At 38.4% G+C, this 72,089-nt stretch overlaps 4 protein-coding genes and 1 pseudogene across 6 annotated transcripts in view; 1 reads left to right on the plus strand and 4 right to left on the minus strand.

Annotated features, from left to right (window-relative positions):
* Window positions 1-4,032: 4,032 nt before the first annotated feature.
* LOC125269322 lies at window positions 4,033-17,514 on the minus strand (the record flags this gene model as incomplete). Its single annotated transcript, XM_048192224.1, has 11 exons — window positions 4,033-6,362; window positions 6,452-6,566; window positions 6,657-6,753; window positions 7,005-7,079; window positions 7,177-7,276; window positions 7,571-7,659; window positions 7,752-7,818; window positions 7,905-7,997; window positions 8,090-8,156; window positions 8,240-8,331; window positions 16,239-17,514. A coding segment is annotated over one exon (921 nt), but the record flags the coding sequence as incomplete, so codon positions are not given.
* A 1,742-nt stretch (window positions 17,515-19,256) lies between these two features.
* Window positions 19,257-25,170, minus strand: LOC125268188 (annotated as a pseudogene).
* Window positions 25,171-26,414: 1,244 nt separating this feature from the next.
* LOC125269321 lies at window positions 26,415-32,141 on the minus strand. The gene has a single exon (XM_048192223.1). The coding sequence runs from the start codon at window positions 28,033-28,035 to the stop codon at window positions 26,539-26,541; it is 1,497 nt and encodes a 498-aa protein (XP_048048180.1). The 5' UTR covers window positions 28,036-32,141; the 3' UTR covers window positions 26,415-26,538.
* Window positions 32,142-54,721: 22,580 nt separating this feature from the next.
* iba57 (iron-sulfur cluster assembly factor IBA57) lies at window positions 54,722-60,863 on the plus strand. Of its 2 annotated transcripts, none has more exons than XM_048192225.1 (3): window positions 54,722-55,179; window positions 57,717-58,069; window positions 59,059-60,863. In XM_048192225.1, the coding sequence occupies exons 1-3, from the start codon at window positions 54,839-54,841 to the stop codon at window positions 59,448-59,450; spliced, it is 1,086 nt and encodes a 361-aa protein (XP_048048182.1). In that variant the 5' UTR covers window positions 54,722-54,838; the 3' UTR covers window positions 59,451-60,863. The 2 variants fall into 2 exon arrangements, with proteins under 2 accessions (XP_048048182.1, XP_048048183.1); XM_048192226.1 differs by lacking the exon at window positions 54,722-55,179 and adding an exon at window positions 56,227-56,288.
* A 1,074-nt stretch (window positions 60,864-61,937) lies between these two features.
* LOC125269325 (2-oxoglutarate and iron-dependent oxygenase JMJD4-like) overlaps window positions 61,938-72,089 on the minus strand; it is a 17,715-nt gene continuing 7,563 nt past the window's right edge. Inside the window, exons 2-3 of one of the 2 annotated variants that reach the window (XM_048192227.1) lie at window positions 62,895-62,931; window positions 61,938-62,366 (exon numbers count right to left, since the gene is read on the minus strand). In XM_048192227.1, coding sequence (XP_048048184.1) covers window positions 62,058-62,366; window positions 62,895-62,931 — 346 coding nt within the window. In that variant the 3' untranslated portion in view covers window positions 61,938-62,057. The remainder of the gene's footprint in view (window positions 62,367-62,894; window positions 62,932-72,089) is intronic. The other variant, XR_007185079.1, reaches the window with a different exon arrangement.

Consider the following 72,089-nt stretch of genomic DNA (forward strand, 5'->3'; position numbering starts at 1 on the left):
AGCTATGTCCATAGCAAATTTGGAGTCTCTAACTCAATCCCTCTAGCGCCACCAGCTGTCCAAATTTGCACTTATGTTTATGTTAATAACTTTTGAACCGTAAGGGCTAGAAACAAAATTCTTTTTTCCTCTGATTCCTTGGGTCAAGCCGAATCGATCGCACCCTATGACGTCATTTTCCGTCATGAAAATTTTTCCGCAATATTGAATTTTCTGAAAAACATACTTTTTCGAACTCCTCCTAGGCCGTTACTCCGATTTTCACAAAAATTGAACCAGATCATCTTCAGACCATGCTGACAAAAAGTTATGGAATTCAAGTCGATTGCTCAAACCGTTTCGAAAAACACACGAACGAATTGTACGTAGTGCTTGTGAAAATAGAAGTAAGGCTGTATCTCTGCAACACTTTATCATATTCAGACCAAACTTGGTACATGTCATCACAAGCATGTCCTGAGGCACCATGCAGCGTTTCGGCGCAGCGCCACCTACTGGTGCGGAGATATGAAAAATGGGTATTTTTGCTTATAACTTCTGATGGGTTTGTCCAAAAATCATAAATTTGGTCTCGTTGGATTCGGGGAATCATGCCGAGTCGAATGATATCCAATCGTCCCACTTCGGCCATTTTGGCCGTCGGCCATTTTGAATTTTGTGCTAAAATGCTGTATTTTACGAACGCATTAGCGTATCATTACGAAACTCGGTATGGGTCATCAACACAATGCCCTGAAGGAGCCTGAGAAGTTTCGGACCAGCGCCACCTTGTGGTCAAAAGTTATACCAAAATTTACAAAAATGCTAATAACTTTTGTCTATATTAACCAATTGTAATGAAACTGGTCTCTGTAGAGTCCTTGGGTTATGCTGAGAACATAGATATCAAATTTGCCATAGTCAGCTAAACGTCCTGTCCGCCATATTGTTTTTCTTTAAAAACCTACTTTTTCGAACTCCTCCTACACCGTTGCTCTGATTTTCACCAAAATTGAAATGTGTCATCTTCAGACCATGCTGACAAAAAGTTATGGATTTCAAGTCGATACGTAAAACTGTTTTCGTATACCAGAGCAAAGAATTTGAGGCATGATGCAAAAACGACTCTTGAAGCTGTATCTCTGCAATGCTTTGACATATTGACACCAAACTTTGCAAGTGTCATTGTCACCTCACTCTGACCATACCACATTGATTTGGTCACAGCGCCACCTATTGGTCAAAAGTGATGAACCAGTAAATCCTCATTTTTGATCATTTTTCAGCTCTTTTGCCTAAAATGATCTTAATAGGTCTTTAATTGCTCACTGTTGCATTTGGTCTGATGCTCACAGCCATGTTGGCTGGCTTCTTGTGCCGTTTTGTGCTTGGCCCCGTAATTGCTGCTTGCAGCTATATTTATTATTATTATTATTATTATTCCTCCCCAATGGGAGTCTATGGCAGCCCTATCAACGGAACATGAGAAAATGATGAAATTTTGCACACTTGTAGTGATGGTCATGTCTAGAAATCTGACCAATTGTGGAGTCTCTAGGACCAACGCCACCACCAGTTCAAAAATTCAACATTCTAAAGGTTATAACATTTAAACCATTTGCTCTAGAAAAATGTAATTTAGTACATCTGATTTGGCTCTTCATGCTGATGCTATTCAACATATTACATTAAGTCTCCGCCCATTACAGTAGCAGCCATTTTGAAAAGTACAGTAATCCGTTTTTTCGCTACTCCTCCAAATTTTGTCCAAAGTTTGATCAGATGATCTTTGATCTGAGCTGCACAGAAATGACTGACAATCGAAACAAAAATTGGTACACTTGATCAGTTAATATGGAATGTTTCTGTGAATGATCTAAACTAAAATTTATAAATATAACATATGGTGCATTTTTATAAAAATTCTTGATTGTGAGTTCATTCTCATGAACTACTAAACTTCGACAGCTGTGTGACACTGCCTGCCCAGTGGTGCAAAGAGTTGAGTGATAGACACATGATCCAGAGACTGTGGGTTTGAGTCCCGTGTGGGTCAACTTTATAAAACTGTTTGTAATGTTGTCATTTCAATTCCTTTATTATCCAAACAAGTATTGTACTAGTCTTTCTTCTTTTAATTAGAAATTAATCTATTTTTATTAATTCTATATTCATTTTCATTTAAGCTTCTGTACATTCTGAGTTCATTCTCGCCCGTAATTCTGAACCAGCTGTTTCATGTTTGTTCATTTTCTGCTGTTTTCCTCTTCCTGCTCTGTATTGCGCTACAGCATGATGAGCTGCAGAATGATCTAAAGTAGTTATTAAATATAACATTCAGTGCAGTTTTATAAAAATTCTTCATTTTGAGTTCATTTTCACATGAACTAATGAACTTCGGCAGGTGTGCCAACATTCACCTGCACAGTGGTGCAATGGGATGAGAAATGGACATTGGACCCGAAGGTCGTGGGTTCGAATCCCATGTGGTGTGCCTTTATATAATTGTGTGTAATGAGTCATTTTGATACCTTTTTTATACAAATAAGCATTGTACTAATCTTTATTCCTCTTGAATGAGATACAAGTGTTTTTAGTTCATTCCGTGTTCATTCTCATCTGAACTTCTATTGATTTTCATTTCATTTCCACCTGTCCTTCTGAACCAGCTGTTTTGCATGTACGTACAATTTCTGCTGTTTTTGCTCTTCCTGCTCCGTATTGCGCTACTGCCCCTTCTGGGGCTTGGCCCCGAATTGCTGCTTGAAGCTATATTTAGGGGCTAAGCACCGAAGGTGCTATAGCCCCTATTGTATCTGTTAGTTTTATTATTATTAGGGGCTAAGCACCGAAGGTGCTATAGCCCCTATTGTATCTGTTAGTTTTATTATTATTATTAGGGGCTAAGCACCGAAGGTGCTATAGCCCCTATTGTATCTGTTAGTTTTATTATTATTATTAGGGGCCAAGCCCCAAAGGGGCTGTAGCCCCTATTGTAATTGTACGTTTCCCTTTTATTATTATTATTCTTCCTCCCGAATGGGAGTCTATGGCAGCCCTATCAACGGAACATGAGAAAATGATGAAATTTGGCACACTTGTAGTGATGGTCATGTCTAGAAATCTGACCAATTTTGGAGTCTCTAGGACCAACTCTATAGCGCCACCACCAGTTCAAAAATTCAACATTCTAAAGGTTATAACTTTTGAACCATTTGCTCTAGAAAAATACAATTTAGTACATCTGATTTGTCTCTTCATGCTGATTCTATTCAAATTCTTACATTAAGTCTCCGCCCATTACAGTAGCAGCCATTTTGAAAAGTACAGTAGTCCGTTTTTTCGCTACTCCTCCTTCAAAATTTGTCCAATTTTGTCCAAACTTTGATCAGATGATCTTTGGTCTGAGCTGCACAGAAATGACTGAACAGATTTTTTGTATTCATCTTTGTTCAAAAGTTATGTTGTCATGAAGTTAACGAGGTCGACCCGAAATTGCTATAGAGGCTGTATCTCGGCCAAACTTTGAGCAATCGAAACAAAAATTGGTACTCTTGATCAGGACCATGATCTGAGGTTCCATGCCAAATTTGGGAACAGCGCCACCTACAGTTCATGAGATCTGAAAAATGGCTCTTTTGGCCAATAACTTTTGAAGAGTTTGTCAGAAAATCAAGATCTTGGTGTCTATAGATTCCTTGGGCCATGCCGAATCCGAGGATATAGATTTTGTCAACATCAGATGATACGCATGTCCGCCATTTTGAATTTTGTCATAAATTGCAATATCTTTTAAACAATTTGACATATCTTCACCAAAATTGGTACGTATGACCTTTAGAAGGTCCTGCAGGTACCTAAGAAGTTTCAACACAGCGCCACCTATTGTTCCACAGATGTAAGGATTATTTCAAAAATGCTTATAACTTTTGAAAACATTTTCCAAAATGTGTATGCTTCATGTCATTTTATTCCCTGGCTTATGCCGATTCCGACAATGTGTCATTTGTCATTTTCCTTAAATGTACCTGTCCGCCATATTGAAATAAATGAAAAACAGTTTTTTCGCTACTCCTCCTACAAATTTTGTTAAATTTTGTCCAAAATCAGCTCAGGTGATCTTTGGACCGAGCTGCACAGTAATGACTGAACGGATTTTTGATGTTCCCTACCGTTCCTGAGATATTCCTCTCTGAATTTGACCTTGCTTGTGTTTGTTGTCTTATGCTAATTAGCTTAGCATGCTAATTGGTTATTTTGTACAAATTGCTTCTGTTCCTGATATTGAATGTTTCTGAGAATGATCTAAACTAAAATTTATAAATGTAACATATGGTGCATTTTTATAAAAATTCTTCATTGTGAGTTCATTCTCATGAACTACTGAACTCCAACAACTGCGTGACACTGCTGTCCAGTGGCGCAAAGTGTTGAGTGACAGACACATGACAAAGAGACTGTGGGTTCGAGTCCCGTCTGGGGCAACTTTATAAAATTGTTTGTAATGTTGTCATTTCAATTCCTTTATTATCCCAATAAGTATTTTAGTAGTCTTTCTTCTTTTAATTAGAGATAAATCTATTTTTGTTAATTCTGTGTTCATTTTCATCTCAGCTTCTGGTCATTTTGAGCTCACTCTTACCTCTACTTTTGAACCAGCTGTCTTTCGTGTACATTCAATTTCTGAAACTCAAGACATTTGAGTGCTTGAAATGCTGTTTGCAGTGCTGCTCTGTTTGATATTCTGCTCTGCTTGGTGTGCTTCTGTTTGCAGTGTTGCTCTGCTTGCTGTGTTGCTCAGCTTTCTGTGCTGTTTTGTTTGCAGTGCTGCTCTGCTTGCAGTGCTGCTCTGTTTGCTGTGCTGTTTACATTCACACTGTTCATTTTCATTTAAACTTCTCTACATTGAGTTTATTCTCACCTGTAATTCTGAACTAGCTGTTTTCCATGTTATTTCAATTTCTGCTTATTTTGCTCTGCAGCTACAGCACGTTGAACTACATAATGATCTAAATTAAAGTTAAGTATAACATGCGGTTTTTTTTTGTTTGTTTTTTAATAAAAGCTTTGAGTTCATTCTTACATAGTCTACTGTAGCTTGACAGGCACGTGTAAGCGTCTACCCAGTGTCGCAATGACTTGAGTGTCAGTAACCAGATCCATAGACTGTGGGTTTGAGTCCCATGTGGGGCTTATTAAAATTGTTTGTACCGTGTCATTTCAATTCCTTTATTATCCCAGTAAGTATTGTACTAGTCTTATTTCTATTTTCATCTTAGCTTCTGGTCATTTTTTAAACAGTTTTTGCTTACATTGCAAACAGAATTATTAAAAGTCAGACTTGACATAAATTGGTTAAGTTCCTGTAGTTAAATACTCCATCTTAGTGTGATAAGTCTTATCTTCATATCTCTTTTTGGCATTGTGTGTAAAATAGAGAGCAAAAGGGTATGGTTAGATGTTGGTGGTCTTCAAAGTAAACCCATTTTGTTAGTTGCTCTGGCTTTTGTATATGCCATGTTAGAAATAAAAAAATACTTTAAATAACACCAACGTGTAGTCAAAGGATCAACCATTTCCCATGGCCACTTTGGCAAATTACATAATTTTGTTCCAAGGATAGCATCACTGATCAAACACAATTATACATTTTATTCCTAAGTGTAAAGTATACTTTCCATGCAAGAAATACTACAAGTTCATAACCATTCAGGTGGGTCAATATTTTAACTGCTGTCCTAAAGACAATCACTTACTCATTTTAGCATTTCCAAATAAAATTACTTTAACAGCCTACTACAAATGAAATGAAAATCATTTAAATGTTCTACCCTGTAAGGACCACTTTTATGAACTACTTTTATAAAAGGCACCAAGTTAATGTGTAGGACGTGCAATTAATACACCAAGTAGTGTCTACATACATTCAACACAGAGGAATTTGATAGAGTAAATGGTATATAACTAGAGACCAAGTTGAATCAATGTGTTTTTATTACATTCTTTACACATAAAATTGTGCCTTAAACCCCAGTGAGCAAGCCAAAAGGCGACAGTGGCAAGGAAAAACTCCCATAGATCGTAAGGTGGAACATCATGGGCAAAATAATAAGACATCATGGACATAGTTGTGGAGCATAATCAGCAGAGTGGTAATGGAAGAAACCTTGGGAGGAACCAGACTCAGCAGGGGCAGGCCATCCTCCTTTGGCTGGCACATATTTAAGCAAGTATACATAGGCCAAATATAGTACATGCCATCCATTCAACATTGTTACTGTGGAGATTATGTATTCATTTTTAAAATAACATCACGGACTGTTGACTGCCTGCATCAGTTTAGAGTTCTTTTAGGACATTTTGTGAATTGAAAGTTGACGTTGCTGTTGATTAGTAAGAGGGGAAAGCTATAAAAGTTATTACAAAATTATTTTTTCAGCAACAACTTGGAATATATTAAATTGTACAATACCTTTTTAATCAGTTTTACACTTCTTTATAGGAGTTCATGGAGCAGAGAATCTTATGATGGTATATGGAGAAGTAATGACTTCAGTGCATTTCAGGAATCTGAAAATTCACATTCACTGAACAAAAAAAAAACAAAACAAACAAAAAAAAAAAGTCAAGGCTTCACAAAACATTTTACAAATAATGTAGACAGTCTGTTAGCTTACCTTTTTGTTAGTAGTGGACATTTGTTTAGAAGTTTGTGGACCTCAGAATATAATATATTAGTGCACAAATCTGAAAGTGTACCATTAGTAGATGGATCTGTGCTTGAAGGAAAAAACACCAATTTCAGATTTACAGACATGAAATGAACTTTACATTTTTATCAGTTGTACACTTTATAGGAATTCGTAAAGCAAAGCATCACAATCTTGTGATGGGTATATGGAGAAAGTTATGACCAGTGCATTTCAGAAATTTTAATATATTACATTTGATAAACATTGATCTTCATAAGTGAAGGGTTTACACAATCCAATATTTTGCATCTGATGTAGACACTGTTAGCTTACCTTTTTGTCAGTAGTGGACATTTGTATAGGAGTTTGTAGACTTCAGAATAACAGTAGTAGAGTTGCAGCACAAATCTGCAAGTGTACCATTAGTAGATTAATTAGTAGGTTATTTAGTGCTTGAAGTAAAATGTCAGTTTAAGTTTTGTAGACATTATACAATTTACTTTACCTTTTTGTCAGTTGTGCACCTCTTTTATAGAAGTTCATAGAGCAGAAAATCTTGTCATTGGTATATTGAGGAAGTTATGACTTCAGTTCATTTTAGACATCTGCAGAGATTAAAGTAGATCATGTTCAATGAATGTAAAGTCAAGGGTTTACATTTTAGGGGTTAACATTTTGCAATTAATGTAGAAAAGTGTTAATAAGCTTACCTTACCTTTTTTTTTTTTTTTTTTTTTTTTTTTTTTTTTTTTAAGTAGACATTTGAATAAGAGTTTGCGGACCTTATAATATCATTGAGTTGTTGCACAAATCTGAAAAGTGTATTTGTTAGTAGGTTAATCAGTGCTCAGAGTAAAGTATCAGTTTAAGCTTTGTAGACATTATACAATTAAATTTACCTTTTTATCAGTTTTGTGCTGCTTTATAAAAATTCCTGGAGAACAATCTCATGGGTATATAGAGGAGGTTAAGGCTTCAGTTCAGAAATCTGAAAAGATAGCATTCATTGAATATGGACTGCTTGGTAAAAGTAAAGGATTTACACAAAAAATACATTTTGGAAGTAATGTAGACACTTACCTTTTTACCAGTAGTGGACATTTGTATGAGTTTGTGGACCTTGGAAATATTTATTTGTTGCACAAATCTGAAAAGTGTATTGTTAGTAGGTTATTTAGTGCTTGAAGTAAAGTGTCCGTTTAAGTTTTGTAGACATTATACAATTAAATCTACCTTTTTGTCAGTTGTGCACGGTTTTATAAATGGAGTACAGAATCTCATTATGGGTATATGGAGGAAGGCATGACTTCAGTGCATTTCAGAAATCTGCAAAGATTACATTCATTGAACATGAACCGCTTCAAGGTACAGGATTTACACAAAACAATTTGGAAATAATGTAGACAGTGTTAGCTTACCTTTTTGCCAGTAGTGGATATTTATAGGCATTTGTGGACCTTGGAAACATTGATTTGTTGCATAAATCTGAAAAGTGTATTGTTAGGAGGTTAATCAGTGCTCAAAGTAAAGTATCAGTTTAAGTTTTGTAGACATACAAATCAATTTACCTTTTTATCAGTTGTGTGCTACTTTATAAAAACAATTCATGGAGAACAATCTCATAGGTATATAGGGGAAGTTATGGCTTCAGTACAGAAATCTGAAAAGATATCATTCATTGAACATTGACTGCTTGGTAAAAGTAAAGGATCTACTCAAAAATACATTTTGGAAGTAAGGTAGACACTTAGCTTACCGTTTGTCAGTAGTGGATATTTTTTGTTCTGCCTTTCAGGCATTTAAGTTTAAATTTTATGCTTTTAATTTGGTATACTTTCAGTTTCATGGAGACTTTTATTTTGACGGTTGTTTACTGAGCTAATACCGGAAGGAAAAGAAAAAAAAAAAAAAAAAAAAACGTCTTCTTCAGAGAAAATTCTTCCTGCACGTTGATTCCCCAGCAGAAGCATCACTTGTATGTATATAATCTTTGTTCTGACTAAGTTAACTTTTAAGCATTTGATTTTGTGCTGTAAAAGTAATGTTTATGAAAGCTAAATGGCTTAGCTAATTACAGTATTTTGCTGTTTGTTTTCTAGTTCTCACTCTCTCGTTTTGGTCATTCATTTCATATGTATGGATTCAGTACGATGTGAAGAAAATAAATCTGCATACAAGAATTCAGGATTTCTTCATGTTCATGAATAGAGAGAGTTTAGCTCACTGTTTAGTTGGAGTTGTTACACCTCAGCGAGAACAGTACAGTGAGAAAAGTGTAATCCAGCTGAAGTTCCAACGTCGTGAGAAGCAAGAAAGATTAAAATGGAATCAGAAAGGAATGACAATGCTTCTACGCGCACAAGGAGATCAAAGAGCTCTCATTCGTCAGCGTCGAGCGCGGCAGTAAAGGCGCGCGCTAAAGCAGAGGCGGCGAAAGCACGAGCAGCGTTTGCCGAGAAAGAAGCGAAGCTGAAGGTACAAAGGGCAGAGAGGGAAGCAGAGCTACAATTAGGAAAAGCAAAGCTGGAAGCCGAATTAGGCGCACATGAACTTCAAAGAGAGGCAGCTGCGGCTATTGCCCAAGCTGAAGCATTAGAAGCAGCCGAGCTAGATATAGAAGGTTCAATCAAGACTGATGTATCTTCTCAAGCAAATTTACAAAATGAAATTGAAACGCGCACTAATGAATATGTTGAAGCACAAGCTGGACATAACGTACCACAAACTCAACCATCTGCACATGCGACATTACCTGAGGTAACATTGTCAGAAGGGAGCTATGTCACATGGAATCCTCCAGTAGAAAGCAAACTACAGTTAGTGGATGGGCAAGAAGAGGTGTAAAAAAAACCCTTAACAGACCATCTGCGTATAATACAGCGCCTGCAAAGCCATTTTTCAGCAACCATGCTAAATTCAAGAATGAAACCAAAAGTAGTACACCACTTATTGGAGGTCATGCGGGTCTGGTAAGATATGGATGTCATGCATCACCCTTTAGAGGCGGCGGACTTCACACAACACCTGCTAGAGACAGCGGACACCCCGCAAAACCCAAGACACCACAACATCCTCACAAATCACCACTTAAAGCAACAGCATCATCATACGTGCCTGTGTATGCATCACCCATCTCAAGTGTAATACCTGAAACAGAACACCTGGCACGATACCTGGCTCGTCGTGATTTAGTGAGTACAAGTCTCTACCGATTCGATGATAAACCTGAAAATTATTTAGCATGGCAGTCATCCTTTAGCGATGCTACTGAAGGCTTAGGACTCACCTCCACTGAAATGTTAGATTTGCTGATTAAATGGCTCGGACCAGAGTCCATGAAACATATCAAAAGGATTCGCTCTGTGCATGTCGGGAACCCAGATGTAGCACTTAAAAAGGCCTGGGATCGCCTCCAGGAGTGCTACGCTGCACCTGAAATAATGGAGAAGTCTCTTTTTAAGAGATTGGATGAATTCCCAAGAATATCAGCTAAAGATTACGGGAAGCTGAGAGACTTAGGCGATCTTCTTATGGAAATCCAGGGTGCCAGAGAAGAAGGTTACCTCACAGGATTGGCCTACTTGGATACCGCCAGAGGCATTGGGCCCATCGTGGAGAAACTCCCTCATGGGCTACAGGAGAAATGGCTCTCAGTTGGCTCAAAATTTAAGGAAGACAATAATGGCTACTTCCCTCCATTTGATTACTTTGCCGATTTCATCTGCGACGAAGCACAGCGGAGGAACGATCCCAGTTTCATCCTTTTATATGCCAGCAATAACGGACCGAAATCAGACAGGGTAGTCTTAAATAATTATAGAGGAAGAATATCCGTTCACAAGACAAACATCTCTTCAAGTAAAGACCCACCTGCGAACTCACCTGAGAGAAGGCTCGGTGGGCCAGAGAAAAACTGTCCCATTCACAACAAACCACATTCGCTAAGGAAATGCAGAGTATTTAGAGGGAAGTCTCTTGAAGAAAGAAAGAGCATTCTGAAGGAGAATGGAATTTGTTTTAAGTGCTGTATATCAGTTAGTCATCTAGCAAGAGACTGTAAAGCAGCAGTAAAGTGTCTGGAATGCAACAGCGAGCGACATCATGCTGCTATGCATCCAGGTCCACCACTTCAAGTTTACAGGAGGCCTACACCCCCACCAGACAATGGCGGGGAGGAAGAGGAACATGTTAGCGACAGCACAGCCATCTCCTCGCACTGCACCCAAGTATGTGGTCCAGGTCGTACCGCAAGATCCTGCTCGAAGATCTGTTTGGTACGAATATACCCTCAAGGTCAACGTGAAAAGGCAACCAACATGTACGTTATTTTGGATGATCAAAGTAACCGTTCGCTGGTGCGTTCAGAGTTTTTTGAGCTTTTCAACATCAAGGGCCAACCATTCCCCTATGCACTGAAGACCTGTGCCGGATTGGTTGAGACATCCGGTAGGAAGGCAGAGGGTTTCCAGGTAGAATCGCTTGATGGGAAGACTAGTCTGTTGCTACCGCCGCTAATTGAGTGTAATGACATTCTCATTGATCGCTCTGAAATACCGACGCCTGATGCAGCCCATCATCATCCACATCTACGAAGTGTAGCGGCACACATACCAAAACTCGACCCCAAGGCGGAAATCCTTCTCTTGCTAGGCAGAGACATTGTGAGAGTCCATAAAGTCCGACAGCAGGTGAGCGGACCTCACGACGCCCCCTTTGCACAAAGACTGGATTTGGGATGGGTCTTGGTAGGAGACGTGTGCCTAGGAAATGCACACAAACCAGATGTGAGTGCATTCAAGACAAGTGTGCTAGAGAATGGCCGACCCTCTATTCTGAGACCATGTAAAGGCTTCATGAAGACGACTGAAGATGTGTTCCATGGCAAAAGGCAGAAGAACAAACCACACAAGGCATCATTGGAGGCCCTTGGACTACATGTTTTCAGCGAGACTGAGTCCGACAACAAACCCGCCCAGTCCATGGAGGACACAGTCTTTTTGGAAATCATGGACCAAGAAATGTATAGAGATGCGTCAAACAACTGGGTCGCTCCTCTCCCCTTTAGAGTTCCCCGTCAACGCTTGTCCAACAACCGCGAACAGGTGTTTACTCGCTTCGCCTCCTTGGAGAAAACACTGCGGAGGAAAACTGAGATGAGAGACCAGTTCAGAGAATTCATGAAGAAAATAATTGACAACAGACATGCAGAAGTGGCTCCTCCACTGGAGAAGAATGAAGAGTGTTGGTACCTGCCTATTTTTGGAGTCTACCACCCTCAAAAGCCTGGAAACATCCGCGTGGTGTTTGACTCCAGCGCAAAGTATTTCGGCACATCTCTAAATGGCGTTCTTCTGTCAGGCCCAGACCTCAATAACTCACTCATTGGGGTGCTGATCCGCTTCCGTAAGGAACAGGTAGCAGTGATCGCTGACATACAGCAGATGTTCCACTGTTTTCTTGTCCGCAGAGACCACAGGGACTACCTGAGGTTTTTGTGGTACAGAGACAATGACATGTCTAAGGACATTATCGACTACAGGATGAGGGTTCATGTTTTCGGCAACAGTCCGTCACCATCCATAGCCATCTACGGATTAAGGAGAGCCATCCATGAAGGTGCACATAAATATGGAAAAGACACAGTCCAGTTTGTTGAACGTCATTTTTATGTAGATGACGGGCTCATCAGTGTGCCTACTGAAGCTGAAGCCATCAGTCTGCTACAGAGAACGCAGACCTCTCTCAGTGAATCGAATCTGAGGCTTCACAAGTTTGCCTCAAACAGTGAAGCTGTTCTTCAGGCCTTTGCACCAGAGGACAGAGCTGTTCTGAAAGACCTTGACCTAAGCGGTGAAGTTACACCAGCGCAACGCAGTTTGGGACTGCTGTGGGAGACAATGACAGATACTTTCACATTCAAAGTCTCAAAAGACAAGAAACCATTTACTCGCAGGGGAGTTCTGTCAACTGTGAATAGTGTCTTCGATCCGTTAGGTATGGTCGCACCGGTGACTATTGAAGGCAAAAGTCTCTTGAGGGAATTCAGTGTCAACACAAGTGACTGGGATGCTCCTCTTCCAGAACAAAAGTTGAAGCAATGGGAGGCATGGCGAGAGTCACTCCATGACTTAAGTAAGCTGCATATCCCACGTTCATACACAGCAATGTCACTTTCCAATGCTGTACACACAGAGCTATGTGTGTTCTCTGACGCGTCCACAAAAGCCATTGGAGTTGTGGCATATCTTAGGACTATTCAAGCTGAGGGACAAGTCGAAGTAGGATTCATTTTAGGGAAGGCTAAGCTGGCACCACAGTCCGAACCTACCATTCCTCGGTTGGAATTGTGTGCCGCAGTATTAGCCGTAGAAGTCGCCGAACTCATCCAAGATGAACTGGACCTGAAACTTGATGAGATCAAGTTCTATTGTGACAGCAAGGTCGTGCTTGGATACATTTACAATCAAACAAAACGCTTCTACGTCTACGTTCATAATCGAGTCCGACGAATTTGTCAATCAACAAGACCTAACCAATGGTTCTATGTCAATACAGAGGACAACCCTGCTGACCACGCATCCAGGTCAGTTCCTGCGTCCCAACTGACAAAGACTATGTGGTTCACTGGACCAGCCTTTTTACACAAACCAAATCCATCTGACACAAATACAAGCAGGACGTTTGGACTTGTTAACCCAGAATCAGACATGGAGATACGACCTGAAGTGAGTAGTTTTCTTACTCAGACTCAAAACCGAGGCCTTACCGCCATGCGGTTTCAGCGTTTTTCATGTATGCACTCCCTCATCAGGGCTATTGCCCTACTCATCCACATAGCTAGCACTTTCAGACATAACCAGTCCAGTGAGTGTAAAGGGTGGCATCACTGCAATGTTCCACGTACTGTGGGTGAGTTGTCTCAGGCAAGACACATCATCATCAGAGCAGCTCAGGAAGAGGTTTATGCAAAAGAGCTCACAGTTCTTGAGCTCGGACAAGCTGTAACCAAGGACAGTTATCTTCACAAGCTCAGACCTGTTCTTGAAGGTGATCTGATGCGTGTTGGTGGCAGATTAAAACACGCTGACTTGAGCACTCAGGTAAAAAACCCCATCATTTTGCCCAAGACCAGCCACCTTTCGCTCCTGTTGGTGCGACAGTATCATGAAGAGGTGAAGCATCAAGGCCGCCACTTCACAGAAGGGGCCCTGAGAGCAGCAGGCTTCTGGATCATAGGTGGAAAACGACTTATTGCCTCTGTTTTGCACAAATGTGTAGTGTGTCGGAAGTTACGTCGAAGAACAGAGGAACAACTTATGGCAGACCTGCCTCCAGAACGCTTGTACACATGTCCACCCTTCACCTATGTAGGAGTGGATGTGTTCGGACCATGGCAGATCATCTCCAGGCGTACAAGAGGTGGACAGGCCCAAAGTAAAAGATGGGCGATGCTCTTCTGCTGTATGAGCTCCCGAGCTGTGCACATCGAGATCATTGAATCCTTAGACACGTCAAGTTGCATCAATGCATTGAGACGGTTCTTCGCTATACGAGGACCTGCAAAGCAGATAAGATCGGACTGCGGAACAAACTTTGTGGCCGCTGCAAAGGAACTGGGATTAAGCCAACAACAACCTGACTTCAAAGTGCAGAACTTCTTGAGTCAACAAGGGTGCTCATGGGTGTTTAATCCTCCTCATGCGTCCCATATGGGTGGATCATGGGAACGTATGATAGGCCTATCAAGACGGATCCTCGATGCAATCCTGCTTCAAGAGAACATCCAACTTACCCACGTTTCCTGTGCACATTCATGATGGAAGTGACTGCGATAATCAATGGCAGGCCTCTTGTTCAAGTCTCCACTGACCCAGAGTCACCGTTCATATTGTCTCCTGCAATGATACTTACCCAGAAGGTTGGGGTTGCCCCACCGCACGGAGACTTCACAGACAGGGATCTTCTCAGCAGACAATGGAAACAAGTTCAAGCTTTCGCCGACAGATTCTGGCATCGCTGGCGTTAGGAGTTCCTCCCTACCCTGCAAATCCGCAAGAAATGGAGACATTCTCAAAGGGATCTAAAAGAAGGGGACATTGTACTCCTGAAGGATAGTCAAGCTGCACGTAATGCGTGGCCTATGGCGAGGATCACAGCTGTCTTCCCTGGCAGAGATGGTAAAGTAAGGAAGGTGGAGCTCAGGACATCAAATCAAGGTTCTGCGAAGGTGTTCTTGCGACCAGTGTCAGAAGTAGTTCTTCTTCTGCCCAATGACTGAATGTTCAGAGACATTTAGTAGTTAATAGTGACCTTTATGGTCAGACGGGGAGTGTTCTGCCTTTCAGGCATTTAAGTTTAAATTTTATGCTTTTAATTTGGTATACTTTCAGTTTCATGGAGACTTTTATTTTGACGGTTGTTTACTGAGCTAATACCGGAAGGAAAAAAAACTAGAAAAATGCAGACAGTCATTTCTTCAGAGAAAATTCTTCCTGCACGTTGATTCCCCAGCAGAAGCATCACTTGTATGTATATAATCTTTGTTCTGACTAAGTTAACTTTTAAGCATTTGATTTTGTGCTGTAAAAGTAATGTTTATGAAAGCTAAATGGCTTAGCTAATTACAGTATTTTGCTGTTTGTTTTCTAGTTCTCACTCTCTCGTTTTGGTCATTCATTTCATATGTATGGATTCAGTACGATGTGAAGAAAATAAATCTGCATACAAGAATTCAGGATTTCTTCATGTTCATGAATAGAGAGAGTTTAGCTCACTGTTTAGTTGGAGTTGTTACACCTCAGCGAGAACAGTACATTTTTGTATAAGCTTATTCAGTGAATCTGAAAATATTGTTAGTTGATTAAAATATTTTAAAAGGCATTGCTTAATGTTTTAAACTTTAATGTACACAAGGACAAGCATGTCAACTTACTTTATGTGGGCTTTTCTACATGTTTCTACATGTTTTCATGTAGTTATATTAACTTCATTGCGTTGTTATGAAACAACTGGAGGAATGCAGGCAGTCTTTGGATGCTTCCAAACAGCATAGGAAGCATTCACAGTGTTGTTTGGATGGCTTTGGCTATAGCAGAAATTTGATTGAAAACAACATTTCAGCTAAAAATTGAAAACGGTCTTAAAAAAAAAAAAAAAAAAAAAAGATAAAAAAAAAAGCATCAATTGAATTTGACAGAAACCTTGGCTGGATGAGCTTTGGAGCTCCAGAAAGAAGAGCAGTTATGGGAGATGTAGGATTGTGCATGACTGTCATTAAATAGGACTTGGTATGGAATGGCCAGGACTCCGTGGAACTTAGAATCTCGAGATGGGTGTGACATGGTATAAAAAAAAAAAAAAAAATAATAATAATAATAATAATAATAATAATAATAATACAATGTGGTGATACAAATTTCTCAGTTCAGTGTGTTGCATCATTCAGATATATTACCTTACTTGAGTTTTGTAACACTAATACACTTTCAGGAATTAAACAGCTGCATCTTCAAAAAAAATTATATATATATAAAAAAGAGTGAACAGTCTGATAGTCTAATAACGTACCTTTTCTATTTGCAAACTTGTACAGGACTTTGGGGATCTCAATCTCAGAGTGAGTGTAGCATGGTAGGGACAAAGAAAAGAAAGCAGTTAAATTGCATCAGAAACATCAATATATTACCTTACTGAAACTAGTACTGCTTCATGATAACTGTAATATGTTGTGACAATTTCAGTTGTAACATGCTCTGCATCTTTAATGTAGACATGGTCTATTAATGTGCCTTTTTCAGTTGTAGGATATTGCACATGTTGACTGTATCCATGGAGTTCCATTAATGTTGCAATTGAAGATGTTGTTAAGATATCCTCATTGAAGTCTCCCATAATTGCTTTCTTTCCTGGATGTTTTTCCAGCTCAGCAATGACATGTAACATTTTGTCGAAACATGTCAATTTGATATGAATTAGGCCTGTATAGCAGAGCAGCATTCAAACTGATATGTGGAACTGAGAAGTATAGACATTCCAAATTGCAAGGTTCTGGAATGACAACTTGAGCAAGCAGGTTTTCACAAGAGTAAAGTGCAACTCCACCTCCTCGCTGTCGTTTTAAATTGGTGAAAAGTGGAGTACTGTTGTCATAGCATCTAGCTCTTGGATTATGCTTGAAGATAAATCCCGGTATCTGCACTTCATCTTCAACTTTTAGCCATGTTTCAGTTAAACAAATACAATCTGCATTCATAAGTTGTCTGTGAGCTTGAATATCTTGAACATGAGCTTGAAGACTTTGTACATTATGAAGAGCAATTGTAAATATACCAGGTGTCTTGGTGAAACTGTAATTTTCCAATGGAAATTTTGGCATGCATTTCATTGCCAACTCAATTTTATCATTACAGTATATGGCAGACTCCTTGAAGTTTTGAATTATTAGTCCATTGAGAGTCCTCACACAACTCACTGCAACATATGCTTGTCCTGAAGTAAAGATCTTCTCAAGTGATACGACAGCTTTATCTACTGTGAGTCCTTGCACTTTGTGAACCGTGCATGCCCATGCCAATCTAAGTGGAAATTGACGTCTTAAACCACCGTCATTTGTGACTTGATCTTCTTGCACTTCGATTACAGTAGAATTTCGGGAAAATGTGTGTCGTTGTTTGGATCTCTGAATTTTACCCACATTTGGATCATCAAATTCCACATGAATAGCTGATGGAAAATCATCATCAACATCATCCTCATCTTGCTGTTTTTGACTTCTGCTGATGTGAACAACTGTACCAAAGGCTCCATTGACAAGTCCATCAGAAACATCAACGTTGACTTCCGGTTAGCGAGTGGGATGGAGTAGCGGTGTTTTTCCAAGCTCCGACCACACAATCTCTATTTTTGGTATTATTCAGTCAGTTTAATCTTAACCTCGCTATAACTGCCTTTTAAATAGTAGTTGGACAGTCCTAGCCAGCAACTATGTCTAAAGCCGCCAAACAATCAAAGAAAGAACTTGCATCACCGGACTCTGCTATCGACAATGCTACTTTGGCTAACATGCTAGCGGAACTGCGCGCAGACTTGTTAACGAAGCCTGACTCACTGTCCGTCAGATTTGAAAACAAACTCGCGGTCATTGACGCGAAATTAGACGGTGTGCAGACCACGATCGCTAATCACGAACAACGTATTTCTGACCTGGAATCTGGGCTGAATCAAATGCAGTCACTGGAATCTCAGCTTTCCAACTTGGCCGATGACAACGCTAAATTGAAAGCCAAAATTACTGACCTGGAGGGGAGAAGCAGACGGTGCAACGTGCGTCTCATCGGGATACCTGAATCTGTGGAGGGAACACGACCAACAGTATTCTTCTCTAATCTCCTGATGGACATACTGGGCCAAGATGTGCTGACTTCTCCACCGGAGCTTGATAGGGCTCACCGTGCGCTGAGACCCAAACCGGCGGAAGGGGGTAAACCTAGAGCCGTGATCATTTGTTTCCATAAATTTCAGACCAAAGACATGGTAATTCGCGCTGCCCGCAAGAAGCGAGACGACCTAAAATACGATGGCAAGTCAGTGTACTTATACGACGATTACTGTCCTGAGGTGATGGACCAACGAGCTGAGTACAAAGAAGTCATGCGTCAGCTGTTTACGCTCAAACTCAAGCCGTCACTGCTATATCCAGCGCGACTGTTTATTAAGACTGATGACGGGGAGAGACGACGCCTCTTCTCAGTGAAGGAAGCTCAACAGTTTTTGGCATCATACCAGAAATCCGGATCATTGATCGCAAGTGGTGACTGATCCCTACAAGAGGCATCTTGCTACTCATGGTACTCTTGACTCTGGGGTTTTTTTTGTTTTTTTTTTCTCTCGTTTCTCTTTTCTTCTTCTTCTTTGTACTCACATGCACGGATATGACTGGTAGCCCAGTTAAATTATGTTCTCAGTTGGTCTGATGGGTTTGCAGGTAGGCAGTTTTATTGCTCTGTGTGATGTTTTTGTTGATATATATATACTTACATGCATATATTTAATTTCATTCTAACCTACATCTCAATGTAACCCCTGTTTGAAATAAGTATGACTATGGGCTATGTAACAGTCAACACATGGACAATGAGTAATGTGGATTATCCCGTGAGTGCAAGTCTGAGTTGCAGTAAAGTGTCTTCTTTTGTTCTGGACTGTATCAATAACTCAGCTGTCCATGCTGGCACGAAATGTATAAGGAGAGGGGAGGAAGAAGGGAAGGGGAAAATCTGAGTCATTATTTAGAGGTGTTTTGAAAGAAATATTAGTTAAATAACGTGTTCATATGACCGTGTGGTGGAGTGCGAGGTTTAAAGGGGTAGGAGCTCCGGAAGAATTTTGATAAGTAGATTACTTGTTTTGGGGGAGGGGGCGCTTGGGTGGATGGGTGGTTTTGTATGTGTGTGTGGGGGGGGGCAGTACCCTTTTTTTTTTTTTTTTTTTTTTTTTTTTTTTTGGTCAAGCACATCATATTCTACACTATAATTTTAATCTACTTTTGTCTCAATGGGAAGTAGACAAACAATGAATAACATTCGCTTCATATCATGGAATGTCAAAGGGGCAAACCAACCTACTAAAATAAATAAGATTATCTCCCACCTCCAAGATTTGAAAGGAGATATTGTATTTATGCAGGAGACCCACTTACCTACAAGTCAGATTATGCGCTTAAAAAGGAGTAGGTTCAGCGAGGTATATCACTCCAAATTTAGTGCAAGAGCCAGGGGTGCTGCCATTTTGATCCAAAATAATATTCCATTTGAAGCAGATGATGTTATTACAGACTTAAATGGCCGGTTTGTTATTGTATCAGGGACACTCTGTCACACTAAAGTTGTCCTGGCCAGCATCTACGCACCAAATTGGGATGACGAGCAATTTGTTTCAAAAATCTTTACTTCTATTCCTAATATTGAAACACATCATATTATCATTGGGGGAGACTTTAACTTTGTGCAAGATGCCGATTTGGACAGATCGTCTCTTAGACCGCATTCCCTTACTAAATCCGCCAAGCTACTAGCGTCCTTTGCAGAAGAGCTAGGTATGTCTGATCCATGGAGGCTCAAATTCCCTGGAAAAAAATCATTTTCTTTCTTTTCACATGTCCACCGCACCTACTCTCGAATAGATTTTTTTCTTATAGATAACAGACTGTTGTCGAATGTTTTATCATGCGATTACCATAGCATTGTGATCTCAGACCATGCTCCAACGTCTCTAGACATAAACTTCCCCAATCACAACCGTTTTTTTAAACCATGGAGATTTAACTCAAATTTGCTTGCCGACGACCCTCTGGTGGAATCTTTAAGATCAAGCATTGAACTATTTCTTGAAATAAATGACAAACCAGACATTGCGAGGGGCACCTTGTGGGAGTCCCTCAAGGCATATTTAAGAGGCCAGATAATTTCCTACACAGCCCACCTCAGAAAAACTGCCAGGTCTAGACAAAGTGAGCTAGCACAAAAAATTCTGGAAATTGATGATAGCTATGCAAATAACCCAGACCCCTCACTTTATAAGAAGCGTTTACAATATCAGACAGAATTCAACCTTTTAACATCAAACGATGCAGAAATGCAACTGCTTAAGTCGAGACAAAGAATTTTTGAGTCGGGGGATAAGGCTGGTAAACTTCTTGCCCAGCAAGCTAGAGCTGCAGCAGCATCTAGGTTTATTCCTAGTATTATATCTTCATCAGGCACCACTACCACTGACCCAAAGCTTATTAATGAAACGTTTTCTAAATTCTACTCTGAACTATATGCCTCTGATAACCCTAACACCAGTTCAACAAGTGGTTTAAGTTCTATTGAGTTCCCTAAAATAGATCAGGGACTAGCAGAGAATTTAGCTATGCCAATCTCTACAGCAGAGATCATGGGAGCGATAACTACGTTGCAGAGTGGGAAATCGCCCGGTCCAGACGGATTCACAGTAGAATTCTACAAGAAATTTGCCCCACTTCTCTCTACAGTTCTAAGTGATATGTATAATGAAGCCCTGTCAATTGGCAGACTTCCTCCAACCCTGACCAATGCCACAATTACTCTTCTCCTAAAAAAGGACAAAGATCCCTTACTTTGCAGTAGCTTTAGACCTATATCATTACTAAACGTGGATTACAAAATTCTAGCTAAGATCTTAGCCCTCCGCCTTCAGAAGGTTTTGCCAGGGATCATTTCAGCAGATCAAACAGGCTTCATGCTGGGGAGGCACTCATTTCACAACACCAGAAGACTCCTAAACATTCTGAACATGCCCAGCTCCAGCACCCCTGAGATATTGGTGTCGCTGGATGCTGAGAAAGCTTTTGATAGGGTAGAGTGGAGGTTTCTTTTTGAAATGATGGATAGATTTGGTTTGGGTTCAGGTTTCATATCATGGGTTAAACTGTTATATTCATCCCCAGTAGCATCTGTACAAACAAACAATGTGCTCTCACCCTCTTTCCGACTTCACCGTGGCACGAGACAAGGGTGTCCCCTATCCCCTTTATTGTTTGCCATAGCCATCGAGCCTTTGGCTATCTGGCTAAAATCTGAAGAAAAATTCGAGGGCATTACATGTCAAGGTACGGTACATAAGCTGTCACTGTACGCGGATGACTTGCTCTTGTATGTATCCAACCCGTCTTCCTCTCTTCCTGTAATTTTAGAAATTTTAAAACAATTTGGCCAACTGTCAGGATATAAACTAAATTTTGGGAAGAGTGAGGCATTCGCAATCAACAACCTTGTAGGTAAACTGCCAAACCATGTAGCCCCTTTTAGGTGGGTGGACCAAGGCTTCAAATATTTGGGTATTTTCATCACCAGGTCCTTGGCAAGCACTTTTAATAGTAATTTCAACCCTTTGCTTAAAAAAGTCGAGGAAGACTTTAGCAGATGGTCTACTCTGCCCCTCTCTTTAGCTGGCAGGGTCAACCTAATCAAAATGACCATCCTCCCAAAGTTTCTTTATCTATTTCAACATATCCCCGTACTCATCTCAAAGAAGTTTTTTGCCAAAGTAGATAAATCAGTCTCTCATTTCCTTTGGGGTAATAAACCAGTGCGCATGCGGAAAAACATATTGCAGCTCCCTAAAAGGTCCGGGGGGCTGGCCCTCCCCAATTTTCTACATTATTACTGGGCTGCTAATATTCAAAAACTCCTATACTGGATAGTCGAGCCCGCAGCCATTCAGCCAGCCTGGGTCCAAGTAGAACTTTCTTCCTCTAAAACCTCATTACAATCATGGTTATACTCTCAACTCCCAATGTCAACTACTGACATTAGCGCTAATCCTGTAGTCACTCAATCGCTTAAAATATGGATGCAATTTAGAAAGCATTTTGGCCTGAAGCATCCCTCTATCCTTGCCCCTATAACTCACAATCATAGTTTTAAACCTTCTATTATGGACTCTGCCTTTCAACTCTGGAGCGACAGAGGTATCACAGCTATCAAAGTCCTCTATGACAATGGTATTTTCATGCCTTTCGCCGTCCTATCAGCCAAATTTCAACTCCCTGCCTCTCACCTTTTTCGCTTCTTTCAAGTTAGGCATTTTGTACAAAGAAATTACCCTGACTTCCCAAATCTACCACCAGAGACTTTGGTAGACACCCTTCTCAAAGTAAACCCCAATCAGAGAGGAGCTATTTCTCATATCTTTAAAGCTCTTGATTCCACTCTCTCTAATTTCCCCCAAAAAACCAGAGATCTATGGGAACAGGACTTGGGGCACATTGAGGAAGATCAATGGGACCAGATTCTAGAGCTAGTCCATAACTCTTCCATCTGTGCACGGCACGGGTTGATTCAATGTAAACTAATACATAGGACTTACTACACTAACCACAGATTGTCTAAGTTCTACCCCAATGTTATAGATGTCTGTAATAGGTGCAACCAATCTCCTGCAGATTTCATTCACATGTTTTGGTCATGTTCAAAGCTAACAGACTTTTGGTTTAAAATTTTCAACACTCTTCACACAGCCTACCATTGTATATCAAACCCAAATCCTTTGTCTGCCCTTTTTGGTATTTCACATGGCAGCACTCTAACAGCTGAAGCACAACATTCTTTGGCCTTCTGTACTCTGCTTGCTAGGCGATTGATCTTACTTAACTGGAAGCAAGCCTTACCTCCATCATATGATAGATGGATTAAGGAAGTTTTACATAACTTAAAACTTGAGAGGTTAAGGTTCTCCCTTAGAGGCTCCTTGAGGAGATTTGACAAAACTTGGAACCCCTTGCTTTCCATCATAGATTCTCTAAATATCATTCCTGATGAGTGAAATGTTTATGTCCTTTGGACATACAGTGTAACTAACAACAATGCTACTTATTATTTTTTAATTTTTCTTTTTTTTTTTTTTTTTTTTTTTTTTTTTTTTTTTGTTTGTTATCTAGGAGTGGGGGGCGTCAGGGTCTGGGACCCCATGTAGGGGACAGGGATAGTGTTATGTTGGAAGTGTGGGGGGGAGATACTGGAAAAAATGTGAGCACTGTTGTATATTTATAGGTACTGTTTCTTATTGTATGCATTCTATATTTTGGTGCTCAATAAACATACTTGAAAAAAAAAAAAAAGAAACATCAACGTTTTTCTTTAACATAACTCTTGCTCCAACACCTAAGGAAACACATTTATCCAAACAGGAGTTGAAAACTCTTGTATGAAATCCAACTTTTGCTTCAGTCCTTCCAGTTTTTGGATTTCTCACAAAATCTTGAGCTCGAATACTGATTGCGTCAGGACAAACCTCATTTAGTCTTTGAATGTTGTATTTATCAACCTCTTCATTTGTAGGAAATATATGAACATCACTGCATTCTTCTCCTGTTTCACATTGCTTCAACATGTTGATGTCATTTGAGCTTAGAGGTTCATTTTTTTTTTTTACGAACTCTCAGACGATTTAAGGTTTCAGCAAAAGATACATCTTGTTGTCTAACAACTTGAGTTAATTCAGCAATTTCAAAACGTTATTGTCCCAAAGGTTCACTCCTTTTGTATCAGCATAGAGTGGAGTTCCCTTAACGGGTGGCAGCTGATAAAAATCTCCAACAGCTACGAGACTTACTTTACCAAAGAGGGAGTAGTCACCAGTTTGTTTGATTTGTCTCAATCTCCCATGAACATATGACAAAAGGTGATGGTCAACCATGGATACTTCATCCATAATCAAAATCTGCAAACATCCCATTTTGGAACGAAGAGAATTGATTTTGTCATCACTTAGTGGTTGATACGGTAGTTTGACATTAGCACCAATTGAAAAAGTGTTGTGGATAGTGGCAGCGCCAATGTTGAATGCTGCTACTCCAGTTGATGCACATAAAAAAAAAAAAAAAAAAAAAAAAAAAAAAAAAAATCACACACCTATCATCAGGCTTTTCAGACAGCTGGGATAAGAGCCTAGAAGATTCATAGTAGATTGCTTTGATTAAATGGCTTTTTCCTGTGCCTGCTCCACCAGTAACAAACAAGCGAAATGGTTCAGGGTTCTCTCCAAGCAGTTTTTGTAGACACCATTTGCGAACTTTGTAAAATATTGCAGATTGTTTAGTGCTTAATGATCTTAGTAGAGACAATGCTTCATCTCTAGACATTGTAGCATTGCTGGTCTCAATTGTGAATGCAGTTCGAGGGTTCGCTACAAGATCTGGAATAAGTGTGTCAGAATCATCTTCATCAGGAAGGATGTTATTCTTCATTAGTTCGATACATTCATGACGCCGTTTCTCCGTTTCAGGACACAATGCGGCCCAAGCATCTTCCAAATCGACACCCTGCTCCAAGAGCTGTTGAGCTCTGTCTATTTTGTCACTTTCCTTTTCAAACATTGCTCGATTAGAATCAACCATGTCTTTCACTTTTGTCACATTACTGCCACATTTCACAGCACCATTGTTGTAGAAATCATCATAAGTGTTGAAATTCTCAGGCTTCAGCTGATAATCTTCGTAATGTGGTAAAAGAAGTTGTAACATTGAATGATGGTACTTCTCTGGATCTTTTGTCAGGGAAAATCTTGGATACCTTACCACTGCAGGTTCGGTTCGAGTTCTTCGCATCATATAACCACAGTTGTTGTCAAGCTTGATCACTTTTTCTTTGGAGGATTTGTTTTGTGAAGAAAGCTCAGATTTTGACAATATCCTGTATTCTGAACAAAAGCTGGCAAGACACAGAATCTCAAACTGTTGTGTTTTTGGTCTACTCTTGTACCGGTCAACCAGACTATTCATCCAAAAACAACTCTCTTCACCAGACTGGTCATCTTTGTTTTGGAGAACACGTAAAGGCAAACTCATCTTTACAGGGTCCATTCCAATAGGAATAAACTGGACTTTGCGAGAGCATTCTTTCAAGTGCATACCTGTTAGTCGATACACTGCCTCTTGTGCAGAAATTTCTCTGTTGTGTAGATATACACTACCCAACATTTTTAATGCTGATCTTGCTTCAAGATTGCCATTCATACCTTCATTTTGTGTACGTTGCAACAACAGTCCCATTTCTTGTTCCGCTTTTGTGATGTAACTAATTATGTAAACCACTACTGAGTAAGCATCTGTGACATATTGGATATCCATATTGCCCTGCCATGCACGCAATAAATGTTTGTTATATTGGTTTACCCAAACATCTTTTGGATTTCGTTTCAAGACGATACTTTTCTTCTTGGAACATTTCTTGTATGCTTTTTCAAACACAGCTTGATTAATTCCAATGGATTGAAAAAAAAAATGTTGAATCAAAATGGACTTCAGAATCTGTCAATGCGGTTTTGATTTTCTTCAAAATTGCACTTGCGGTCTCATTTCTATCATTGCCTTTCAAATGAACTGTTGAATCAAAATGGACTTCAGAATCTGTCAATGCAGTTTTGATTTTCTTCAAAATTGCACTTGCGGTCTCATTTCTATCATTGCCTTTCAAATTATCCTGAATAGCTCTTGTTACAAAGGTGCGGCTAGATGGCGGTCTTGGAAAATTAAATCTACAAACTGTTTTTTTCTTCCGGCATGTCTTAGAATGTCTTTTTCTTCCGGCATGTCTTAGAATGTCTGCTGCTGTGCTTCTGAACACTGTTGACAGTCTCATACAGTTCAGTTTCATCTTCACTTGGTGTCTCACAAGTGATGTAATGATCTATGAAAGCAGCAACCAAAGCATCATTGTCTTCATTGTCTTCATTTAACTTTGGAGCATGTTCAACCCAAAACAGACAGTGAACATGAGGAGAGCCACGCTGTTGAAACTCTACACGATAAAAGTAGTCTTTTATCTTTCCAATAGGTTGAGCAGGTGACATAATGACATCTTTCAAAAAACAATGCCACCTATAATCAAACATCCTTGCTGCAGTAACTGGATTTCGCCTAATCAGTCCACATTTCTCAGACCAGTCAAGCTCATCAAAACTGAATTTTTTCCCTTCTTGCTTCAGGATGGTGTTGATCATTTCAGGCCATCGGAGATCTGCAGAGCTAAAGGATGCAAAGAAAGTCGGAATACCTAGTTGTCTTATGAGTGCAAAAAGGTCCTTTTGAGAGGTTTGCCAATAGGGGGGTGTTCCACGGACTAGTCTCAAAAACTTGTATCCTTCATCATAATTCAACATTTTAGCTAATGACTCTGGGTTTGTGAGCATGTCGGATGTTACTTCTTTTAACATCCTCTTGTCTGACCCTTTTCGCAAAGCAATGGAAACATTAGATACAATTTGATCCAACTCCGACATATATTGTGCATAGAAAATGAAGTCTGTGCTCCTTGCAAAACGTCCATCTGCGTTGAGGATCCGTGCATTAAGATATCGTGACAATGTGATTTTTTTCCTCCCTCTCATCATGGAATGTTGGACCACCAGTTGGAAAGAGAACAGGGAAACATTTTGCTTCGTTGCTTTTATCAGATAGTAATTTAACTGGACTGTTACCTTCAGCTGGTGCCACATTTAACACATCTTCAAAATGCTGATCAATTATTTCTGAACCAAGATCCACAGGTTGTAAACATGTGTCTGACAAAAGACCACTTTGCTCTTTGATGTAAGTCAAGTCTTCCTCTTGCTGTTCTTCAGGATCATTTTCCTCTTCACTCTTTTCAAATACATCTTGTTCCTCCATTTCATCAGGAACATTCTCTTCCAGTTCATTCAAAGAGTTGATCCACTGTTCATTAATCACCACATCTTTGTACCACTTATTGCTTCTGATCAAACATTTCAGAGCATTTCTAACACGATCAGTGTGTACATACTTGTACTCATAATGCCCTTTGTAGGTTAACTTGCGCTTCAGTTTGATCCTGATCATCTTGTCATCACATTCATTCCGTGGAAGAATATTAGACACATCTGCTGTATTTACAGGAACACACACTACAGGTCCGTGGCAGCCATTTTGTTTTCCACGGGGAAGACAGAGCAACTTCAAAAAAGGAATGTTGCGTGCAACAAGATGTTGTTCCAAGGAGTTAAGACACTTCAGTTGATTTGGAATGTCCACCAAATGCATATTGTTGGCAATACTCTCTTCAGGCAGTTTTCCACAAAGGATTTTTCGATGACACGTTGGACAGATCCACAATTTGCACCCTGGAGAATAATCAGAAGAATTAGCACATTTTTCATCACCACAAACATGCACATATCTATTTGTGATGCATTTTCTTGCCAAAGCAGCAATTTGTTCCCCTCGGTCTTCATAGCAACCCATTCTGCACTCTCTAACCTGCTTTCTGAAAAGTAAACGGTGACAGACACAGCACACAAACTCTGGACCTCTACTAACTTCTTGATGAAAATAAGCAATAGCAACATCAATAGCTTTCTGTTCTTCCTTTTTAGCATACATTTCACAGCCTCTCTTTATTGTACTGAAACGAAAGTTCTCATTTTTATGGTATTTCATAATAGAATACTCACACACTCGTGCTTTGAAGGCCGGGTTTCGAAGATATTTCTCCTTGGAATACTCACGTATTCTTGCTTTGAAGGCCGGGTTTCGAAGATATTTCTTCTTGGAATACTCACGTACTCTTGTTTGAAAGACCACATTACTCTTGTACTTGACCTGGGAATAGTGGGAAACCGGTTTCTGAAACTGAACATTGCTTGCATAATAATCTTTTGAATATTTACGTCTTTTCTCCCTGAATTCAGTCTCATTACAGTATTTTGATTTCAAGTGCTTCAATTTTTTCTGTCTGTACTCACTGTCGTTGCAGTATCTTTCTCGATCACTCTTGGTTGTGGAACATTCTGATGCATCGCTTACCTTCCTTTTACGTAGACATGGCATTCTGACCTCATTGGAAGTGGCATTCCCACATATTCCTGCACAAATGTCTCGATCTCTGTGCTTAACATGTCACAACTTCATAATGATTACCGTTGCAGTGTGTCAAATAGATTACATTATTCATAATTACCTCTCTAGTAGGTTTATGTGCATTCCATCGGTCATCGTTAAAAGTCATTATGGTCGTATTAAACAGATTAGAAGCAGCAAAGATATCAATTTCAGTTGCCCATGACCCAGAATAATAGATTCTAGACTGTGTCAAGTAATTCTCTACTGAAGTATACTCACTTCTCACATACCTCTCAAACAGTGATGCATTCATTTTCAGGTGTTTGACCACTGCACGGCGAATCTTCAAATGCCTGTCCTCATTTCCACATATTGCATATGCCAACGATCTGAAAAAGCAGTTACCATCTGGTTTGATACTCTTTGTCTGACATGGACCTGCAATGGGACCAAAGTTTGTTATGACATCACGGTCACTGTTACTGTCATTTGTCAGAAGCACAAGTTCACATAAAGCTTGCTGATCTCTATGGGTTAAAGGAGAAAAATGTACTTCTGGAATTGTAATGTATTATCTGTAATAATTATGTCATCTGCAACATTTTCAACAAGACATTGTGACCTGTTTCTCTGGAAGTTCATCCTGCTTTCTTCTCCCCCTTTTTCCTTTACTTGGCAAAACGTTACACACTGGCTGCGGCATTGGAAGGTTAGTGCTTGCATTCACAGCTTCAGATACTTCAAATTCAGATGACCTTACCTCAGTCTTCACAGATTTGCATACCTTGTGTGTGCCTTTTAAGACTTCACTGTAAAGCACTTTACTGGAAAAGCATGGAAAACTGCTGCGGTCTTGCCTGCAGAGAGTGAGAAACTTCAGCATCTGCATGAACCAAAACTCCAGTTATCTCAAATCGTGGTCCACTTACCCCAAATGACTGTGCAATCTCATTAATGTAGTTGTACAAAGATTCAATGGTGCTGTGATAAGCAACACAACTTGTCTCGATTTTGTTAGCATGAGAATCAACAAAGGCATACCATGAGCCCTCTTTAATAACTGCACATGTGTTGGCACAAATGGTTAAAAGGAAAGCATCGGCACTCAGTAGAGCTTGCTGAAGAGCTACATCAAGTGGCATGGCCACATTGATTAAGGTTACATCATAATCATCAACATTAACAAATCCAGTGAGAGACTCTGCATACTCTATGGAAAATACAGTATTACCCAGCACATGTCTCCTCGGTAATTCATGGACTGCAATGTAATTCCTACCCCTGACTTGTCTGTCATTTATGTTACCCCAGTTTCGTAAAGATTCATAAAGGCGTGTTCCTGCCACCAAGACACTGTCAAGATCTTGTGCCGTCCAGGTCAGCACGTTCTTCATCTTGCTTCTCAAAACCGCTGTCAGACTGATGGCTCCACACTGCCTGCCACGTGAATTTCCAAAGCGGGCATCACCTTGATGAAAGGAACCTCTTAGCACTGATCTCTGTGGAAATTCAGAACATGCAGTTGAAACATTCAAAGCATTGTCATCAAGTTTCATAGAAATTAGGTTTTTTGGTTTTTGTCTTGTTTGTTTCAGGTTTGTTTAATTTGTTTCATTTGTATCATTTGTATCATTTGTATCATTTGCGCCAGTGGTATCACTTGTGTAACAGGTCTGATAGTTTTTCAAAAGAGGTAATGGTTCTGTACCCCTTTCCAGAAGGAACATTGTCCCCTGGGCCATTTGTTTAAGGGGAAGAGGTGGAACCCCTGCCATTTTTTCAAGAGGAAGCGGCCGAACCTCTGCCAAAAGAACCTGCATATCCTCCCCCACAGGAAGCGTTGTCCCCTGGATTTGAGGGTGCGATGTTCTTTGGTAAAGGGGAAGCAATGTCCCCTCAGTAAAGGGAAACGATGTCCCCTGGTGGTCAAAGGGAAACGATGTCCCCTGGTTGTTAAAGGGGAACGATGTCCCCTGTGCCTTTTTATTCAGAGGAGGCGACCGAACCTCGGCCAATTTATTAATAGGAAGTGGCCGAACCTCTGCTTGACTTTTTTTAAGAGGAAGCGGTGCAGCCTCTGCCATTTTTTTAAGAGGAAGCGGCGGAACCTCTGCATTTGCACAACGTTGTGCATAGAGCTTCTTGGCGATCCGGGACCTTTTCTTGGGCCGTGGCATCTGTAAACACATACAAGATGATTATGTATGCTTAAATGATTCAAGTTCATAGTTTTGTAAAACACCCAGCAATACTCCACTTCACTACACTGCAAAAATGATTTTCTTGCTTCATGTATCAAAATTAAATGTATGCCCAAAAAAAAAAAAAAATCTGCCAGTGGTGTAAAAAAAAATCTTGTGTTACTATTGAATTAAATGTAACTTTCTTTACCCACTGGCAGATATACAATAACTTAAGTCATGTTGCATCTCAAGTAAATGTATCTTCATTAAATAATGTTTAGATATTTTTACTAGGAAAAAAAAAAAAAAAAAAGTTCTCACTTTTCTGCCATGATATTGAACATGTATTTCAGTAAAACAAATTATTAATGGTGGTAGCATAAAAATTAATTTACATGATGCATGACAAAGTAACCACATTTCTCAAAAAGTACACCATCATTCTAACATTTAAACTTAAATCAACCTTTTTTTATAAGCAGCATGTCCAGCCTTAAAGTATTATCATTAATAACTTCAACCTGCCAACCTACTTAACATATTTAACTAAAAAAAAAAAATAATAATAATAAAATTACCTCAAGTCGCAGTTCTGAATTCAACACCATGTATAAAATATAAAGAACAGTGTGAAAACAATGACAAAACATTCAATTGTAAAAGTATAGTTAACATGACAATGAGAATAAACCATGTTTTACCACTGAAAATATCTGAAATGCTATCAATTACATTATTAAACACATGAGGCTTAAAAACACTTTATACATCTTGTATGTATTAAATATTGTACAAAAAGATAAAGAATTAGTTGTGTTAGACATGTGCAGTGCTCCTGCAACAACATTTAAAAAAATAGCTCACCCAAAATGAAAATTGTCACATACTCATTAAATTATTGTATAAACTAAATTTAACATTCCTTAAAACATTTGTTTCCAAAACATACTTTAAAGACACTTGAAATGACATACTATTAACATTTTACAAATTTAAATAAAAATGACAACAAACCCAATTATGACAAACACTTAAATAACAGTAAAACAAAGCACATGGCTAATCTTCATGAAAGCAGCCATTTTGTCCACATCCATTTAAGAGCACAAAATTAAAATATCTAAAACACTGTCAGTAACATAATTACTTCAAGTTTGACAGATAAGCACATGTTTCAATAGTATATTTAACCTCTCAGACAAGAGTTTTATGCTTAAATTATGACCAGTTCCACAAAAACACTCACCTGCTGTAGGAACACAGAAAAACAACTACATCCAGTTTCACTGCCTTATATAGACTAATTACTAGATGTTAATAAAAATCAGGTGAGAGCTAATTAGCCTTTGTGTTTGTTTTGAAAGTCACCTCTGTATGATGATGAACGCAATGTCCTCTGTAGCTCACTATGATAAGTCATAAGCCTTGAACCTATCAGGTTGTAGGTTCTAACCCCATCTGACTTTATAAAATTGTGTCAAGCTGCATTCCATTTGGATTTATAACCCCAATAATCAATCTTCTAATCTTTCTTCGTCTAGGATTAGAAATATGTTTTTTTTTTTTTTCATTTCTGTGTTCGTTCACATTTGAACTTCTATTCATTTTAAGTTGATTCTCATTTGAACCATCAGTATGATCACATCTACCCAGTAGTGCAGAGCATTGAGCAGTAGACATATGGAACAGAGATTGTAGGTTTGAGTCCTGTGTGGGGGAACTTTAAAATTGTGTGTGACGTTTTGTCATTTCAATTCCTTTATTTTCCAGGTAAACGTTGTACTAATCCTTATTTCTCTTGGATTAGACATAAATGTATTTTTGTTCATTTTGTGTTCATTCTTATGTGAACTGCTCATTTGGAGTTTATTCTCACCTGTACTGTAGCTTTGCATGGTAATTTGTTGAACATGCTAATTTCTCACACTGAAACCTCTACTCAGCAGACTGATGGACATGCATGGCTGATTAGCTCAATGTGTTACCCCATGGATCCCGAATGCTCTGCATCGTGGGTTCAAAACTCAGTGTGACACATGCCCAAACTGCATGAAGTACTGTGGCAGGAAAAGATGCAGAACTTGTGTCTGTTCTAGGCTTTGTGCCTAAAACTGGTCTAATCTGAAGCTAACGCATGCAATTCATTTATGTCCAAATTCGTAGTTATTCTTCTTCCCCCTGTATGGTACTCAATGAACCATAAGAAGGAAAATTATCAAATTTGGCAGGCTTGTAGTGATAGTAATTAAAAGTAATTTGACCAACTTTGGAGTATCTAGGACTAAGTCTATAGCACTACCACCTGTTCAAATATTCACTTTTGTAAAGGTTATAACTTTGGAACCCTTTGTTCTAGAAAAATGAATCTTATTACAACTGATTCCTCTCTTCATACTGATCACATTCAACATCTTACATAAAGACTCCACCAAGTACAGTAGTGGCCATTTTGAAAAGTACAGTATTCCATTTTTTCGCTACTCTTCCTTCAAATTTTGTCCAATTTTGTCCAAAAATGGCTCAGGTGATCTTTGGTATATAATATCTTTTGATATTCGCTATTGTTTCCGAAATATTTGTCTCTGAATGCATTGCTGCTTGCAGCTATATTTATTAGGGGCCAAGCACCGAAGGTGCTATAGCCCCTATTGTATCTGTTAGTTTTATTAGGGGCCAAGCCCCGAAGGGGCTGTAGCCCCTATTGTAATTGTACGTTTTCTTATTATTATTATTATTATTCTTCCTCCCGAATGGGAGTCTATGGCAGCCCTATCAACGGAACATGAGAAAATGATGAAATTTTGCTCTTCCTGCTCCGTATTGCGCTACTGCCCCTTCTGGGGCTTGGCCCCGAATTGCTAATTGCTTAGCATGCTAACCAGTTGTCATTCTCTTTAATGTGGCTCTTCAGCTATCAAGTTAACCATGAGCTTCATTAGCATTAAGTTAGCTTAGCATGCTAATATGGTTAGCATGCTAAGTAATGCTTTTTTGTAAATTCTTTCTTACACTAAAAGTTCTCTTCCACAGGCTGTTGAATGTGCATCCTCAAGTAGCTCAATGTGTAAAGCCAGTTACCTGAAGAGCTCTGCACCCCAAGATAGTGGATTCGAATCCCAGGTGGAGCGGTTTTATGAAATAGTGTGTTTTGATTCCTTTACTGCCTCTTGGATTAGAAATAAATGCTTTTTGTTTCATGCTGTGTTCATTTTCATCTAAGCTTATATACATTCTGAGTTCATTATCGCCCGTAATTCTGAACCAGCTGTTTCATGTTTGTTCATTTTCTGCTGTTTTTCCTCTTCCTGCTCTGTATTGCGCTACAGCATGATGAGCTGCAGAATGATCTAAAGTAGTTATTAAATATAACATTCAGTGCAGTTTTATAAAAATTCTTCATTTTGAGTTCATTTTCACATGAACTAATGAACTTCGGCAGGTGTGCCACCATTCACCTGCACAGTGGTGCAATGAGATGAGAAATAGACATTGGACCCGGAGGTTGTGGATTCGAATCCCGTGTGGGGTGCCTTTATACAATTGTGTGTAATGAGTCATTTTGATACCTTTTTTATCCAAATAAGCATTGTACTAATCTTTATTCCTCTTGAATGAGATACAAGTGTTTTTAGTTCATTCCCTGTTCATTCTCTGAACTTCTATTGATTTTCATTTCATTTCCACCTGTCCTTCTGAACCAGCTGTTTTGCATGTACATTCAATTTCAGCTGTTTTTGCTCTTCCTGCTCCGTATTGCGCTACTGCCCCTTCGGGGCTTGGCCCCTATTGTAATTGTACGTTTTCTTATTAGGGGCCAAGCCCCGAAGGGGCTGTAGCCCCTATTGTAATTGTACGTTTTCCCTTTTATTATTATTCTTCCGAATGGGAGTCTATGGCAGCCCTATCAACGGAACATGAGAAAATGATGAAATTTGGCACACTTGTAGTGATGGTCATGTCTAGAAATCTGACCAATTTTGGAGTCTCTAGGACCAACTCTATAGCGCCACCACCAGTTCAAAAATTCAACATTCTAAAGGTTATAACATTTGAACCATTTCCTCTAGAAAAATGTAATTTAGTACATCTGATTTGACTCTTCATGCTGATGCTATTCAACATATTACATTAAGTCTCCGCCCATTACAGTAGCAGCCATTTTGAAAAGTACAGTAATCCGTTTTTTCGCTACTCCTCCTCCAAATTTTGTCCAATTTTGTCCAAACTTTGATCAGATGATCTTTGATCTGAGCTGCTCAGAAATGACTGAACAGATTTTTTGTATTCATATTTGTTCAAAAGTTATGTTGTCATGAAGTTCACGAAGTCGACCTGAAATTGCTATAGAGGCTGTATCTCAGCCAAAATTTGAGCAATCGAAACAAAAATTGGTACACTTGATCAGTACCATGATCTGAGGTTCCATGCCAAATTTGGGAACAGCGCCACCTACAGTTCATGAGATCTGAAAAATGGGGCCATGCCGAATCCGAGGATATAGATTTTGTCAACATTAGATGATACGCATGTCCGCCATTTTGAATTTTGTCATAAATTGCAATATCTTTTAAACAATTTGACATATCTTCACAAAAATTGGTACGTATGACCTTTAGAAGGTCCTGAAGGTACCTGAGAAGATTCAACACAGCGCCACCTACTGTTCCACAGATATAATGTTTTTTGCAAAAACGCTTATAACTTTTGAAAACATTTTCCAAAATGTGTATGCTTTATGCCATTTTATTCCCTGGCTAACGCCAATTCCAACGATGTGTCATTTGTCATTTTCCTTAAATGTCCCTGTCCGCCATATTGAAATGAATGAAAAACAGTTTTTTTGCTACTCCTCCCACAAATTTTGTCCAATTTTGTCCAAAATCAGCTCAGATGATCTTTGGACCGAGCCGCATAGAAATGACTGGACAGATTTTTGATATTCGCTACCATTCCCGAGATATTCGTCTCTGAATATGACCTTGCTTGTGTTTGTTGTCTTATGCTAATTAGCTTAGCATGCTAAATGCTTATTTTGTACAAATTGCTTCTGTTCCTGATATGGAATGTTTCTGTGAATGATCTAAACTAAAATGTATAAATATAACATATGGTGCATTTTTATAAAAATTCTTGATTGTGAGTTCATTCTCATGAACTACTAAACTTCGACAGCTGTGTGACACTGCCTGCCCAGTGGTGCAAAGAGTTGAGTGACAGACACATAACGTAGAGACTGTGGGTTCGAGTCCCGTGTGGGTCAACTTTATGAAATGCTCTGTTTGATTTGCTGCTCTGCTTGAAATGTTGCTCTGTTTGTGGTGCCTTCGGTTCTTAGCCCCGCATTGCTGCTGGTTTTTTGCTACTCCTCCCACAAATTTTGTCCAATTTTGTCCAAAATCAGCTCAGATGATCTTTGGACTGAGCCGCACAGAAATGACTGAACAGATTTTTGACATTCCCTACCATTCTCGAGATATTCGTCTCTGAATATGACCTTGCTTGTGTTTGTTGTGTTATGCTACTTAACTTAGCATGCTAAATGCTTATTTTGTACAAATTGCTTCTGTTCCTGATATGGAATGTTTCTGTGAATGATCTAAACTAAAATTTATAAATATAACATATGGTGCAGTTTTATAAAAATTCTTCATTGTGAGTTCATTCTCATGAACTACTGAACTCCAACAGCTGTGTAACACTGTCTGCCCAGTGGCGCAACGAGTTGAGTGACAGACACATGACGTAGAGACTGTGGGTTCGAGTCCCGTGTGGGGTAACTTTATGAAATGCTCTGTTTGATGTGCTGCTCTGCTTGAAATGTTGCACAGAAATGACTGAGCAGATTTTTTTTATTCATCTTTGTTCAAAAGTTATGATGTCACGAAGTTAATGAGGTTTACCCAAAATTGCTATAGAGGCTGTATCTCAGCCAAACTTTGAGCGATCAAAACAAAAATTCGTACACTTGATCAAGACCATGATCTGAGGTTCCTTGCCGAATTTGGGAACAGCGCCACCTACAGGTCATGAGATCTGTAAAATGGATATTTTGGCCAATAACTTTTGAACACTTTATTAGAAAATCAAGATCTTGGTGTCTATGGATTCCTTGGGCCATGCCGAATCCGGGGATATTGAATTTGTCAACATCGGATGAAAAGCATGTCCGCCATTTTGAATTTTGTCATAAATTTCAATATCTTTTAAACTATTTGACATATCTTCACAAAAATTAGTATGTATGACCTTTAGTAGGTCCCGAAGGTACCTGAGAAGTTTCAACTCAGCGCCACCTACTGTTCCACAGATATAATGTTTTTTGCAAAAATGCTTATAACTTTTGAAAACACTTTCCAAAACGTGTATACTTTATGTCATTTTATTCCCTGGCTAATGCCAATTCCAACGATGTGTCATTTGTCATTTTCCTTAAATGTACCTGTCTGCCATATTGAAATAAATGAAAAACAGTTTTTTCGCTACTCCTCCCACAAATTTTGTCCTATTTTGTCCACAATCAGCTCAGAAGATCTTTGGACCGAGCCGCATAGAAATGACTGAACGGATTTTTGATATTCGCTACCGTTCCCGAGATATTTGTCTCTGAATGTGACCTTCCTTGTGATTGTTATCTTATGCTAGTTAGCTTAGCATGCTAATTGCTTAGCATGCTAACCAGTTGTCATTCTTTTTAATGTGGCTCTTCAGCTATCAAGTTAACCATGAGCTTCATTAGCATTAAGTTAGCTTGGCATGCTAATATGGTTAGCATGCTAAGAAATGCTTTTTTTGCAAATTCTTTGTTACACTAAAAGTTCTCTTCCACAACATGTTGAACATGTGTCATAATGTAGCTCAATGTGTAAAGCCAGGTACCTGACGAGCCCTGTACCTAAAGATAGTGGGTTCGAATCTCGGGTGGAGTGGTTTTATGAAATTGTGTGTTTTGATTCCTTTATTGCCTCTAGATTAGAAATAAATGCTTTTTGTTTCATGCTGTGTTCATTTTCATCTAAGCTTCTGTACTTTCTGAGTTCATTCTCGCCCATAATTCTGAACCAGGTGTTTCATGTTTGTTCATTTTCTGCTGTTTTTCTTCTTCCTGCTCTGTATTGCGCTACAGCATGATGAGCTGCAGAATGATCTAAAGTAAAGTTATTAAATATAACATTCAGTGCAGTTTCATAAAAATTCTTCTTTTTGAGTCCATTTTCACATAAACTAGTGAACTTCGGCAGTTGTGTCAACAGTCACCTGCACAGTGGTGCAATGACATGCGCAATGGACACTGGACCTGGAGGTTGTGGGTTCGAATCCCGTGTTGGGTGGTCATTATGCAATTGTGTGTAATGAGTCATTTTGATTCCTTTTTTATCCAAATAAGCATTGTACTAATCTTTATTCCTCTTGAATTAGATACAAGTGTTTTTAGTTCATTCTGTGTTCATTCTCATCTGAACTTCTATTGATTTTCATTTCATTTCCACCTGTCCTTCTGAACCAGCTGTTTTGCATGTACATTCAATTTCTGCTGTTTTTGCTCTACCTGCTCCGTATTGCGCTACTGCCCCTTCTGGGGCTTGGCCCCGAATTGCTGCTTGCAGCTATATTTAGGGGCCAAGCCCCAAAGGGGCTGTAGCCCCTATTGTAATTGTACGTTTTCCCTTTTATTATTATTATTCTTCCTCCCGAATGGGAGTCTATGGCAGCCCTATCAACGGAACATGAGAAAATGATGAAATTTGGCACACTTGTAGTGATGGTCATGTCTAGAAATCTGACCAATTTTGGAGTCTCTAGGACCAACTCTATAGCGCCACCACCAGTTCAAAAATTCAACATTCTAAAGTTTATAACTTTTGAACCATTTGCTCTAGAAAAATACAATTTAGTACATCTGATTCGTCTCTTCATGCTGATTCTATTCAAATTCTTACATTAAGTCTCCGCCCATTACAGTAGCGGCCATTTTGAAAAGTACAGTATTCCGTTTTTTCGCTACTCCTCCTTCAAAATTTGTCCAATTTTGTCCAAACTTTGATCAGGTGATCTTTGGTCTGAGCCGCACAGAAATGACTGAACAGATTTTTTTTTATTCATCTTTGTTCAAAAGTTATGATGTCACGAAGTTAACGAGGTTGACCCAAAATTGCTATAGAGGCTGTATCTCGGCCAAACTTTGAGCAATCAAAACTAAAATTGGTACACTTGATCAAGACCATGATCTGAGGTTCCATGCCAAATTTGGGAACAGCGCCACCTACAGGTCATGAGATCTGAAAAATGGATATTTTGGCCAATAACTTTTGAACACTTTGTTAGAAAATCAAGATCTTGGTGTCTATGGATTCCTTGGGCCATGCCAAATACGAGGATATCAATTTTGTCAACATCGGATGAACCACGTGTCCGCCATTTTGAATTTTGTCATAAACTGCAATATCTTTTAAACTATTTGACATATCTTTACAAAAATTGGTATGTATGACCTTTAGAAGGTCCTGAAGGTACCTGAGAAGTTTCAACACAGCGCCACCTACTGTTCCACAGATATAATGTTTTTTGCAAAAACACTTATAACTTTTGAAAACATTTTCCAAAATGTGTATGCTTTATGTCATTTTATTCCCAGGCTAATGCCAATTCCAACGATGTGTCATTTATCATTTTCCTTAAATGTACCTGTCCGCCATATTGAAATAAATGAAAAAACGTTTTTTCGCTACTCCTCCCACAAATGTTGTCCAATTTTGTCCAATATCAGCTCAGATGATCGTTGGACCGAGCCACATAGAAATGACTGAACAGATTTTTGATATTCGCTACTGTTCCCGAGATATTCGTCTCTGAATGTGACCTTGATTGTGTTTGTTGTCTTATGCTAATTGCTTAGCATGCTAACCAGTTGTCATTCTTTTTAATGTGGCTCTTCAGCTATCAAGTTAGCCATGAGCTTCATTAGCATTAAGTTAGCTTAGCATGCTAATATGGTTAGCATGCTAAGTAATGCTTTTTTTGTAAATTCTTTCTGACACTTAAAGTTCTCTCCCACAGCAGGTTGAACATGTGTCATGAAGTAGCTCAATGTGGAAAGCCAGGTACCTGAAGAGCCCTGTACCCAAAGATAGTGGGTTCGAATCCCGCGTGGAGCGGTTTTATGAAATAGTGTGTTTTGATTCCTTTATTGCCTCTTGGATTAGAAATAAATGCTTTTTGTTTCATGCTGTGTTCAGTTTCATCTAAGCTTCTGTACATTCTGAGTTCATTCTCACCCATAACTCTGAACCAGCTGTTTCATGATTGTTCATTTTCTGCTGTTTTTCCTCTTCCTGCTCCATATTGCGCTACAGCATGATGAGCTGCAGAATGATCTAAAGCAAAGTTATCAAATATAACATTCAGTGCAGTTTTATTAAAATTCTTCATTTTGAGTTCATTTTCACATGAACTAATGAACTTTGGCAGGTGTGCCAACATTCACCTGCGCAGTGGTGCAATGAGATGAGAAATGGACACTGGACCCGGAGGTCGAGGGTTCCAATCCCGTGTGGGGGGGTTTATACAATTGTGTGTAATGAGTCATTTTGATTCCTTTTTTATCCAAATAAGCTTTGTACTAATCTTTATTCCTCTTGAATTAGATACAAGTGTTTTTAGTTCATTCTGTGTTCATTCTCATCTGAACTTCTATTGATTTTCATTTCATTTCCACCTGTCCTTCTGAACCAGCTGTTTTGCATGTACATTCAATTTCTGCTGTTTTTGCTCTACCTGGTCCGTATTGCGCTACTGCCCCTTCTGGGGCTTGGCCCCGAATTGCTGCTTGCAGCTATATTTATTATTATTATTATTCCTCCCCAATGGGAGTCTATGGCAGCCCTATCAACGGAACATGAGAAAATGATGAAATTTGGCACACTTGTAGTGATGGTCATGTCTAGAAATCTGACCAATTTTGGAGTCTCTAGGACCAACTCTATAGCGCCACCACCAGTTCAAAAATTCAACATTCTAAAGGTTATAACATTTGAACCATTTGATCTAGAAAAATGTAATTTAGTACATCTGATTTGGCTCTTCATGCTGATGCTATTCAACGTATTACATTAAGTCTCCGCCCATTACAGTAGCAGCCATTTTGAAAAGTACAGTAATCCGTTTTTTCGCTACTCCTCCTCCAAATTTTGTCCAATTTTGTCCAAACTTTGATCAGATGATCTTTGGTCTGAGCTGCACAGAAATGACTGAACAGATTTTTTGTATTCATCTTTGTTCAAAAGTTATGTTGTCATGAAGTTAACGAGGTCGACCCGAAATTGCTATAGAGGCTGTATCTCGGCCAAACTTTGAGCAATCGAAACAAAAATTGGTACGCTTGATCAGGACCATGATCTGAGGTTCCATGCCAAATTTGGGAACAGCGCCACCTACAGTTCATGAGATCTGAAAAATGGCTCTTTTGGCCAATAACTTTTGAAGAGTTTGTCAGAAAATCAAGATCTTGGTGTCTATAGATTCCTTGGGCCATGCCGAATCCGAGGATATAGATTTTGTCAACATCAGATGATACGCATGTCCGCCATTTTGAATTTTGTCATAAATTGCAATATCTTTTAAACAATTTGACATATCTTCACCAAAATTGGTACGTATGACCTTTAGAAGGTCCTGCAGGTACCTAAGAAGTTTCAACACAGCGCCACCTATTGTTCCACAGATGTAAGGATTATTTCAAAAATGCTTATAACTTTTGAAAACACTTTCCAAAATGTGTATGCTTTATGTCATTTTATTCCCTGGCTTATGCCGATTCCGACGATGTGTCATTTGTCATTTTCCTTAAATGTACCTGTCCGCCATATTGAAATAAATGGAAAACAGTTTTTTCGCTACTCCTCCTACAATTTTTGTCCAATTTTGTCCAAAATCAGCTCAGGTGATCTTTGGACCGAGCCGCACAGAAATGACTGAATGGATTTTTGATATTCGCTACCATTCCCAAGATATTCATCTCTGAATGTGACCTTGCTTGTGTTTGTTGTCTTATGCTAGTTAGCTTAGCATGCTAATTGCTTAGCATGCTAACCAGTTGTCATTCTCTTTAATGTGGCTCTTCAGTTATCAAGTTAACCATGAGCTTCATTAGCATTAAGTTAGCTTAGCATGCTAATATGGTTAGCATGCTAAGTAATGCTTTTTTTGTGAATTCTTTGTTAGACTAAAAGGTTTCTTCCACAGTCTGTTGAATGTGCATCCTCAAGTAGCTCAATGTGTAAAGCCAGTTATCTGAAGAGCCCTGTATCCGAAGTTAGTGGGTTCGAATCCCAGGTGGAGCGGTTTTATAAAATAGTGTGTTTTGATTCCTTTACTGCCTCTTGGATTAGAAATAAATGCTTTTTGTTTCATGCTGTGTTCATTTTCATCTAAGCTTATGTACATTCTGAGTTCATTCTTGCCCGTAATTCTGAACCAGCTGTTTCATGTTTGTTCATTTTCTGCTGTTTTTCCTCTTCCTGCTCTGTATTGCACTACAGCATGATGAGCTGCAGAATGATCTAAAGTGCAGCTTTATAAGAATTCTTCATTTTGAGTTCATTTTCACATGAACTAATAAACTTCGGCAGGTGTGGAAACATTCACTTGCACAGTGGTGCAATGAGATGAGAAACGGACCTTGGACCCGGAGGTCGTGGATTCGAATCTCGTGTGGGGTTCCTTTATACAATTGTGTGTAATGAGTCATTTTGATACCTTTTTTATCCAAATAAGGATTGTGCTAATCTTTATTCCTCTTCAATGAGATACAAGTATTTTAGTTCATTCCGTGTTCGTTCTCTGAACTTCTATTGATTTTCATTTCATTTCCACCTGTCCTTCTGAACCAGATGTTTTGCATGTACATTCAATTTCTGCTGTTTTTGCTCTTCCTGCTCCGTATTGCGCTACTGCCCCTACTGGGGCTTGGCCCCGAATTGCTGCTTACAGCTATATTTATTAGGGGCCAAGCCCCAAAGGGGCTGTAGCCCCTATTGTAATTGTACGTTTTCCCTTTTATTATTATTATTCTTCCTCCCGAATGGGAGTCTATGGCAGCCCTATCAACGGAACATGAGAAAATGATGAAATTTGGCACACTTGTAGTGATGGTCATGTCTAGAAATCTGACCAATTTTGGAGTCTCTAGGACCAACTCTATAGCGCCACCACCAGTTCAAAAATTCAACATTCTAAAGTTTATAACTTTTGAACCATTTGCTCTAGAAAAATACAATTTAGTACATCTGATTCGTCTCTTCATGCTGATTCTATTCAAATTCTTACATTAAGTCTCCGCCCATTACAGTAGCGGCCATTTTGAAAAGTACAGTATTCCGTTTTTTCGCTACTCCTCCTTCAAAATTTGTCCAATTTTGTCCAAACTTTGATCAGGTGATCTTTGGTCTGAGCCGCACAGAAATGACTGAACAGATTTTTTTTATTCATCTTTGTTCAAAAGTTATGATGTCACGAAGTTAATGAGGTTGACCCAAAATTGCTATAGAGGCTGTATCTCGGCCAAACTTTGAGCAATCAAAACTAAAATTGGTACACTTGATCAAGACCATGATCTGAGGTCCCATGCCAAATTTGGGAACAGCGCCACCTACAGGTCATGAGATCTGAAAAATGGCTATTTTGGCCAATAACTTTTGAACACTTTATTAGAAAATCAAGATCAGTGTCTATGGATTCCCTGTGCCATGCCGAATCCAAGGATATCGAATTCGTCAACATCGGATGAACCACGTGTCCGCCATTTTGAATTTTGTCATAAATTGCAATAACTTTTAAACAATTTGACATATCTTCACAAGAATTGGTATGTATGACCTTTAGAAGGTCCTGAAGGTACCTGAGAAGATTCAACACAGCGCCACCTACTGTTCCACAGATATAATGTTTTTTGCAAAAACGCTTATAACTTTTGAAAACATTTTCCAAAATGTGTATGCTTTATGTCATTTTATTCCCTGGCTAACGCCAATTCCAACGATGTGTCATTTGTCATTTTCCTTAAATGTCCCTGTCCGCCATATTGAAATAAATGAAAAACAGTTTTTTCGCTACTCCTCCCACAAATTTTGTCCAATTTTGTCCAAAATCAGCTCAGATGATCTTTGGACCGAGCCGCATAGAAATGACTGAACGGATTTTTGATATTCGCTACCATTCCCGAGATATTCGTCTCTGAATGTGACCTTGCTTGTGTTTGTTGTCTTATACTAGTTAGCTTAGCACAGTAATTGCTTAGCATGCTAAACTATTGCTATTCTTTCTAATGTGGTCTTCAGTCAACAGGTTAACCAAAACTTAGTTGGCAATAAATAACTTTGCATACTAATATGGTTAACATGCTATGAAGCTTTTTTTTTTGTGAACTCTTTCTCACACTGAAACCTCTGCTTAGCAGACTGATGAACGTGCATGGCTGATTAGCTCAATGTGTTACGCCACGGATCCCGAATGCTCTGCATCGTGGGTTCGAAACTCAATGTGACACATGCCCAGACCGCATGAGGTACTGTGGCAGGAAAAGATGCAGAACTTGTGTCTGTTCTAGGCATTCTGCCTAAAACTGGTCTAATCTGAAGCTATCACATGCAATTCCTTTATGTCCAAATTCGTAGTTATTCTTCTTCCCCCTGTATGGTAATCAATGAACCATAAGAAGGAAAATTATCAAATTTGGCATGCTTGTAGTGATAGTAATTAAAAGTAATTTGACCAACTTTGGAGTATCTAGGACTAAGTCTATAGCGCCACCACCAGTTCAAATATTCACTTTTGTAAAGGTTATAACTTTTGAACCCTTTGTTCCAGAAAAATGAATGTCAATACAACTGATTCCTCTCTTCATACTGATCACATTCAATATCTTACATTAAGACTCCACCCAGTACAGTAGTGGCCATTTTGAAAAGTACAGTATTCCATTTTTTCACTACTCCTCCTACAAATTTTGTCCAATTTTGGTTATAGGTTATTTTATACAGATTGCTTTTGTTCCAGATATTGAGTATTTCTGAGATTGTTCTAAACTAAAATTAATAAATATAAAATGTGGTGCATTTTTATAAAAAATCTTCATTGTAAGTTCTTTCTCATGAACTACTGAACTTCGACAGCTGTCTGACACTGTCTGCTCAGTGGCGGAAAGAGTTGAGGGACAGACACATGATCCAGAGATTGTGGGTTCGAATCCCATGTGGGGTGACTTTATAAAATTGTTTGTAATGTTGTCATTTCAATTCCTCTATCATCCCAAGAACCTTCTGGTCATTTTGAGCTCATTCTCACCTCTACTTCTGAAACAGCTGTTTTTCATGTATATTCAATTTTTGCTGTTTTTGCCCTTCTTGCTCCGCACTGCACTACAGCTCAGACATTTGAGTGCTTGAAATGCTTGCCGTGTTGCTCTGCTTTAAAAGCTGCTCTTTTTGCTGTGCTGTTCTGCCTGCAGTGTTGCTCAGCATGCTGTGCTGTTCTGTTTGATGTTCTGCTCTGCTTGGTGTGCTGCTCTGTTTGATGTGCTGTTCTGCTTACAGTGCTGCTCTGCTTGAAATGCTGCTCTGCTTGCTGTGTTGCTCTGTTTGCGGTGCCTTCGGTGCTTGGCCCCGCATTGCTGCTTGCAGCTATATTCTTTAAATGTACCTGTCCACCATATTGAAGTATATGAAAAAGAGTTTTTTCACTACTCCTCTCAGAAATTTATTCCAATTTTGTCCAGAATCGGCTCAGATAATCTTTGGACTGAGCCGCACAGAAATGACTAAACGTTTTTTTGATATTCGCTACCGTTTCTGAGATATTTGTCTCTGAATGTGACTTTGCCTCTGTTTGTTGCCTTATGCTAGTTAGCTTTGTATTCTAATTGCTTAGCATGCTAACCTGTTGCCATTCTCTCTAATGTGGCTCTTCAGCTATCAGGTTAACCATAAGCTGCATTAGCAGTAAGTAAGTCTAGCATGCTAATTTGGTTAACATGCTAAGTAATGTTTTTTTGTGTGCTCATTTTCACATTTAAACTTCTCTTCAGCAACCTGAAGAACATGTATCATCAAGTAGCTCAGTGTGTAAAGCCAGATGCCTAATAATCACCTTACCCAAAGATTTTGGGTTCGAGTCCCGTGTAGGGCAACTTTATAAAATTGTCTGTAATGTTGTCATTTTAATTCCTTTTTTATCACAATAAGTATTTTACTAATCTTTCTTCTTCTAATTAGAAATAAATCTATTTTTGTTAATTCTGTGTTCATTTTCATCTCAGCTTCTGGGTACCACCAAGATAAAGGATTTAATATAACAAGCCACATGATGCTCTCATTTGTGTGTAACAAGCCATATGATGCTCTCATTTGTTTGACATTCCACATGCAAACACTCACAGCATCAGGTTGAGGTACATCCTGAGACAAGTCCATTGGCAGGTTGTCTTCCGCTCTTCTAGAGGTGGTTGTGCTTCTTGTTGCTACCAGCTAAAATAGATTAAAGAAGTTTTGAGTGTCTAAAATGTGCTGTAATAACACATTATATAACTTGCAGAAACAAAAACTAAAATTACATTTAATCACATATTGATATATCAATCTTATACACCTTGAATTATTGTTGGTCAATGATACACATACCCTTTGAAGATGAGCTGGAAAGTTGAAAATGTTTGGGACAACACCATCCTTAAGCTGGACATTCTGCCCCGTTCTGTCAAAGTCCTCACTCCTGAAGTGCTCACTGCAGAGCATTGTCCTGTCAGAGGCAACAAAACCGTTCCTTCTTAGGGCAAGTTCCCACTGCCTCCTCATGTTTCCGGTTTTGGGAAACCTTAAAAATATGAGAAATGTACCCAGATATATAAATTATTTTCAACATTTCCAACCATTTTTTCTTTCTTTCAACATTAAGGGTAAGGACAAAAATACACACCTAAATTATCAAATGTTTGGGGTAATTGTATGTATGAATGTGTGTGTGCGCATGTATGCATCATGTATGCATCATGTATGCATATATGTACTTTAGAATAAGACAACCACGCTAAACTAGTTATGAAAAGGTGTCCAAAAGAATCATTCTGCGATTGTGAAAGCAAACTTGTAAAAAGCTTTGGGTCAACAACAATCTTGTAATACTATTATGTCATAGCCCCGCTGTTCCTGTGTAACAGGACCTGTATTGTACATACATCCACTAAGTAACTAGCGATTATCCCAAATATAATCAAAATATTGTCATATCTTATAGGTGAAAGGTGATCCCACGGGCTCTCGTTTTGAGAGTACGGTGATTGGAGCATCCGTAGGCTGCACAAAAGCCTGGAATCTTCTCTTATAAAGCCAGATATGGTATAATTTCCTGTATCATAATGTAAGGTGTTTTTAACAAACCAAACCGATTGGAAATCATGTGCAACTTAAGTTATATTGAAAAGAAACAGCAATTCTGCCTCTCCCACTGATGTAAAATTGCCGGGTAGCAGCTAATCTGTAACTACTAGGTCTCACTCAGAGCTTCTTGTTATTAGCCAGCTAACAACTACAACCACACTCACAGCTTCTTGTTATTAGCCAGCTAATAACTACAACCACATCCACAAAGATTGTAATTTAGACAAACGATTAGTTGTCATAAAATCGTTATTGGTGTCAGTAAAATCTATATAACTGAACCGATATAAAGTTGGTTTGACGTTGGTTGTTGGATATTCTATAGATATTTGGTCACGAAAATTTTCAATAGATTCTTTGTGAATAATTATAAATGTAAAAAAAAAAAGTGCCTTATTTGAAAAGTATTATAACGTAGAACTAAGCACACATCACAGTTTATGAGTTTTAATCCTTTTCAATGTGTAGCAACATATTTTATCTCTAGCAGTGACACGCTAGCGCTTAGGCCAGATAGGGATCATCTATAAAGCACATGTGGAAGGAAAAAACGATCTTATTTTTTTTTCACTTAAAAGCAATTTAGTGAACACACACACAACGCTTACTCACAGAATAAACAAAGCGCTCGCTCGTTATATTAAATATTCTTGTAAAGTAAATATTCTTTGACAGTGATGCCATTGAAATGTACAGAGCTACTGCAAAATGGAAGTTCAAAGACAATTTTATAAAGATGGCGGTGCGCTTGTTTCTCTGGCGCATAAGTATACTGTACACAAAATATGTAATTGGTTATGTTATTAGTGCTAACAATACAATCTTTTCATAATTCCCACATAATTCCCACTAAGCAAAGTTATGTCCAGAAGACGTCTTTTCACAAAAGTTGTACATTGAAAAGATGTCCACTGAGGAGCCAGATTGAACGTTTTTATGACGTCTTCTGAACGTCCAATATAGACATTCGTTGAAACTCTGTACAAGGTTAAAAAATGAGTCATGGATCCATCCATAGACAGTAAAATACATGTTCACAACTGTAGACAACTTCTGTAATTCACACATCTTTGGATTATCAAGTCAAGTCAAGTCAACTTTATTTATATAGCCCTTTTTACAATGCAGATTGTATCAAAGCAGCTTTACAGAGATAACTGGTATATAATTTTGGCTGCACAGCAGCTCTTAAAGAATAGTGTCAATGCAGGCAGATCAAAGCACTGTTGAATATCAAATGTCAAGTCAAATGTCAAGTGTCCCCAACTAAGCAAGCCAAAAGCGACAGCGGCAAGGAACCCAAACTCCAACAGGTGACATCAGGTGGCAAACAAGTGGCAAATAGGTGTTAAAATGGAGAAAAAAACCTTGGGAGAAACCAGGCTTAGTTGGGGGGCCAGTTCTCCTCTGGAGAACAGTGCTTTGTTGCGATTCAGGTTGCTATCATAAGTCCGATAGGATCGCAACATTCAAAGTATTTATTTCAGTTCCATCCAGTTGAGGATCGTATTCATCACGCCGGTATGGACGGCTTGTTGAGGAGCTGTGCCACTGGTTGTCGTGTTGATGAGGCCTTCACAATGGATGATCTAGTTGACTTGATCTCTGCTGATAATTCAGGGCTGCGTTGTGGTCTCACCTGGATATGGCCCGGATTCAGCTGACTACGGTAAGCCTCGGGATAAACAGAGAGACTATAATTAGCGTAGATGCCATTCTTCTTCTGATGTAACGAGTACGTCTGGTGAAGTGTTCCCGGTTCCGGCTGATCTAATTTATGCAGCCTAATAATCCTTTAACGGATTTGAAAGAAACCAGATCTGAACAAAGACTTTCTAGCTCAGCTGGGACTCAAACCAGGAACCTTCTTGTTGTGAGGAGATGGTGTTTCCCACTGAGCCACTTGTGCTGCCCTTAGGAACAGTCATACATACAAACATACATACATACATATATATCATACTATTTTTCATGTTTATATGTAAAATAAAATAAAATTAAAAACATTTACAGGTACAAAACTCTTTTTGGATAGATGCTGAAATGTACAACATTCACAGTAAAATCCTCAGTGAACACTGATCTGTGTTTATATGAGTGGAGAGTGTTACTAGTTGGGATCTTGGTCCTTGTACTTCTTCTGTTAGCTTTTCTTTGGCTGTTATAACTGTGTGTTTGTAAAACACATTTGCTGTGGTAAAAAAAGCCTAGATGAAGTAGGATAAGTTGTTATCAACTCCTTGTTATAGCAAAATCATCAAATGAACATCTAATGGTATGTTTTTAATTTATAAAAATGATTGAACAATTAAAAAAAAAAAACATACTATACAAACATACATACATACATACATATATATCATACTATTTTTCATGTTTATATGTAAAATAAAATAAAATTAAAAACATTTACAGGTACAAAACTCTTTTTGGATAGATGCTGAAATGTACAACATTCACAGTAAAATCCTCAGTGAACACTGATCTGTGTTTATATGAGTCCAATCTACACAATGTCAAAAGAAACACCGAAACAATGTTTTTGAAACAGTTAATGAGATAATTAAAGGGATAGTTTACCCAAAAATGAAAATTTTATCATTTACTCACCCTCAAGTTGATCAAAATCTGTAATTTTCTTTGTTCTGCTGAACACAAAAGAAGATATTTTGAAGAATCTATTAAACTGAACAGTTTTGGGGTACCATTGACTTCCATAGTAGTTTTTTTTTTCCTACTATGGAAGTCAATGGTGCCCCAAAGTGGCCTGGTTACAAACTTTCTTCAAAATATCTTCCTTTGTGTTCAACAGAACAAAGAAATGTATACGATTTTGAACAACTTGAGGGCGAGTAAATGATGATAGAATTTTCATTTTTGGGTGAACTATCCCTTTAAGTGATCAAATAACAGATGATTGAACATTTGCTAAAATCAAGCAGAGGAGGATTAAACAAACAGCATTACCAGCTTCACTTATTACTAACCAGACTGACTTTATTTCTGTCACACGTCTACAGAATTTATTATTGAGAATTAACAGAGGTTTAAATGTTGATGTTTGTTTCATTTGAAGTCACCATCATGGTGGAGAGTGTTACTAGTTGGGATCTTGGTCCTTGTACTTCTTCGGTTAGCTTTTCTTTGGCTGTTATAACTGTGTGTTTGTAAAACACATTTGCTGTGGTAAAAAAAGCCTAGATGAAGTAGGATAAGTTGTTATCAACTCCTTGTTATAGCAAAATCATCAAATGAACATCTAATGGTATGTTTTTAATTTATAAAAATGATTGAACAATTAAAAAAAAAAAAGATCTGAAGGTGGGTAAAAAGCATGCACAAGATTTGATTGAGTATATCATGAAGTCAAACATAGACATCATTATTTTGGATATGATTCACAATAACGGTGACAATCAAAACTAAAAAAGCTTCAGTTACAAAACTCATCCTTGTTTTGATTGTCACCATTGTTGTGAATCACATGCAAAATCTTGATGTCTGTGTGTGACAACATGATTACTCCTGCTCAAATATCTTGTGCACATGCTTTTTATCTATCTTCAGGATAAGTGATAATTTAATGCTATTGGTGCAATACTGCAGTTTCACAAGGTTGGAGGGCATAAATGCCAAATATAAACAGAAAATTAAAAACAGAAAAGTAGATTTTTGCTCTCTGATGATTTTATTATCAACAAGAAGTTGATTTGGCTTTATCTGGACTTTCTTGGCCAAAACAAATGAGTATTGTTATAACACATTATGACAAATGTGTCCCACAGTTACAACAGCCAATGAAAAGTTAACAGACAAAGTACAAGGACCAAGATCCCAACTAAAGCAAACACTCTCCACCACGATGGTGACTTCAAATGAAACATAAACATCAACATCTAAACCTCTGTTAATTCTCAATAACTGCTGTAGACGTGTGACAGTAATAAAGTCAGTCTGGTTACTAATAAGTGAAGATGGTAATGCTGTTTGTGGAGTTTAATCAGATTTTGAGAGATTCAGCGTCTTACAGTTGATTTTATCAAATGCTCAATCATCAGTTATTTGATTAGTTAATTATCTAATTTACTTCAACACTGTTTCAGTGTTTCTTTTAACATTGTGTAGATTGGACTCATATAAACACTGATCAGTGTTCACTGAGGATTTTACTGTGTATGTTGTACATTTCAGCATCTATCCAAACAGAATTTTGTACCTGTAAATGTTTTTAATTTTATTTTATATACAAATATGGAAAACGTCTGAAATATAGTTTAAATATATATAGTATAATTTTTGTAATAATTATTTTACAAGTATGTGTATTTTATGAACGTGTCTAAGGGCAGAACAAGTGTCTCAGTGGGAAACACTGTCTCCTCACAACAAAAAGGTTCCTGCGGTTCGAGTCCCAGCTGAGCCAGAAAGTCTTTGTTCAGATCTGGTTTCCCTTACAATCCAAAGATGTGTGAATTACAGATGCTAAGTTGTCTAAAGGTGTGAACATGTGTTTTACTATCTATGGATGGATCCGTGGCTCTTTTACAGAGGTTCAACGAACGTCTATATTGGACGTTCAGAAGACGTCAAAAAAAGACGTCATAAAAACTTTAATTCTGACTCCTCGGTGGACATCTTTTCAATGTACAACTTTTGTGACAAAGACGTTGAAAAGAAATCTTTTGGACATAACTTTGCTTAAGCTCAAGTTAATTCAGTTCAGTTCAATATCAGGATTGATGTAGCATGTAGTTTATCAATTATGACAGAAAATTTGAAAAAGCTATTATGCAACTTTACTGATATCACTAAGCTAAATATAAGAATTTAGCTCCAGCCAAGCAAGCCCAATGTTACAGTGGCAATGAAAAATATGTTTGTATGATGGTTTTACTGTCAAAAGTGATGCTGAAGATGTGTTATTGAAACGCAACAACTACGAAAAATCTCGCAAAGCCTCCTAAAGACTGAGCAGTATTACTGCCCCCTAGAGGAACATGATGCAGTTGTTTTGACTGAGTTTGACATTCAAAATGTAAATAAATTCATTCAAATTTATACAGTGTTCTCTGTCAACTTCACAGGGTGTGTCCTGTTACCTGGACCTAAAAGAACATTTCCATGCAGCATTTCTCTCATTTGTAAATCAGGGTAAATGCTATTGAATTAAATTCAAATCTAATAATAAATTCATTTAAAATACATACAGTTTTCCATCTCAACTTCAAAGGTTGTGTGTTGTTGCTGGCTCCTAGAAGAACATTTTAAGATTGGTTTTAATCACAGAATTGAAATACAAGGCAAGCTATTGATATTCAAAGAAAGATATACGCTCAACTCAACTCAACTTCTATTCTAACTCAACTTTAAATGCTGTGTGTCGTTATTGGTTCCTAGAAGAACATTTTAAGGTTGGTTTCATCCAGGAAACAATAGCATAACATGTGTTATTGAAAGCAACAAGCCTGTTAATACATTTATTTAAAATACAGTTTTCCATCTAAATTCCAAAGGGTGTGTGTCGTTGCTGGCTCAAAAAAAAAAAAAAAAAAAAAGAAGAAGAAGGGAAAAAAAAGGTTTTAGTCACAGAATTATAGCAGAAAAGTTGTTAGTTAGTTTTTTTTTTTTTAAAAAAAAACAATGTTATTATCCAATTAAATAATCACATATGGTATGGTTCCCCACATGCGATGTTCACACACAAACACACATAATGCTGATTGGCACACAGCAAAAAAAATGTGTTTATATCTTATGTGGTTACATCTAAAATAAATTTATTGTACTGAAATAAAAAATGTGTTATTTAACATTTAGAAAGCATTAAGTTACACCAACAAAACTAAACCTACGCTTGGGATGAGGTAAACAGCTCTTTTACCAATTGCGGTATGGGTGACCACCTGGCTATTGCTCTGTCACAGGGCATAGATGTGAGTTGTAAGAGATATATGTAAGAGATATATTTTTTACTACTGTTATACCATGCAAATATTGATTTAAATTATTTGTAAAGCATGTTTTCCTTTGTTGGATTATAACGTGTTTTAAATCGCTAATAAGCTTTGTTAATTTTGGTTAAAATGAATTAAACAGGCTTGAATTTAATTCAATAGTATTTAACCTGAATTACAAATGAGAGAAAAACCTGCATGGAAATGTTCTTTTAGGTAACAGGACACACCCTGTGAAGTTGAGATTGAACACTATGAATTTAAATGAATTTATTTACATTTTGAATGTCAATCTCACTCAGAACAACTGCATCATGTTCCTCTAGGGGGCAGTAATAGCGATCAGTCTTTAGGAGGCTTTGTGAGATTTTTTGCAATTGTTGTTTCAATAGCATGCCTTCAGCATCACTTTTGACTGTAAAACCAACATCAAATTATTCTTCTAGGAATCAGAGACAAGACATGCCCTTTGAAGTTGAAACAGAGCATTGTATTTATTTTTAATTAATTTATGTATTATCTTTATTTTCAATTACATGTTTTTCTGCTGCAGTTCCGTGGATAAAACCAAAACCAAAATGTTCTTTTAGGTCCAGGTAACAGGACACACCCTGTGAAGTTGAGATTGAACACTATGAATTTAAATGAATTTATTTACATTTTGAATGTCAAACTCAGTCAGAACAACTGCATCATGTTCCTCTAGGGGGCAGTAATACCGCTCAGCCTTTAGGAGGCTTTACAACATTTTTCTCAATTGTTGCTTTCAATAACACATGTTATGCTATTGTTTCCTGAATGAAACCAACCTTAAAATGTTCTTCTAGGAACCAGAACCAACACACAGCATTTAAAGTTGAGTTAGAATAGAAGTTGAGTTGAGCGTATGTCTTTCTTTGAATATCAATAGCTTGCCTTGTATTACAATTCTGTGATTAAAACCAATCTTAAAATGTTCTTCTAGGAACCAATAATGACACACAGCATTTAAAGTTGAGTTAGAATACTTTATTTATTTTCATTGAGCTTATGTCTTTCTTTGAATATCAATAGCTTGCCTTGTGCTACAGTTCTGTGACTAAAAGCAACATAAAAATGTTCTCCTAGGAGCCAGCAACAACACACAACATCAATATTAGAAAAATTAGTCTATATGTATTTTATACAAATTTATTATCACATCTGAATCTCAATATCATTGTTTTTGCATCACTTATGATGATAAAATCAACTGAAAGCAGTTCTTTTAGGACATAGTAATAGATCACACTATTTGAATTTGGGATTGACTATTATGTTTTTTCCTCAAAATGTAAAACTTATTTTTCTTAATAACATTACTATTACCACTACTTTTATTCTTTCCAATATGTAACATTTACAGTGTTTTTACCAGGTGAGACTGAGTGTGTACGTTTCAAAGTTTTGTGTACACAGTTTGATCGATTTTTCAAGAGTAAAGCATATGGATGGAAAAATTGAGCATATTTCCTCTTCGTTTTGTACTTTGTAGACGGTCCCTATCTGCTATTTTACATTACAAAATGAATAGGTTTCTAATACAGCAAAACCGATTAAACACATAAACTACATTGTGTGCCCTCTTCTACTTTTTCAACCAATTCGAACACAACTTGTTTTTTGTTCTTATACTGAATCGTTATTGATCTATTGTAGTATTTTCGAATGTGAATCTCTGACGAATGTCAAACGTCCAACGTCAAACCAACTTTATATCGGTTATAAAGGAACAGCTCGATCGTGGTCTCAGCCTTGATAATTTGCGCAAGTAACTGTTAGCCGTGATACAAAAATATGCTGCACGATTAAGTCGTTTTTCGAAAAGAAAAGCTGCAATTTCAACATGTTCAAACATCCAGAATTATAGCCACGTTATTAACGTTTGTAAGAAACCAAACCATTTGTAAACCAGTCAAGATTTCAGCGAGATACGAGTATTTGTGTTCGTGCAGATCACTCACCTTACATCAGGAACCATGGAGCCCGCCAGAAAGCTTGCCTGTGACAAGATGGCCGACGGTGATGACGTTAGAGACTCCGCCGTAAGACATCTACTAGCCTTTATTATGTATATCTATGTCGAATACAAGCAGTGAATTCATTCGCAATGCAGTATGGGAATGAAAATGGAAGGTGGGAGACAAGATAACGCAAACTCTCGTTTTGCAGAACTTTGAGCTTTCATAGTTGCGCTGAAGAAAACTACACAATGCAAAGGGTGATTTTGTTTGGCAGTGCTTTCAGAGCGATCGTGGCAGGATCAGACGGACTTAATGCGCACTCTTTTTTCTGTACGAGACATGAAAATGTGAGCAGGACTCAGATTAGAAAACACTCTCAAGATCAACCCACCAATAACACAGGGCACTTTAGCTGTTACAGCTTACCACACAGGACTCTCATCAATGTGTCTGGACAAGACATGAATTCATTTCTTCAAGGGATAATAACCAATGACATGGCTCTTTTGGCACAGGATGCACTGTGTGCGATGTATGCTCACATACTCAATGTTCAAGGCAGGACACTGTATGACATCATCATTTACAGGTAATCTACTACATTGTTTTAACATTTTTTTTTTAATTGTAAAGTACACACGGAATATAATTAATGTGATTTTAGAGGTGCTGGAATTTTGTAAATAAGGCTAGTAAAATGTGGGCGTGACCTCAGCATTATCTCACTGTCCCAGCCTGGGTTTATTACTTGGGTAAAGTTGGTTTTATATTCGCACATTCGGACTTCTGATAAATTCAGACTTTCCAATAAATGTGCAATAAATTAATGTTTGCGAATTTTAAGCAGCGACATGATATTGACAACCAACGATTGTCAGCTTACAACATTTTTCACAGTCGATCAAAATAGGCAAGTATTGTTTTAATGGCATATTTACTTGTGAATGTCCAATGTAGTGTGATTAACAAGGCAATTGAATACGGATGTCCGAATGTGCGAATATAAAACCAACTTTACCCAAGTGGACTTATTGTGTTACCGATAGCTGCTCTTCTACAGTGTTATTCTACATGTCATTAAAGTCAATTTGGTTTTAGCAGTTCATAAAAATCATATGATGATGATGATATGTCCAAAGTGGCATACAAACGAGAATAATACAAACAGATGTGATTAATCCACATGAAGAAAACGAGTAGAAATAAATATTTGTAAATATATTATTTTTTTTGTATTAAAAATGAAATATTAATATTATATTTTTATAATAATTAAGATATTTTTATCTTATCTTTCTGTCTCTCCATTGACAGTTATGCAACTTCTACTTTTGATGCTTCAAAAAGTTCATAAAGGGAATGTAAAACTAATCCATATGATTTGAATGGTTTAGTCCAAATTTTCTGAAGAGACTTTAAAGAGACTTTTTTATATGATGAACAGATTGAATTGATTTTGAATGTGAATAAAAGCCTGAATTAAACATGTTCATCATATAAAGCAATAGTGTCTCTTCAGAAGATTTGGACTAAACCGCTCAATTCATATGTATTAGTTTTACATTCTCTTTATGAACGTTTTGAAGCTTCAAAGTGTCAGTTACGTAGCTGTCTATGGTGGGACAGAAAGCTCTCAGATTTCATAAAAATGTGTCCTGAAGATGAATGAAAGTCTTACGGATTTGGAACGACATGAGGGTGAGTAATAAATGACAGAATTATCCTTTTCGCGTGAAGTATCCCTTCAAACACTAACAGTTTACAGGTGGTAGACAGTTAAGGTCACAATTACAATAACTTAAGACACTCGAGACCTTTCTACTGACTCTGGAAAACACTTGGAGAAAGATGCCCAAGGTCCCTGATCACCTGCAATGAACATCTGAAGTCCTCATACCTCCCTGTAGCTGGACTAAGGCCAGCTACAGGGAGGTGTGAGGACTTCAGATGTGACCTGGCCTAAGACAGTGTTAAAGAGAGACAGGAAGGACAGCTGATCGTCCTTCGTCGGCTGGTGGTAGTGGGAGGATGTTTCTTTCTTTTTTTTTTTCTGAGTATATTTAATATCCATAGTCTTCAACTCAACGTGTAGTATTATTATTTTTTTCTGTTTTTAATTGATTTAGTATTGTGCTTTTCTAATATCAAGTTTCATACATTTTTAATAAAAGAAATAAAAAAATGCGATTTTGGGTTATCGCATATTAAAAAGTGCATAGATATCTTACAATATGCATAAAAAAAAACTAAATTAAGGCAGATAATTGTTTGAAAATGCGCACTACGATGGAAACACAGTTACTGAATAAAACTGACTTTGCCTCAACAAAGGATGTGATTGGATAACTAACAAGCGAACCAATTTCATTGCACAGCATTGCAAATTTTGGTTTGGCCATAATGAAATGCTGTCATCAAAATGGTTGGGTATAATTGCCTCCCGGAACTGTCTCACACAATTGCGTTTTCAAAAACCAGGTATCCGCCTCCAAATGCAAGATAACATAATGTTTCGTCTGCGCGCTGTGAGGTGAAAAAAAGAGCCACAGTGCCCCGATTGCAGCGACTTCCATTTTTTATTTTCATGCAAATTTCCCATGAAGTGACTATTTTGTTTTAAACACATGGGATGGAAACTGTTTTATTTGCAAATGTTTTATACAATATTCCAATTTAGCGTTAAATTCACAGCTTTGGATGGAAACATCGCTAATATTATGTGTAGTCCCATTTTACTGGAAAGACCTTATAACAGGTTTGTCAGATTAAAAAAGATCCTGTTCTACCTTGCATGTAATAATATAAAAAATAAAATATTACATTTACATTTACATTTATTTATTTGGCAGACGCTTTTATCCAAAGCGACTTACAAGTGAGGAATACAACAAGCGAGTCATCATGACGAGGCAAATTGATACAATTTATAAAGTAAACATAATAAAGCAATGACTACATTGCAAGCATATTCATTTTTAAGTTACAGAGTTACAAAGGTAACAACATCTGCTTGAAAACAACTTTTTTGGAGATTTTTGGAGAATCTGTGCTAAACATATAAAACAGTTTTGTATGTTCTGAATGTATGCATTAATATATATATATATATATTTTGTTGTTGTTCAGTTTGGAAGGAAACCCAAATGGACTTAATGGTGTACTTCTGGAGTGTGACAGCATTGTACAGGAATCCATTATGCGGCTTCTGAAAGTCTACAAGATACGTCGCAAAGTAAACATCAGCTTGTGTCCTAGTCTTTCACTTTGGGCTCTATTACCTCGAAATAAAGATGATGTGCTGGGAAAGTCAAAGCCAGATGTTACTGCAGCAGATAAAATGTTAGTTTTGGAGCAAGACCCAAGAACTGAACTAATGGGCTGGAGAATGATCACCAGTTGTCAGGACAATCTACATGAGATTGTCTCTGCTTACCGACAGGGCAACATTGAAGAATACCACAGACATCGCTATGAAATTGGTATTAAACACTTTGTATTATTACTTAAATAAACTGAAACCTACAATCTTAACTGGGTGCATTGCTAGCTTATTGATAGTCTACACATTGTTTTGAACTTAAACATGCAGTAATTCTCTGTTTTATGAAAGTGTATGTGAATAGTAGATGTGACATTTTACGCTGCAATGATTGCACTATTCTGTAGAGTAATTTGCTATACTCCATCTAAAACTATTTTACACAACATTTTTCAAATTTTATTCAAATTAATGAATTACTTTTACATCCACTTTACCTCATATCACTTTTACACTACCAGTGAGTTTGGACAGCGACATATTCATTATTATTATTATTATCATCATCATCATAATCATAATCATCTTTGTACTTTTTACTTAGAATAATAGTTAAGTCACCAACACATAATGACATTATGTAGTGACAAAAATGTTAAACAGATCTAATATTTCAGCTTTCTCCAAAGCAGCCAGCTTTTGTCTTGATTACAGCTTAACTAGCTTCATGAAGCGGAGTGATCTGGGATGCTTTTTAAACAGTATTGAAAAAAATAATAAAGTTTTGTGAAGAAATTCATATGTAGGTACAGTTTATATTTGTTAATAAAATTAATTTCAAGCCTTTAAGAAGCTCTTAGTTCAGAAGCTTTTAGTTCTTTAGAAGCATAAATTCAGTCTGTGTTCAAACTTCAGACTGGTACTGGTGTAGATATGAATATGCATTTTAGATACTGAGCCACATTTAGAGATGTCAATGTGGGGGAAAAATGGCATGACTCATGCTATATAATTTTTCTCTTGAGAAGATGAATATTAAATTTCAAAGTGATTCTCTGCCTCATCAAAGTGTATATTGTTATTGTTTGGTAATAAATTATAATAGCATTTTGTCTTCATAAAATGTTTAACATTTCAATGTACTTAAATGATATTCAAGAGTCAGCACACCCTTTGTAATAAATCCTGTAATTTATTTAATTTCTACAGGACTACCTGAAGGAGTCAAAGACCTTCCGCCAGGTGAGGCCCTTCCACTGGAGTCTAATCTTGTTTACTTGCAGGGAATTAGCTTCAGCAAGGGATGCTACATCGGACAGGAACTAACTGCAAGAACTCACCACACTGGTGTAATAAGGAAGCGCCTAATGCCTGTTACCATGTCTGCTCCAGCTGAGAACCTGGACCAAGGGGCTGCCCTTGAGACTGAGGGGGGCAGACCAGCAGGGAAATTCAGGGCAGGAATCGACAAGCTAGGACTGAGCCTTGTACGCTTGGCTCATGCTAAAGAGTCACTCAAACTTAAATCCTCTGATGAAACAACAGTTACTTTACAGGCTATTGTGCCTGATTGGTGGCCAAAAAACACTGAAGATAAATGAATTAGTAACACTAGAAAGGTCTAAGGTCTGTCTACCAGACTGCTTAATTTTAATGCAGATAATAATTAAGTTAATTTAAAATGTTAAAAATAATATTTTACATAAAATCTGCTGACAATGTATTGGTTAACACCTTAAAAATAAAATGTATTTCAAACATGTTTTATTGTTAATTTTCTGAAGTAAATCACATCTTCATGGATGTAAACTAACCTATTCTTATTTAAAAAGATGGACTGTATGTTGCCTTAAAGAGCACCTGCTTACTTTGTAGTTAGTCTGAAATAAAATATGAAAATAGCCAGAACAGAGCAATCAATATTGTTTCTGTTGTTGCAGTGGATAAGCATATTTGAATACGTCTTTATCACAACTCATTTATAGAGGAGAGTGGGGTAAAATGTGTAGCCCCTTTAATCTAGTAAACTGTTTTTGTCACATCTTATATTTACAAAGGGCCAATTATATACAGTTGCCTGATAGATACACATGGAAATGGTGTTTTTGTACAAGCAAATTCATGTTGGTCTAAATAATAATAATAAATGTATATTAGACATGTTGATGAATGGCCAGTGTACAAACCATGTAAATTAAATTATGGGGCTACAAATTATACTGTAGTCATGGATAAAACAGAGGTGGCCAGTCCTATCCCACATACAACATAACTTAAACCTTTAACTGACATCTCTACTGTACAGCAGACTTTAATTTGATAGTGATGGACGCACTTCCTTTGCATGTGAGAAATGCGGTGTTGCCTTGCATGTTGAGTGCTTCGAGAAATTTCATGCAAACCACTAAAACACTACCCAAGAGAGATAGAAAAGGAGAGCAGGGAGGACACATGACATAACTTCCTATTCCGAATGTCTTTTGAAGGAAATTGTCTGCATGCACAATTTGTTTGTTTATATGTGACCCTGAACCACAAAACCAGTCATAAGGTTTTTTTTTTATTTTTTTTTTTTTATTTGTACATAATTTGAAAGCTGAATAAAATTTTCTTCATTCTATTTATTTTTATTTATCTATTTTCATTTAACTTTTTGATTCACAATGCCCTGTTGGGGCAACGTAATGGGCTGCACTTTGTTCCACCACTTTAAAACAAATGGATTTGTTGTGTTTTCATATTCAAGAGATTGTAAGCAAGATGGAGCTTTACCCAAGTGGACTTATTGTGTTACCGATAGCTGCTCTTCTACAGTGTTATTCTACATGTCAGTAAAGTCAATTTGGTTTTAGCAGTTCATAAAAATCATATGATGATGATGATATGTCCAAAGTGGCATACAAACGAGAATAATACAAACAGATGTGATTAATCCACATGAAGAAAACGAGTAGAAATAAATATTTGTAAATATATTAATTTTTGTTTGTATTAAAAATTAAATATAAATATTATATTTTTATAATAATTAAGATTTTTTATCTTATCTTATCTTTCTGTCTCTCCATTGACAGTTATGCAACTTCCACTTTTGATGCTTCAAAAAGTTCATAAAGGGAATGTAAAACTAATCCATATGATTTGAATGGTTTAGTCCAAATTTTCTGAAGAGACTTTAAAGAGACTTTTTTATATGATGAACAGATTGAATTGATTTTGAATGTGAATAAAAGCCTAAATTAAACATGTTCATCATATAAAGCAATAGTGTCTCTTCAGAAGATTTGGACTAAACCGCTCAATTCATATGTATTAGTTTTACGTTCTCTTTATGAACTTTTCGAAGCTTCAAAGTGTCAGTTACGTAGCTGTCTATGGTGGGACAGAAAGCTCTCAGATGTCATAAAAATATGTCCTGAAGATGAATGAAAGTCTTACGGATTTGGAACGACATGAGGGTGAGTAATAAATGACGGAATTATCCTTTTCGCGTGAAGTATCCCTTCAAACACTAACAGTTTACAGGTGGTAGACAGTTAAGGTCACAATTACAATAACTTAAGACACTCGAGACCTTTCTACTGACTCTGGAAAACACTTGGAGAAAGATGCCCAGGGTCCCTGATCACCTGCAATGAACATCTGAAGTCCTCATACCTCCCTGTAGCTGGACTAAGGCCAGCTACAGGGAGGTGTGAGGACTTCAGATGTGACCTGGATTTGTGGATTTGTTGTGTTTTCATATTCAAGAGATTGTAAGCAAGATGGAGCTTTTTTGGGTTTGCATCAAATGTTCTTCGACTTTTATACATAATAAATGTGTTTATGAATAGAGATCTGTTGAAATCAGTTATTTTGAGTTAGATGCCAAATGTTCTCATATTCAAATCTGACAATGAAAGGGTGCTTACAACATATTTGCCCACTGGCAACTATAGTTGCCGCACATTCAAATACTATTTTTAAGAAAAAAAAAAACTGGGGAAAATAAATGCAGAACATGTTCACATGGGACACTATTAACACAACTATATGCATGAAACCATTTAGAAAAATGTGGGCACAGCTCATGTACTCATAACTCAATATTTGTCATGATGGACTACTTTTATTATGACAGCATAAACAACAATGAAATAACATATATGTTGTTAAAAGAATTCATTAACAGATTTGCCATAGTAGATCTTCCCTATACAGTATAGTTCTTATACAATTGTACGAACAGCCTCTCTGATCTCCTGAAGTAGTTCCTCAGGTTTGAAGCTCAGAGCTGAAGGGTCCAGTCTCTTAAAGTCTTCATTGCTAAGCATGTTTTCAAATACATGCAATACTCTCTGGAGGTCAAAGGCTGCATGATGAGGGCCTAATGCACACAGACTTTCTGCAAGGAGGTCTTGGCAATTATCTGCATTTCTGGGACAGGAATTCAAAAAGGATATTCGAATATTTGCAATGGTCTTAAGGAAAGAGGCAAACTCCCCATAATCAATTCCTGTACATGATTTCATGATCACCTGAAATAGAATATAAATGAATGTATTATCACAGGAATTCAAAAATTGTTTACAGTGGCCAAAAATGCTTGGCTTAATAGATTACTAATGTTAGACATGTTTGAGTAAAATCCATCTAATGCTGTCTATTGACTTGCATGTTATCATCATTAGCAAACTTTAGACTTGGAATTATCCAACCAAAATATTTATCGACGTACTCTCAAATGCATATGACTTTTGTTTTTCTGAAAATATATGTTCTGTATTATTATTATTATTATTATTTTAGCCTGTGCATATTTTTTTGACTCTCAAAGTGACTGTAGCCATTGACTTGCATTATATGAATCACAGAGGATCACAGTTCCAGCTAAAGATCTTCTTTACTGCTCTGCTGAAGAAAAAAAGTAACCTACATCTTGGATGGCGAGTAAAGAGGTAAAACTTTTTTTTTTTGTGTGTGTGTGTGTAAACAAAGCACTTGTCGCTTCATAAAATTGAGGTTAAACCACTGGAGTCACATGGATTACTTTAATGATGTCTTACCTTTCTGGATCTTGAAAGTGGTAGCTGCATTGGATCACTATAAAGGGACAGAAAGCTCTCAGAATTCATCGAAAAGATATTCATTTAAGTTTCGAAGATGAACTAAGGTCTTATGGATGTGGAACGACACAAGGGTGAGTTATAAATGACATAATTTTCATTTTTGGGTGAACTAAACCTTTAAAGGTGATTACCCTTGCACAAATCAAAGTGAACCAAGCAATTCTCAAACAACAGCTGGACATTCATGTAACTACACATTCGTACTAGAATAATAAAGGTATTACTATTCTGAGAGCTTTCTGTCCCTATATATAATAGTATAATAGTTTCGGGCATAAAGTGTTCAGTCCAGTACAGAGTACTTTGCAAAAAGGCAGATGGTATGTAAATGGAATGGATCTTTTTAAGTTTCAGTTAATGAAATTACATTAGAAACTTTGTTCAAATTGTTTTGCAAATGAATTCTGTTACATTTTTGAAGGAGGAAAATACTGTCAGTGTATAAACTGAATGAATGTTAATAAATATTTCTAAAGCAATTTAAGTCTTGTGATGATTTATTGCATTTTCAGGAAAAAATACTTCACAACTAACAAAAAGATAGTACTTTAATGCATTATGTTTTAAATTGATTTTTTTTTACTTGCTGGCAATTAAAAAAATTATTTGGGAAAAATTAACATTTAAGTTGGAATGCAGTAAAATTAAGTTGGTCTAATGTAAATAATAGGATTGAGAAAACTCAAATAATATAAGTGTGATTGACCTAATGAAATTAAGTTGATATAAAGTAATAAATTAAATTGAGAAAAAGTAATAAATTAAGTTCAGAAAACTTAATTTATTTAGGTGTTACCAATTGAAATAATTTTTTTAAGTTGATCCAACTGGTCGCTTTTTACAGTGTATATGATTTTCTAATTTGCATTAGATTTTGTATAGCTGATGCCAGTTAATAACAAATAATCATTGCTTATTTGCTGATTCAGAATAAGGTTTACCTTATTAGTCTCAGATAAGTTTATCTCATAGGATAACTCTGCATGGTATGTCCCAGTACATGCATTTGTGTTTTATAATTATAGTATGTGTCATTCTTTGTGTGTGCTGTCAATGGACCCAACGCTCTGCTAGGAGTTGTAGATTTTATTGTACATTTTGTCCTATTTCCTGTGCTTCTACCTGTCCTAATCTAGGTGATGGGATCTACCAGCTGCTCCTCATCAATGCCATAAGCATATTTAACCCTTATGCGGTCTTCGGGGTCTTTTTGACCCGCAAATGATGTTTGCTCAAATAAAAAAATATTTCTCTTTGTCCAAATGACATGAGACTTTGTACGGTGGTTAACAATTTTAAGATCTACAAATAAAAAAAAAAAAAAATTGGAGTGATATCTTGTTTTTATGTTAGTGTAAAAAAAAAAGTTTAATTCGTGGTCTTCGGGGTCTCTGGAGACCCCGGGTAACAAAATTTAATTTTGTAACAATATAATGTATTTTTTAAAAACCAATGTAATTTTACTATTTGTATATTAATGTTTTTTCTCAACATTTGTGCAGTTTTTGGAGGATTTGTGATTTCTTTTAACATTGAACATTACAGGCTTTTTTTTTATGTAAAATTCACTTTATAAAAGGCCCAGATTTCTAACTTTCATTCATGTGAATAACATGGATAATTTGACATGGTTTAGTGTAAGATTTTTGCCCATCTTTTGAAAAATGCAGTTTTAAAAGTAAAAAAAAAAAAAAAAATCACTTTTACCAGTAGATGGCTGCAGAGCTCCACTATTTGCTATGTGCTATTTGAATGATTGAAAGATGTCTTTTCACAAGTTTTTTTCAGTTGGATTCATATCTAAATGTTATGAAATCACAACTATAACAATATAACAACAAAGTTTAGCTTTTTTTTTTTTTGTGCAGGGCAAAATCAGTTTTTCAATAATAATTTTATAATAAAAATAATAAAATAAATAATTTTTATTTTTGTGTGCGTGCGTGTGTGTGTGTGAGCATGTCCATTTTGTATTGGGGATGTTTTTTGCATTTTTGTAAGTGTGCCACTTCATTTCTGTCTGTGTGTGTTGTGCGTTGTTTCTGATTTTGAGAATGGATTTTGTCCAGTTTCTAAGTGGGGTCTCTTTTTTTTTTCAGTACAAAAAATGCTAAACTTAGTAAAAAGTAATTTTTATTGTTATAATTGTGATTTCATAACATTTAGATATGAATCCAACTGAAAATAATTTGTGAAAAGGCGTCTTTCAGTCATTCAAATAGCACATAGCAAATAGTGGAGCTCTGCAGCCATCTTCTGGTAAAAATGATAGTTTTTTTACTTTTATAACTGCATTTTCCAAAAGATGGGCAAAAATCTCACACTAAACCATGTCAAATTATCCATGTTATCCCCATGAATGAAAGTTAGAAATCTGGGCCTTTCATAAAGTGAATTTTACATAAAAAGCTGCTTTTGCATAAAAACCTATTTTTAAAAAATATTTTTTAATTTATTTATATTAATTTAAAAGATATCACAAATCCTCCAAAAACTGCACAAATGTTGAGTAAAAACATAAATAAAATTACATTGGTTTTTAAAAAATATATTATATTGTTACAAAATTGCATTTTGTTGCCGGGGTGTCCAGAGACCCCGAAGACCACGAGTGTAGTCCCTTATACGAAGACCGCATAAGGGTTAAGTATTTAAGCAGGGCCAGAGAGAGATTACTTCTCCCAAGAGCGTGAGAGTGTTGACTTAAATTTGATGTTGTGGCTGCAGTGTGCAGTTTTGTTATATACAGTGGGTACGGAAAGTATTCAGACCCCCTTAAATTTTTCACTCTTTGTTATATTGCAGCCATTTGCTAAAATCATTTAAGTTCACTTTTTTTCCTCATTAATGTACACACAGCACCCCATATTGACAGAAAAACACAGAATTGTTGACATTTTTGCAGATTTATTAAAAAAGAAAAACTGAAATATCACATGGTCCTAAGTATTCAGACCCTTTGTTCAGTATTTAGTACAAGCACCCTTTTGATCTAATTGTCACAGACACGTCAGGCTCCACCTCCCTGCAATACCCGCGCACTCAATCACCGGAGTTCTAATCACCGCCACCTGCACGTCATTATCCCCGCAATCACCAGCAATATGTAACAGTGTCATGAACTGTACATGGTTCTAGGGGCTGTAATTTTCATCCTCACCACCAGGGGGTCCTAGTGTGCTCCCTGGGTGTGATAAAAGATGAGGAAGTAGTAGAGTAAGATAGAGGACAGCATGGTGTGCTTTGGCCGTTTCTCAATATGCGTACTTGTCTGTACTTTTGTTCTTGTGGACTTGTGAAACGTCATCAGTCGCTGTCCAAGTACTGTTCCAATTCAAAGTTCACATCTAGCCAAGTTCAGTTCAAATCCCCGGATGTGTTCTTGATCCGCCCCTTTTATCGAGGATGCATCGAGAGGTGACTTGTGCAGACTTGAGAGAGCCAGGTATCCCAGAATGCATCTCGCACTACCCAGCAAGCGTCAATAGAAAAGGAGAAAACCCGCATAATTTAAACATATTACTGTTATTATGTCATGATATGTAGTTTTAAGAGTTTTTTAGGCGAAAATGTGCAGGTTTAAAGCTCAAATTTGTGGTTTATTGATAAAGATAGCACCTTTCTGACAATTTGATCTGACGTTGTCGGAGTTGTGAGATCCAGGCGATCACCGGACGCTCAGCGCTCATGTACCCAGCCGAGAGCAGCCTTACCTCGGCTAGTCCTTCTGACGTTTGCCGCTGGCTCCGTTTTGGCTGAGGGCAACGTGACGTTTCATAACTTTATATGGCTATTTAACTTTTGTATCCTAGTAAAGCGCTGATTTTGTACGCTTGACTGAATTGTTTGCTTTATTTCTTATTGTATATTCTTACCTTTTATAATGGGTATTATTTTTCATTGAAACTGACATAAAACAAATGGTTTTGTTTTGTTATATCCTATTTCATTTAATTTCAGTGAAGATAATCAGAGTATGCACAAATAATATTACATTTAATATTTAGGTATTTTGAGGCAGGGTTGTTTAATATTTCGTTTTGTTATACATATAAGCAGACATTGCAGATAATTAATCACTCGTTGCCTGAGACTATTAATATGTTTTTGTTTGTTTTTTAAATAAAACGAAAAGAGGCAGAGTGTTTTATAACATATTTCGTTTTATTGTTGGCTAAAACATATATTAAAGAGATAACCGAAGCCAGAGCGAGCTGAGTGACGTTATCAAGAACGCTGCTGTTCCATTTGCAGAATCACAGGACTTGTGTTCTCCCGTCCACTGGAGTTTGTTCTCCTGAGTCGAACTTGCCAAGTCCCAACTACCAAGGACGTGAGTCCGAAGTTTGCGAACTTGGTTTTGAGAAACGGCCTTAGTGTTCCTTCTTGGCCCTGGGAGAACATCCTTGTTGGGAAACTTAATTGTTTGCTGCTCAATTAAGGATTTTTGCTTATGGGCTTCCTTTCCTTACTCAAGTCATGCAATGGGAATAATGTGGAGGTGCTATCCTTGAAGAGACTGATGTGCCAGGGCATATGGGACATTTCCTACATTATATGTCTGGACTTTATCACAAGTACAAGTACTCTTTCTTCCGATGAGCCGATGGGTTACTGATTGATTTATACTGTTTTTTTAGTTTTTTTTTGTTTTTGTGTTTGGTCATACTGATGTACTGATGTGATTGAAGAAGGTTTGTTCAGCTATCATTTATTTATGTATTGTGTAAAGGGATCTCTGAACAATCGAGTCACTGATAAATGTGGATTTTGTATATGGTATATTTGCATATCAAATGAACTTGATCAGCAAATGGGTTTGAAAACTCTTTATTGATGTAGCTGAGTATTGTGTGGAGTAATACAGTTGATCCCTCCTTCAAAATTGGTATAGCTGTTTTTTTGGTTTGAGAGACAGAGATTCAGTTATAACTATATCTGCCACACTCACACACACAGTCTTTGTCCGGTCTCGTACGTATTACAGACTCATGTATACTTACCTCAAGGACTCCAACCTGCTACTTACCTGCTACCAGCGTCTCCAGTGTCTCCAGTCTTCCTCCTGTGTGCCTCTCTCCGTGTGTGTGAGTGTTCCCCGTCTGCCATCTTCAATATCGTCTACTACGAACTCCATCTACAAGCAACAAAGGACAGTATCATTTCCCTATCATCACATCAAACTCTCAATCTACCATTTACTCACCTGCTCATTGCTGTTGTCAATAAAACAACCGTACTTGCTTTTACTTCTGCCTCCGTGCCGTCTGTACTGTAACAGAAGACCGGACCCGCAAAAGAACGATAGGATATCAGCATGAGCCAACCAGACCTGTTCCAGGAGCTCGTGAGCGCGCTGCGCCGAGCACTCACTCCACCACAACCACCGTCACCAGCACCTGTCGCCGCTTCCTCGTTCACTTCTTCGCTTCACACTCCAACCTTGCACGCCAGTCCCATGGCCAGGCCGGCGCCCTACTCAGGATCGGCGGAGGATTGCAGCGGATTCCTCCTGCAATGTGAGCTGGTCCTGGAGATGCAATCGCAACTTTACCCCACTGACACTGCTAAGATCGCCTTCATAATCTCACAGCTACAAGGAAAAGCTCTCCGTTGGGCAGACGCACTCTGGATTCAGAAAGGCTCCGTGGTGAAATCCTATCCTGCCTTCGTCTCTCATTTCTGCAAAGTCTTTGGAAAGCCCCTCTCGGATTCATCAGTCGGTGAGAAACTCTATAATTTGAGACAAGGATCTAACTCTGTGAATGATTATGCCTTGCAGTTCCGTACTCTGGCTTCCAGCAGCGGATGGAATGATCAAGCCCTCATCACTTCTTTCCGCCAGGGGTTGGAACCGAAGTTGCGATTGCATCTCGCTGCATACGAGGACAACATCGGCCTCGGACGCTTCATTCAACTCGCCATCCGTGTAGGCACTCGTATGCAGTCGTGTCTCGAAGAACACCAGGGCCAGCCACTTCCTCACCACCTCCTCCGTCGGTCCGAACCCGTCAGCTCCCCAGAACCAGCCAGCGAACCCATGCAAATTGAAAACTCTCGTCTCTCCTCTACCGAACGACAACGAAGGCTGACCCTGAATTTATGCCTCTACTGTGGTTCTCCTGGGCATGTGCTCTCTGCATGCCCAACTCGCCCTCCAAGACCTCTGGTGAGTGCCATCCTTCCCTCTTTACTCAAGATGAAACCACTCACCACTGTTGTAAACCTTACTGCTGCAAATGTGTCTGTTCCAGTTGTCGCGCTCCTCGATTCAGGGTCAGCCGGGAACTTCATCTCCGGTGCCCTCTGTCGCCAACTCAAGCTCAAAACCTCGCCTTTGCCTAGTATCTATTAAGCCCATTCCATCACCGGAAAGCCCCTAGGTCACAAGAAGATCAGTCGCTGTGCTGGACCGCTACAGCTCCGTGTAGGAATACTCCATGTCGAGGACATCCACCTGCTGGTTGTGGAGGAATCCACCGCTGACGTGGTTCTAGGGCGCCCGTGCCTCGAACAACACAGCCCAACCATCTCCTGAAGTGGGGCGAACACTGTTTCTCCAACTGCTTCTCTGGGTTTCCTGTTCCTCCATCTCCACGTCCAAAAGAAATCACTGTCTACGCTACCTCCATCGAGAGCCCCATCGAGAAACGATCCATCGACATTCCATCCTGTTACGCCCCCTTCAGCGACGTCTTCTGCCCGCAACGAGCCTCCAGACTACCTCCACACCGGCCATGGGACTGTGCCATCGATCTGCTACCGGGTGAACCAGTGCCACGGGGAAGGATCTACCCCCTTTCAACTCATCCACGCAGCTCACTTATCACTTGGTACTGGTCACCCTGGGGTCAATGAGACCCTCTCGCTGCTGAAAGCACGCTTCTGGTGGCCCAACTTGGCCAGGGATGTCAGAAGGTACGTGCAGGGCTGCAGGGAGTGCGCCATCTCTAAGAGCCCTCGTCATCTGTCCTCTGCCCGTTCCTGAGCGACCATGGTCAAACCTGGGAGTGGACTTCATAACGGATCTCCCACCTTCTGACGGTCACACCTGCATCCTCGTGGTAGTGGATCGATTCTCCAAGGCCTGCCGACTGATTCCTCTCCAAGGTCTACCTACCGCTCTTACCACTGCAGAACTAATGTTCAACCACATCTTCCGTTACTATGGAATCCCCGAGGACACAGTATCTGACAGGGGGCCCCAGTTCATCTCCCGGGTCTGGAAGGCCTTCTTGTCCCTCCTGGGTGTGACCGTAAGTCTGTCTTCCGGATACCACCCTCAGACGAACGGGCAGACGGAACGGAAGATCCAAGAGATCGGCCGCTTCCTGCGTACCTTCTGCCACGGCCACCAGGACTCCTGGAACCAGTACCTGGGTTGGGCCGAGTACGCCCAGAACTCCCTCCGTCAGCCTTCCACCGGATTAACACCTTTTCAATGCGTACTCGGTTACCAACCCCCACTGTTCCCCTGGGACGGGGAACCCTCCAACGTTCCTGCTGTCGACTACTGGTTCTGGGAGAGCGAGAGGGTATGGGACTCAGCCCACCATCAGCTGCAGAGGGCCCTGACGCAGACGCAGGATGACAGCCGAACTTCGTCGCTCCAACGCTCCCAACTACCAGCCAGGGCAGAAGGTCTGGCTGTCGACCAGGGACATCAGACTGCGTCTGCCATGCAGAAAGCTGAGTCCCCGCTTCATTGGCCCGTTCACCATCATTAAGCAGATCAACTCCGTCACGTATCGTCTTCAGCTCCCTCCACAATACAAGATTCATCCCACTTTCCATGTGTCTTTGTTGAAACCTCACCACCCTTCTGTCTCTCCTTCCATAGAGCCTGACGTGGCAGCCGCCGAGCCCCCCCTTCCACTTCTTCTGGAGGATGGAGCTGCATACGAGGTTCCCTCAGGAGCGGGCCGTGGGAGGGGGGTACTGTCACAGACACGTCAGGCTCCACCTCCCTGCAATACCCGCGCACTCAATCACCAGAGTTCTAATCACCACCACCTGCACGTCTTTATCCCCACAATCACCAGCACTATATCTGCCACACTCACACACACAGTCTTTGTCCGGTCTCGTACGTATTACAGACTCATGTATACTTACCTCAAGGACTCCAACCTGCTACTTACCTGCTACCAGCGTCTCCAGTGTCTCCAGTCTTCCTCCTGTGTGCCTCTCTCCGTGTGTGTGAGTGTTCCCCGTCTGCCGTCTTCAATATCGTCTACTACGAACTCCATCTACAAGCAACAAAGGACAGTATCATTTCCCTATCATCACATCAAACTCTCAATCTACCATTTACTCACCTGCTCATTGCTGTTGTCAATAAAACAACCTTACTTGCTTTTACTTCTGCCTCCGTGCCGTCTGTACTGTAACATTAATACAGCCATGAGTCTTTTTGGGAAAGATGCAACAAGTTTTTCACACCTGGATTTGGGGATCCTCTGCCATTCCTCCTTGCAGATCCTCTCCAGTTCTGTCAGGTTGGATGGTAAACGTTGGTGGACAGCCATTTTTAGGTCTCTCCAGAGATGCTCAATTGGGTTTAAGTCAGGGCTCTGGCTGGGCCATTCAAGAACAGTCACGGAGTTGTTGTGAAGCCACTCCTTCGTTATTTTAGCTGTGTGCTTAGGGTCATTGTCTTGTTGGAAGGTAAACCTTCGGCCCAGTCTGAGGTCCTGAGCACTCTGGAGAAGGTTTTTATCCAGGATATCCCTGTACTTGGCCGCATTCATCTTTCCCTCGATTGCAACCAGTCGTCCTGTCCCTGCAGCTGAAAAACACCCCTACAGCATGATGCTGCCACCACCATGCTTCACTGTTGGGACTGTATTGGACAGGTGATGAGCAGTGCCTGGTTTTCTCCACACATACCGCTTAGAATTAAGACCAAAAAGTTCTATCTTGGTCTCATCAGACCAGAGAATCTTATTTCTCACCATCTTGGAGTCCTTCAGGTGTTTTTTAGCAAACTCCATGCAGGCTTTCATGTGTCTTGCACTGAGGAGAGGCTTCCGTCGGGCCACTCTGCCATAAAGCCCCGACTGGTAGAGGGCTGCAGTGATGGTTGACTTTCTACAACTTTCTCCCATCTCCTGACTGCATCTGTGGAGTTCA

This window comes from Megalobrama amblycephala, linkage group LG5 (genome assembly GCF_018812025.1).
Source record: "Megalobrama amblycephala isolate DHTTF-2021 linkage group LG5, ASM1881202v1, whole genome shotgun sequence".
Lineage (NCBI taxonomy): Eukaryota > Metazoa > Chordata > Actinopteri > Cypriniformes > Xenocyprididae > Megalobrama > Megalobrama amblycephala.

Bases quoted from the DNA above. Each gene is read 5' to 3' on its own strand.
- iba57 (XM_048192225.1), top strand. From the start codon at position 54,839: ATGCAAAGGGTGATTTTGTTTGGCAGTGCTTTCAGAGCGATCGTGGCA. The intron at 55,180-57,716 runs GTAATCTACTAC...GTTGTTGTTCAG, and splicing joins TATGACATCATCATTTACAG to TTTGGAAGGAAACCCAAATG. The intron at 58,070-59,058 runs GTATTAAACACT...TAATTTCTACAG, and splicing joins CAGACATCGCTATGAAATTG to GACTACCTGAAGGAGTCAAA.
- LOC125269321 (XM_048192223.1), bottom strand. From the start codon at position 28,035: ATGCCATGTCTACGTAAAAGGAAGGTAAGCGATGCATCAGAATGTTCC.